Source organism: Eublepharis macularius, chromosome 3, assembly GCF_028583425.1.
Source record: "Eublepharis macularius isolate TG4126 chromosome 3, MPM_Emac_v1.0, whole genome shotgun sequence".
NCBI lineage: Eukaryota > Metazoa > Chordata > Lepidosauria > Squamata > Eublepharidae > Eublepharis > Eublepharis macularius.
This window is the reverse complement of record NC_072792.1, coordinates 134,404,656-134,476,744: the sequence shown is the minus strand read 5'-3', so window position 1 is coordinate 134,476,744 and position 72,089 is coordinate 134,404,656. Positions and strand designations below refer to the sequence as shown.

General features: G+C 44.3%; 1 protein-coding gene across 1 annotated transcript; it reads left to right on the top strand.

Annotated features, from left to right (window-relative positions):
- Nucleotides 1-21,345: 21,345 nt before the first annotated feature.
- Nucleotides 21,346-69,951, top strand: CD200 (CD200 molecule). The gene is made up of 9 exons (XM_054974428.1): nucleotides 21,346-21,435; nucleotides 22,100-22,435; nucleotides 26,745-27,056; nucleotides 31,815-31,942; nucleotides 45,184-45,265; nucleotides 50,115-50,444; nucleotides 52,264-52,548; nucleotides 53,910-54,014; nucleotides 65,904-69,951. The coding sequence occupies exons 1-9, from the start codon at nucleotides 21,390-21,392 to the stop codon at nucleotides 65,909-65,911; spliced, it is 1,632 nt and encodes a 543-aa protein (XP_054830403.1). The 5' UTR covers nucleotides 21,346-21,389; the 3' UTR covers nucleotides 65,912-69,951.
- Nucleotides 69,952-72,089: the final 2,138 nt, after the last annotated feature.

Here is a 72,089-nt window from a genome sequence, read left to right as displayed (position 1 = left end):
ACCAGCTGATCCAGGGGGCTGGGTTAGGAGCAGAAAGCATACAGGATGTGTTTTCTGCTCCAAGCCATACCATCTAACACATCACCTGTCTGATGATGGCAAGAAATGTTTACAAGATTGTTTGGCAGCTCCCCAAAATAGCAGCTGATATATTGCAAGACTCTCCTCTACATACACTTTAACTTGCAATTTAGAGAGGAATTTCAAAAAATTCTCACTTTTTTGAAAAAACTTTTCAGATTATTCAGCAAATCTGGGTATCCCCCCCCTGCCCCCAGATTTTAGTAACCTCCATCTTCATGGCTTTGTTGGACAGATGTTTTGATCCACACTATTGAGCCATGTTCAGATTCAGATATAATAATGATGCAGGACATCCCAAAATGATGGACGGATTCTATACACTAGCATTTGGGGTAATTTTTAATTTACAAAAAAAAATTACAAGAGGTGGAAACAGTGTAGCAGCAAAGAGAGAGAGTAATTTTTCTTTCTCTTTTGCTCACACACGCACAAGAACTCAGGGTGATCTAATGAAACACATTGGTAGTAGATACAGGGAATATAAAAGATAGTTGTTCTTTTCACTCAACATATAATTAATTTATGGAATTTGCTGCCATGCTGTATGGTGATTAGACATGGCCTTGAACCAAAAAAAACCCCGAACCATGAGGTTTGTGGTTCGTGAATTTTGACGAACCAAAAACCATGAACTGGCACGGAAACGGGCCAGTTACAAACCAGTTTGTGATTCATGGGGTTTAAATACCCCTTTCCGGCCACTTAGCAGCGGCAATGAAAGGGACATTTAACAGTTTAAAGGGCCCTTTCCTGCCTTGCAAGCAGCAGGTCCCTTTAAACTATCAGCTGGCAGGTGGGGGGGATCCCCCCTCGCCACCTGCCAGCTGATAGTTTAAAGGGACCTGCTGGAGGCTGTTTTAGGCTTCCTCCATCCTCAGAGAGATAAAGGAGGCCAAAAATGGCCTTGCCACCCCTCGCAGGAGGAGGGGGGAGGATGCCGCAAGCCACAGGAGTCCTCAAGGTAAGTGTGGGGCTGGGGCTTGGGGGGCAACGGCTGGGGTTTGTGGGCCATTTAAAGGGGCCTGCTGCTTGCAAGTGGCAGGTCTCTTTAAACTATCAGCTGCCAGGCAGCAATGGGGGGGGATCCCCCCTGCTGCCTGCCAGCTGATAGTTTAAAGGTCTCTGCCGCTTGCAAGCTGCAGGAAAAGTTTAAATGGCCATTTCCCTTTCCCAATATGACCCAAACGAACCCGAGCCAGTAACCAGTTCATGAAAGTTCATAGAAAGGAGCTTCCACGATCCATGGTTCACAACCCACGAACTGGCCTGGTTTGTGCGTTTTTTTGGGTCGTAATTGGATTCGTGCGCATGTTTAATGGTGATAGTCATGGGCTTTGAGAGCTTTTAAAGAAGATGAGAAAAATCCACAAAGGGGAGATCTATCTATTGCTAAGCCACAATAACTAAATTGAACCTCTCTGTCTGAAAGGAGTCTGCCCCTGAATATCACTCACTGATGGGAAACAGTAGAGAAAAGTGGTTGCTTTTTTGCCCTGTTTGTGCTATAGGCATCTCTTTAGCCATTCTTGGAAATAGGATACTGTATTGCACTAGATGGACCTTTGATCTGATTCAGCAAGCTTCTTCAAATGGCATTGTGTCTCGGGATCATCATTTTACTTATTATGCTTTTGATCAAAACATATCTTCTCCTGCAGGAAAGATTAAATGCATGAATTTTATTGGTTGTTCCATTTCTCTCCCCCTGAATGCAGACGTCATGATTTGTTGCTAATGATTTAGGCTTTAGAAGGATTCTCAGTGTACATTTTGCAGATAATTAAAAGATATTCAGACTCACATTAAAGCATTTTCTGGAAACAGAAACAAAACAAAATGTGCATTAATTTTCTTTGGCACCTTCTGTAATTCAAATCTTTATGCTCTAAATGACTGATTTGTTACCAATCTCATTTCTGCATGTTCCCTCAAGCTCTTTTCTAATATGTCCTTTGTGTTTTTCTTATTTGATGGGACTGAAAAAGGGAGAAAAACAGGCAAGCAGTTTTGACTTCTCTTACAGGGCGTTTTGTTTAAGCTTAAAATCAAGCATAGAGGTTCTGGTCATGGCTGTGGCACGGGATGAAAGCATCTTTAACACTTTTCTCTGAAATGTGGTCACTATCCTGTATATTGCCTGCCTCTTTTCCTGATAGAATAAATAAGTGGACATAGGTGGTAGTATGCATGAGGCAAATGGGACTGTCGACACCTGGTCAAACCCCCTTCTTCCCTGTCCCTGCTCTGGTTCAGTTGCCCCTTCCAGCAGCTACATGTCAGCTTTTTAAAAAAGTGGACTGTCTATCCATTGCATTTGATCCAGCCTTAAGTGACAATGGCCACAGAGAACAACTTTTTGGTCAATTGCACATATTTCTGTTATTAAATGGGACCTATAGGTGCCCCTCTGTCACAGAGAAATCTTGTAAGTGACAGGACAACTTTTGGCCCAGGCTAGTCCAATAAGGTCAGATCTTGTAATCTAAGCAGGGTTGGCCCTGATTAGTACTTGGATGGGAAACCACCGAGGAAGTCTGGAGCTGGTCCACAGAGGCAAGCAATAACAAACCACCTCTGAACATACATACAGAGCATCTTTGGGTCCAGCTTATAATTGTGAATATGGTGACCATCACGGTACATGATGCATTTTGATGTTTATAAGCAAAAACCAGGCAGATGCTTGCCACCAAGGAATGGCTTTGTTTGATGTCTGGGCCACTATACTTAATGGGTTTTATCAAGCCAAGATTAAGCGTTTTTATGTCCCGTTGCTTTCTATGAGAGATATTTAAGCATGTGGTTAGTTTGCTTGTTGAAATCAATGTGACTTAAAATATTTCACTTCTCACTTTTTTAAAAAAAGTGTTTGGAAACTGATTATCATAAAGCCTCTTCAGCTGAAAGGCTGTGATTAGCTACAGTTGCCAGTTTACAGTCCTCTGCATTGTGTAATGGGAGAAAGGCCTCTAGTTAAAGCACGGTTGAACAAGCATCTAGTCCAAGGAAATCGCAAACTTCCCAAGGGAGCTTTCTACAGCATCGATCTTAAATGTATTTTCTCAGCAGTATGACATACTATATTTAATTAGGTATATTGCTTAATAGTTTTAGGGTCTTTTATCACAAAATCTTTATCCCAATGTTCCCAGTGTTCATTTATAATGGAAGGGAAAACCAGAAAAAAAATGGCAGATACTGTTCTGATTTAGATATTTAAATTTAGATATTACCGTGATTTGACTTTATTCAGCTTAAGTATTGTATTATGAAACATCTGAACTGTTTTCATTTTTTAGCAGTCATTTAGAAGCAAATCTATGTAAAGTTAATCTTGCCATCTATTGCGTTGTGAGGCGGCAATTAAGCAAAGGAGTTAATTCCGAACCTCTGCCAAAACTAGTAAGGTGAAGCAGAACGTGGCTTTCTAGTAAAGAAACAACACTATGTGAGGTCCTTAAGTACATTGTATGAATAGGTTTGATCTAGTAGTTAATTAATTTTTCACAATCTGCAAAATTTGTAAAGCTTACTAAAGAGCTGAAGAATACTTTGCTTTGACCCAACAAGTTAATTTTAGTAATTGCGCAACTAACCTTAATTGATCTAAATCAGAATGAATTTAAACCTGACTAGTAGACGTAGGATACCGAAGGACCAGTTTTTCAAATTGGAGGAATTCAATCTTTAAAAATGTCTACAAATTTTAAAATCAGTGTAATAATTCTGACTAGATATTTTTGGTATTATAACATTGAAGTAAAATATATCCTTTTTTTCTGACTGGGAAGGTTTAGTACGGGACACAGATTTTGCTTTCTCAGTATCAGTTTAGCTTCTTCTTTGCCTACCTCCTTCCCCCTTCGAATTCTTATGATGCTTCTGTATCTTATCTGTTGCCTGATTTTTTTTCTTCCAATCCACTTTTTTAAAAACTAAGAACTTACATAATCAGTATCTTATATATATTTCCCCATGGGAACCTGAAGACTCACTAAAACAGTTTGGGAACCACCTTAAACTAAAAGAGATGCTGCTAGAGGGTATTTTTTTCTGAAGTGTTGCATAACATACCTTTCTTTTGGTACTTGATTGCCCATCTTTTCAATTATTCTGTGCCAGTCAGGCTCCGGTATTTTTTTTTAAAAAAATCTTCTTGTTCTTTTCTTCCTCTTGGAGTGTGTTTATAGTAATTGCTATGTATACCAAGAAGATTTCACTCCAGTAAAGTCCAGTCAGCAGATAGAGTACACATACACCAAAGAGTATCATACATTTACACTGTACAGAAATTTCCCTTTTACATCACAGATGGGAGTGTAGCTGCCAAGAGATAAATGATGTCACTTCCTAGAAAGGAGGGGGAAGCTGGCTAATGGTTATGCAAAACCCAGCTTTCTAGTAAAGCAACAAAAAAATCCCAGCTGATGTGGTTTGGACACTCTACAAGGTCATTCAATTGAAACTTTAGTCCTTAAGTTTCATTTACTAATGTGAATCATGCAACCCATGGCTAAACATTCTGTCTGACTGAAGATCAGCACAAGAAAAATCTATTCAAATCATAACAAAAGCATACCACTCTCTTTTTTTCTGTTTGAGAACAATGTGAAGTCCCTCTTCTAGTTGTCATTTAGTGTCATAAACCAAATTAAACTATATAAGTGGACAAAAATACTAGAAAAAAAACAAATTTCCAGGAATTACATTGCATTACCTTTAAGGATCTTATTTTAATTGCTGGGGTTTTTAAAAACTGTTCTAGTTTAATGATGATGTTCATCTCAATACAAACCGAAAGTTTTATCCATTACATACTTTCTAGTGGTTTGTGAGAACAAGAAGTTTTTCTTTTTATAGTACATCTTATAAACGGAAAACATGTGGTTTCTAAGTAGGATATCTTCTGCAGCTAAAGATTAGTTCAGAGGCTTCTCCTGCGTGCCAAATATATAGCTCTACTTTGGATACACACAAGCTTCGAGGTGGCTTATAACCACAAAAACATCATGTTCGCCAAGTTGTTAAGTTTTCCATGTATATACTAACAGGTACACATAAGTATGCCTAAATGTCATGCATCTAGACCTGTCACTGCCATTGGAGTACTCCATCAATTAGTAGCTGAGAGGGGAAAGCATTGCAACTATCATTGTCTTTGCTGGGTCTTTCTCACCCCCATTGAGCAGCCTATAACCCATCATCATTTTAAGCTTAGTGGTGCCGGGCAAGGAGAGAAGGTGCTAGGATGTGAAGGAAGTGGGGGCAAAAAAGGAAACATGGGCACTGCATGGGGTACTAACTAGGGGTGAGCATAATTAGAGATGGGCACGAACAGCATTACGAATGAAAAAAAGCCATGAACATCCCAATCTGCTGTTCGCAAATAAGCTGTTTGTGAGGCCCCATTTTAGACGAACAAGTGGTCGTCGCAAGCCTCGTTCGTGTGTTCATCTGCAGTTCATGAAGCTAGACAGTCAGGCACCTTCAATCAATTCCCTTGGCAACAGAGGCAGGGACTGCCTGAACTCTGTCTGCACTCCTTCTGTTGCCCTGGAAACCCCAATCTAAGCCCAACTTAGCTTGATGGGCATGTTTTCCCACCAAGTGTGGAGCTCCAAATTGGTTACAATTGGTAACATGGGAGCAGAGACCAGGGGGGAGGGAGGGGGGTGTTCTGTAGCCATAGGCACTCCAATCTCATCCCTGCAAACCCTGTTAGACAGTTCTGACTGCCAACCACAGACCTCCTGTTTTGATCAATGGGACCTCTGGTTATAAAAGGACACTGTGCTCCCAGTTCTGGCTTTCAGTTTTAGCTGGCAGTGGAGTGGGAGAGAGCTGTTGTATTGCTAGCATTTTGAGAGAGAGAAAAGGAGCGTGCATTGGAGCTGGGATTTTTTTTGTGTATGGTGGGATAGGGATCTATCCCCTCTGGTTCCAGGGCTGCTGCCAGGCGTTGGGACCAAGCTCAGCAGGCACCTCGGCTGAGGGCTCACACTGATTATTATTATTACTGCCTGATCTGATTCTGGTCAGGTATCTGAAAATGCTGGGCTAGGGCTCTAGCTCTTCCCTCTGGTTCCAGGGCTGCTGCCTCGCCCTGGGACCCAGCTCAGTGGGCACCTCGGCTGAGGACTCACACTGTGATGAGTAGTATTACTGCCTGATGTGATTCTAGTCAGGTATCTGGGAGTGCTGGGCTAGGGCTCTACTCCTCCCTCTGGTTCCATGGCTGCTGCCTGGCCCTGGGGCCCAGCTCAGTGGGCACCTTGGCTGAGGGCTCACCGTGTTCTCTCTTTCTCATTCTTCCTTAATTCTTGTTTGCTGGCACAATGAGGCTTCAGGCAGGGGCCAAGGGTGGTTGTGGGGGGACATGCAAGGATTGTCTCAGTTGCCACGCAGGAAGCAGTACTGGGTGGGGCTCGGGGGCAGCAGAACCTCCTGGTCTCCAAGATTCAGCTGTGGAGGCTGTGGAGGAGGCCGAAGAGCTCTTGCCACCGGGGGAAGAGGATCTCCTTAAACTTTTTGAGGAGGAGGGTCAGGGGTACGTGGAGGAATGGTCCCCATCCCAAACTCTCAATGCTGTCCCTGCCTGCAGTCCACCCCTTACTCCATCTTCCGGTGCTAGTTCCGCAGCATGGCCAGTAACCCTTTATCCTCCTTCCCCTGGAACAGTTAGTGGGTGACATTTCAACCAGTTGGTAAGGAGGCACTTTCAAGCCCTTCCTAATGACCCCAATGTGGTGCGGTGCTGTGTCAGTGATGGCCTGGTGTGCAGAGGCAATAACCTGAAGCACCTGTCTTCGATGGTCCTGAGTAGGCACCTGAAGATGCACCACTCAAGCCTGCAATCTCCGTCCTTGGCCAGTGAACCATCTGGCGGAGGGAGACAGAGGGCTATCAGCTCTTCTGACCTGGGATCAGTGGGAGGGTCACCGGAATCCACCCCAAGCAAGAAGCCTTGCCGCTACGGTGCTTCTGGTGGGAGGGCCCTTGCGGAGGTGGTTCCCTCTGGGTCAGGAACAATGCCGCTGAAAAGGGTGAGATTGAGGGCTCAGGAGGCAGGCATTCACGTCATGGCAGAGATGATTGCCCTACAAGCATTCCCCCCCTCCATTGTGGAGGACGTGGGCTTCCAAAGGCTGCTTCAGAGCTTTGCTCCATGGTTCTCTATGCCGTCATGGCACACCGTTGGGCGTTGAGTCCTTCCTGTCCTCTACTAGTCTGTGCAAGACTTGGTGCTCAGGGAGCTGTCATCCACCAAAGGCCATACAGTACACTTCACAGCAGACCTCTGGAGCAGCTGCCATCATGGCTACCTTAGCATCACTGCCCACTGGTGGCAACCAGAGGACTTCCGCCACCCCAAGCCAAGAGCAGGTACCTGAAAACAGGTGCCATGCTTGACACTGGGCTACAGTGTAGTTCTTCTCCAGGCCCGGGGGATGGGCAAGGTCCATACTGGGAAGAACATCGCCAACACGATAAAGGCAGCTCTGAGGAGTGGATGGCCAGGGGGAAGGGTTTGTATGTGGCTTCATGGTGACGGACACGGGAGCCAACATGTTGGCAGCCCTGAAAGAGGCATCCCTCCTGGGCCTGGTGTGCATGGTGCACAAGCTGCACCTAGTGATGAGGGAAATTCTTGGGCTGGGGAGCAAGCCAAGGAACAGCTGGGACAAGGGAATGTTGTGGATGCACAATCTGCTGGACAGCCGCCGTCACATTGCTTCCCACTTCTCCCGCAGCATCAACTCTTCCCGCAAGCTGCTCCAGAGGCAGGAGGGGGGGACCCCGAGCACCAACTCTTCCAGGACCTGCCCACCTGCTGGAACTCCCCCTATGACATGATAATTCGTCTGGTGGAGCAGAAGGGCCCAGTCGTCTGGTGGAGAAGAAGGAGCCTGGGTGTGACCTTCAATGCCACACTTTCAATGGAGGCCCAGGTCACAACTGTTGTCAGGTCTACCTTTTTTCATCTTCGACAGGCCAGGCAACTGGTGCCCTATCTTTAGCCCCGGGACCTGGCCACAGTAATCCATGCAATGGTCACCTCCAGGATAGACTACTGCAACTCACTCTATGCTGGGCTGCCCTTGGGCCTGACCCAGAAGTTACAGCTGGTCCAGAATGCAGCAGCACACATCCTTGTTGGAACGCCAATCCGAGCACACATTCATCCTGTGCTGTGCCAGCTGCACTGGCTCCCAGTGGAGTTCCGGATCCGGTTCAAGGTGTTAACCTTGGTGTTTAAAGCCCTTCATGGATTGGGACCTGCATACCTGCGGGATCGCCTCTTCCATTACGTCCCCTGCAGGGTGTTGCACTCTACAGACAAGCAACTTCTGGTGGTCCCCGGCCTGAAGGACATCCGTCGGGCCTCAACCAGGGCCAGAGCTTTTTCTGCCCTGGCCCCGGCCTGGTGGAACGTTCTCCCTCTGGAGATCTGGGCCCCGCGGGACCTGTTACAGTTTTGCAGGGTCTGTAAAATGGAGATGTTCCACCGGGCCTTCAGCTGAGTGCCAGCGGGTGTCCTCCTTCTTCCATCTAAAATAACCACTTCTTCTGGGGCTGCCCTGGGCCATCTGCTATGCCTGTATACGGACTCCCAATATTTGTTTAAATAGTCTGCTCCTGGACTATTTTAATGATTTTAAAAAAATTATTATTGATTTTATGTTTTTGTGATTTTTAATGTATTTTTAATGTTGTTAGCTGCCCTGAGCTCATCTGTGGGGAGGGCGGGATATAAATCAAATAATATAAATAAATAAATAATAATAAATTGCAGGACATCCTGTCATTGATGGATCTTCTGAGGAAGGGAGAGGAGCTGAGCTTCAACTCTATGGAATGGAGAGTCCTTGCCCAGATGTCCCAGTTGCTGAAACTCTTTAAGGAGGCCGCCGAGCTCTTGTGCGCGTACAAGGCCAGCCTGGTTTAAGTCATCCCCCTGATCCATGGGCTCGACCAGTTCCTGGCCCAAAAGCTCGAGCACAAGGAAGAGCTGCTCCCCAGGTTCAGTGACTTTGTGAGGAGGTCGAGCGCTTGCATCCTGTGCGCCACAAGGTGTCGTACCAAAGGGCCTCCCTCTGTGACCCCCGTATCAAGGGCAGCATCGCCATGTGGGCAGGCAAAATGCAATGCTAGAAAAAGGAGCTCCACAGAGCAGTGGTTCGTTTCCAGGCAGAGAAGGCAGGATGGAGGGAACCGGGCAGGGCTGAGGGGCAGATGGTGGGGAAGGAGGAGTAGGAATAGGAGGGGGAGGAGGTGGGAACAGAGCCACGCCAGGAAAGACCCATCCAAACAGGCCCACTCAATCTCTGGGCCTCGTCGGTGGGCTGTGTGGTTGGCCGCAGCACAGTGGGTCCCGTCTTTCGCATTGGAGGACTCGGCAGGGACCATGGTGTGAGAGTACCTTGCGGAGTCCACCGAGCCCCCCCTTCCAACCTGTTGGAGTGTTGGGTGAGTAAATCCTGTCCGGACCTGTCCATCATGGCAACCAACATCCTGTCCGGCTCTCCCACCAGCGTGCAGAGTAAGCAGGTGTTATCTCACCTGGGAGACCTCCTCCGTCCCCGGCGTGCTCATCTGCACCTGGACCTGGTGGACATGTTGACCTTCATCAAGGTCAACCTCCACCTGCTGGGATATTCCTCCATGGACCTGGATGTAGCTGGGCTCTGAGCCACCCTGGTCTACTGTGGTTCTAGGCCAAGCTCCTCTGCAGTGGGCTCAAGATTTCTGGCCCACTGCCTGGCTCCAGGGCCAAAGCTACTCACTGCTCTTACCTGTCCCGTGGCTACTCAGGTCAGGTTTCTGTGAGTGGTAGTGTCGTGCTCTATCCCCCCTCAGTTCTCAGGGCTGCTTCCAAGGTCCGGCGCCAAGCTCTGTGGGTTTCTCAGCTCATGGCTTGCAAATGTTGGGGGCTTCCTGATCGTTCTGCGCAATGTGGCCAGGAAGCCTTTGTCCTCCTCTCCCTGACAAGTTCCCAGTCCCTCTTTCAATCTCTCCCTCTCTGGAACCACTCCAACCCTTCCCAACGACCTCTCCTGTCCTGTCCATCCTGTCATTTCCGCGAAGGCAGGAAGGTGAGTGATGTTGGTGACAGGAGGGGCGGACAAGCCTCTCCCAGAGCAGTCTGCATAATCCTTCATGGTGGATGTTGGGGGTCTTCCTTCCTGGTCCTTCTCCACAATGCAGCTGGTAACCCTTTGTCCTTCTCTCCCTGTCAAGCTCCCAGTCCCTCTTTGGACCTGTCCCACTCTGGAAATGCTCAGACCCCTCCCAACGGCCTCTTCTGCCCATCCCGTTCTTTCTGTGAAGGCAGGAAGGTGGGTGATGTCAGCTGCAGCGGCTTCCAGGTGCAAAGAAGAGCTCAGCAGCTGTTGCACATGCAATTGTGTGGCCTCTGTCAACAGCATCAGCTGTCCCCTCTGGGCAGGGGGGAATGGGTCCCGCCGTGACCAGTCATGTCCTTTCCACAAAGGCAAGAAGGTGAGTGATGTTTGCTGCCTCCTCTGACAAAATCAGTGGGTTTCTTGGCCCATAGCTTGCAAATGATGGGGGCTTCCCAGTCCTGCTGCACAATGCGGCCAGGAAGCCTTTATCCTCCCCTCCCTGACAATTTCCTGGCCCCTCTTTCAACCTTCCCCTTTCTGGAACGGCTCAGACCCCTCCCAACAACCTCTCCTGTCCTGTCCATCCCGTCCTTTCTGCGAAGGCAGGAGTCCTCCTCTCCTTGACAAGTTCCCAGTCCCTCTTTCAACTGCTCCCTCTCCGGAAACACTCAGACACCCCCCAACCTCTCCTGTTCTGCCCATCCCGCCCTTTATGCAAAGGCAGGAAGATGGGTCGTGTCAGCTGCTGCTGCTGTCCCACAACTCAGTGAGTTTCTCAGCTCATGGCTTGCCAATGAAGGGGTCTTCCCGGTCCTGCTCTGTGATGCAGCTGGTAACCCTTTCTCACTCTCTCCCTGACAAGTTCCCTGACCATCCCTCTTTAAACCTCTCCCTCTTTGGATGGTGCCAAAATGACCCTTCCCTATGACTTGTCCCCCCATCATGTCCTCTCTGTGGCAAGTTCCTGGTCCCTCTTTCAACCTTGCCCTCTCTGGAAACCACTATGACCTTTCCCAACAACTTCTCCTGCCCATCCAACCCTTTCTGTGAAGGCAGGAAGGTGGGTCATGTCTGCAGCCGCAACTTTTGGGCACGAGGGGCATCTCAAAAGACGTTGCTGATACGGTTGTACTGCATGGTGCCCCCCATTCCATGGTACCTGCTGTCCCCTCTGAGCAGGGGGGAATGGTCCCATGACTCCCACCCTTTCCGTGAAGGCAGGAAGGTGGGTGCTGTCTGCTGCTGCTGCTTTTGGGCACACGGTGCCACTCAGAAGCTGTTGCATATATGGTTGCCCAGCATGGTGCCCCCTATCCATGGTGTCATGGGCTGGGCCCGCCCAAGCTGGTAGCCCAGGTACTAACACAAAGCCAAGGAGTGTTCAAGAGTCACAAGCCGAGTCCAGTCTGTAGTCAGAGCCCAAGGTAAATGCCAGGGGTGTGTCCAAGATCCAAAAAGCCAAGCCAAGTCCAGTCCATAGGTCAGAGCACGAGGGTATCAAGGCAAGGTGCAGGCAAGAGCAGGATGCAAGGTACCAGGAAGTGGTTGCAGGTAATTGACACATTGCTTCCACACCTGGCAGTTGCTCCTGACTGGCTTTTATAGCCAGGCGTGATTTTCAGCCAGCTGCTGGGGCTCCATCCTGATGCTACTCATCGTCGCTCTCCAGCAGCTGGTGTTGGCTCAGGAGACAAGCACTGTGCCGTCTCTCCTGCAGTTCTAGTCTCTGGCGCTGTCTGCGGCGCTCTCTAGGCGTGGGTGAGCCTGGGGGGGGGGGTGGAAGCCCCTGGCTGGGCTTCCCCTGTGGTGCTGGCAGTCCCTGACTGAGCCTCCCCTGTGGAAGTTCCTGGCTGAGCTTCCCCTGTGGTATTGGGGCTAGAGGGTGCTGGTGTCTCAGCTGCTAGCTGTGAGCTTTGATCAGCCAGCAGCTGCTGCTCCTGATTGCCAGCTTCTGCTGAGTCAGGGCTAGAGCTGGCTACACAGAACTCTTCTTCTCCTGAGGAGTCCTGGCTGGCTACACGAGGCTCCTCTCCTCCAGAGGAGACCTCACTCTCAGACTGGGCCATGACACATGGCATCTGCTGTCCCCTCTGAGCAGGGGGGAATAGGTCCTACGACTTCCGCCTTGTCCATGAAGGCAGAAAGGTGGGTGCTGTCTGCTGCTGCTGCTTTTGGGCAGGGGGCAGCTCAGAAGCTGTTGCAGATACGGTTGTGCTGCATGGTGCCCCCTGTCCATGGGCACCTGCTGTCCCCTCTGAGCAGGGGGGAATGGATCCCACAACGCCTGTCCTTTCCACAAAGGCAGGAAGGTGGGTGATGCTGGCGGCAGCCTACACTACTTATTAGTAGTGTCTATACTGCCTGCTGAGGTGCAGTGTCACTGAATGGTGTGGATTTTGTGGAAATGCTCTAGCTCCCCTCAGTTCTTGGGGCTGCTGGTCCCTCTATCATCCTCTCCCTGTCTGGAACCACTCCGACCCTTCCCAATGACCTCTCCTGTCCTGTCCATCCCATCCTTTCCACGAAGGCAGGCAGGTGGGTCATGTGTGCAGCCATCACTGTTGGGCATGAGGGACTATCATGGCACTGCTGCCGCCTTTGGGTCTTCTGGGTCTTGCTCCGCAATGCAGCTGGTAACCCTTTGTCCTTGTCTCCCTGACAAGTTCTCTGATAGTCCCTCTTTCAACATCTCCTACTCTGGAACCACTCAGACCCCTCCCAACGACCTCTACAGTCCTGTCCATCCCATCCTTTCCATAAAGGCAGGAAGGTGGGTGAAGTTTACTGCCACAGATGCAAAGCTCAGTGTTTCTCAGCTCATGGCTCGCAAATGTTCGCAGCTTCCTGGTCCTGCTGTGCAATGCTGTGCAATGCGGCCAGGTAGCCTTTGTCCTCCTCTCCCAGATAAGTTCCCAGTCCCTCTTTCAACCGCTCCCTCCCTGGAACCACTTCGACCCTACTCAATGACCTCTCATCCATCCCATCCTTTCTGCAAAAGCAGGAAGGTGGATGATGTCAGCTGCTGCAGCTTCTTGGCATGAGGGACAGCTCATCAGCTGTCCGGCTGGAGGGACCCTCAATGGCATCAGCGTTTGTGGCAATGCTGTCTTGTATAGGTTGCTGAATCAGCTGCCACGTCAGTGACAGAAGGATAGTGGGTGATGTGGGGGGCAGCCTTCAGCTCCCCATGTGCACACCTACCTGTCTGCCCACAATCCCCTTTCCTAGGGGAACTGATGCTTCCCCCACAACCGGGGGGGAAGGCATTGTCCACCGCCTTGACAGCCAACATGTGAGCCTCCACTTCAACACATTGGGGGCAGGCCCCACCTCCCACCCTTGGTTCATTCCTTCCAACTGTCTATTGATGGGACAACCAAGATATTTGGGCAATACACCTGTCTCCCCAATATCCCTGCACACAGTATCTCTCTCTCCTGTCAATCCAATACAGGTATTCAATGTATTCATGCATCCCTCTATCCTATACACCTATCCCATACATCTATGTACCTGTCTATCAAGAAACCTATCTATCCCATGTACCTAACCATCCAGCACTACATGTCCAGCCTGTGTGTTTGGGCAGCAACAGCCTCTGCACCAAGCGAGGTGCGGAAAACAACATCGTCCCCGATGCCATGATGTCCCCATCTGGTGACGTATTTTGGTTTCTCTGACTCTAACCTGAACCCTAACCCTAATCCTTACCCTCCCCCACTCCCTCAAGGGGAGACGGCCTGCCACTGCCTCCCCAAGCCCGCCAGGCCCGGCAGCCACCGACATCACCCACCTTCCGGCCTGTGCCAGAAAGTACTCTGAGGACTGGTGGCTGGGCACATGGGGGGTGCCACCAGTGGGCAGCCAGACCCCCACCCCCTAGAGGGAAGATTGCACACCACCACCTCCCCGAGCCTGCCAGGCCCAGTGGCTGCCAACATCACCCACCTTCCGGCCTGCCACAGAAAGTACTCTGAGGCCTGGCATGTGGGCACATGGGGGTGCTGCTGGTGAACAGCCAGACCCCCTGCCCCCTAGAGGGGAGGTAGCCTGCCACTGCCATCCCAAGTCCACCAGGCCCGGCAGCCGCCAACATCACCCACCTTCCGGCCTACGCCGGAAAGTACTCTGAGGCCTCATGGGCAGGCACATGGGGGGTGCCACCAGTGAGTGGCCAACCCCCCACCCCCTAGAGGGGAGGCACCCCATCACCACCTCCCCGAGCCCACCAAGCCTGGCAGCCGCCGACATCACCCACCTTCCAGCCTGTGCCAGAAAGTACTCTGAGGCCTGGTGGCCAGGCACATGGGGGGTGCCACCAGCGGGTGGCCAGACCCCCACCCCCTAGAGGGGAGATCACCCGCCACTGCCTCCCCAAGCCCACCAGGCCCGGTGGCTGCCAACATCACCCACCTTCTGGCCTGTGACGGAAAGTACTCTGAGAACTGGTGGGCAAGCACATGGGGGTGCTGCCGGTGAGTGGCCTGACCCCCCCCCACCTCTGAGAACAGGAGGTGGCACACCATGGGAGTCCTCCACTTGTAAATGGTGTCAAAGTCAACTGGCTCCAATTGTATCGAATTGGAGTTTCCTGGGGACATCAGATTTGAGAATGTTTAACTCCAAGATCCCTATTGCAATCTCGACCAAACTTGGGTGATGGCTGTAGGAGAGCCTGCTGAACACACTCTGTGTATATGGGCTCTCCAAGTGCCAAGGGAGCCATTCTGCCCCCCACGAACAACGAACACGTTCGTTGAATGGGTCATGTTCATCAATGTGTGTTGTTCGTTGTTCATAGATGGCAATGAACAACGAACATCATGTTCGTATTTTTTTTTGCTGTTCGTGCCCATGTCTATGCATAATGGGGGAAATGAGCCAAAATTACACAGCCAGCACATGAGCCTCCACTTCAACACACTGGGGGCAGGCCCCATCTCCCACCCTTGGTTCATTCACTCATTGAGAGAGTGAGTGAGTGAGTGAGTGAGTGAGTGAGTGAGTGAGTGAGTGAGTGAGTGAGTGAGTGAGTGAGTGAGTGAGTGAGTGAGTGAGTGCAAGCCAGGTGGGGCTGGACTCCAAAGGAGGGTAAGCTGCTTGGAATTCATTTTTATTTGTGACTTGTGAGAGAGAGTGAGTGCATAGGTGCAAGCAGGGCTGGCTCTCCAGAGGAGGGCAAGCTGCTTTGAGTTCATTCTGCTTTAAGGAAATACCTGGAGATTTTTGGGGAAAGGGGCCTGAGAGGTGGATGTTGCCTTCTGACACACTTCTAGTGATGTCAGGGGGTGTGGCATATGCTAAAGAAATATGCTAATGAGTTATGCTAATGAGTTCCTGAAGCTCTTTATCTAGGAAATGACCCCTGGCTATTAGTAATAGTGAGCTACACAGTGAGGAGGTCCCTCTGAGGTATTTGGAACTGCTGCTACTGCCCTCACTTAGGTGCCAAGGTTCTAGCAGGGCCACTCACTGTGGCTTAAGAAGGCCTCCAAAGATAGTGGTTCAAAGAACACTAGGAGAAATTTCATCTTTCCCAGAAAACCTTCTGCTTTGGGAAGGACCAATCTAGTCATTTATTTTAGATTTTTTAGGGTTTTTTAGTTTTTGGAGACTCATTGAGTTCTTCTTGCCGTTTTGTTATCTTCAATTAACTCTGAATTAACAGTTTTTGTCGGGAAGGGAGACTGGCAGCAAACTTTACAGTCTCCCACATTTACTAGTAAAAAAGAGGGCCATCCTCTCTCTACTTTCCTTCCTGTGAAGGAAAAACCAACCTCTAGCCCTCCCTTTCTCTGAGCTTTTATGCACTACAAGCTAGAAACTAGAGATGGGCATGAATTGAATTACGATCCAAAAGATGCACAAACTAGGCTAGTTTGTGGTTCGTGAACGAGTGGTTCATGGAAGCTCATTTCCATGAACTTACACAAACTGGTCTGCTAGTTGGTTTGGGTTGTATTAAAGGGGCAGTTTAAATGGCCATTTTCCTAGGGAAATGGCCATATAAACTTTTCCTGCTGTTTGCAAGCATCAAGGCCATTTAAACTATCAGCTGGCCTGTCAAATGACAGTTTAAAGGGGTGGCCATTTGAGGGGCAGGAAGGCCGTTTTCAGCCTTATCCACCGCCCTGAGGGCCCACGCAGCAGCAGAAAAGGCCAAAAACAGCCTTCTCACCCTTTGCGGGAGGAGAGGGAGGATGCCAGGGGCCCGCAGGGCGGCTGGGCAAGGTAAATGTGGGGCTGGGGGGTGGTGTCTGGGGTTTGGGCAGTTCCAGTTTGGTAAGGAGCGAGGGAGCACTGATAGGTAAGAAGGAGCTGGGGCAGCGGCTAATCTGGCTCGCTAATTTGTGCCAGCTACCCCCTCACCTGAACTTGCCAGTCCACTAGCCTCTTCAAGTGAGGCTCGGTTGGGGAGGCAGCGGTGGCGGCAGCCCGTGCCTGCTAAAGAGGCAAAAAACTACTCATGACACCGCTATTCAGGGTGGGGGTGGGCACCCATGTGGGTGTTCTGATCAGATTCCGTCAGCTGGGGTCCCTCCTAGCAGAAGAGGAAGTATGGCCAGTGGTTGGGTGATCGTAACACCCTATTGCTGGAAGGTGCACAGCCACTTGACTTTCTCCCTCATGGGCAAGGCGGAGAACAGAGGGTCATGTATTATGTGGTTGTGAGCTGCACCTGTGGAGCTGCTGCCACAGCTCTCAACCATTGGACACCTTCCCAAATGTTACAGATTGGAATTGGCCTCAGCTGTGCACTAGCCTGGGTCTCATGCAACACATGTGTCTGTTTCCCTTGTAGGCATATTGCCACTCATCCAGGAGACCAAGGAGCATGGCTGTCTGAGCCCCCTGTAAGCCTCTGTGAGTGCCATTCAGGTCCTGCCCAGGGAGCAGTTTACCAAGGCAGCTCGCGGCTCGGCCGCATTGGCAAGAAATACTTCCAGAGAACCTCTACACCTTTTCCAGTTTAATAAAATATGTGTTGAAAAACAAGAAACTACTGTCTATTTGCTCACTCTCTTGACATTGACAGTAGCTGCCGCCACCCCCAACTCCCCGTCAGGATGTCTTCTCACATATCCCTGCAAATTTTTCCTAGTTTGGGGCTGGGGTCGATGGGGTGGGCTCTGCTGCCAGGAGGAGCAGGTGTCAAGTGGTGCTCTGTCCAGCTTCCCTCCCCCCTCCCTTCAATGTAACTTCAGGCAGTGGGGTGAGAATTGAAGTGTGGCCCATGAATGTCTGGCAGGGTGGGGGAGGCTCCACTGAGGACATTCATTCTCTGATGGACTGAGCTGCTGGCATCTGATAAGCCAGGCAGAGGAAAAGGCAGAAGTTACTGCTGGGAGGAGGGGGATGTGGAGCAACATCTTAGGATCTCCAGGGCTCCTCCTCCGGGAGGATGGGCCACACTCCATTTTTCTGTTTGTGGAAGCAGGGAGGGACTTGGGAAATCTGGCATGGGGAGGAGGTGAATGGCGGCCCCCGGAGCAGTTTCTCCGCTTCTGCGGACTGTCAGTCCACTGGAGGGTGTCACTCCTGGACTGGGGTGTGGCTCCCAAGGTCCAAACCACATTCTCGCATCATTGTAATGCAGTGATGTGTTCAAATGGTGCTGCCACAAGTCTGTGGGTGGTTTGCACTCCCTTCTGGCCTCTCGTGTGATTTCCAAAGGGCATTCCTGTCACTCATTGAACAACCTGCCCCCCCTCACCTGCCTCTCCAGATCCTGGGAGCTGCCCCCAAGTTCTGCAGGCTTTCTCGTCCACTTTTCAGGGATGGGGAATCTGTTTCTCATGGTAGCGGTGGCAGTGGGGGGGATTTGCAGGCACACCAAGCTGCGGCCACCAGCCTGGCCCTCATCAGAAATGGGGGCTGGATGGGCGAGAGGGTAGATGTTTGATTCAGACTTTCACTGTCACCTCTGCCCCCCTCCCCAGCAGGGATGCCTGCTCCCTGACTGGGAAGGCTGTTGGTTGGCAGTGGGGATCATGGCGTCCCCATTGGCTGTGCTGCCGCTTGCCCCTTGCCTGCCTGACAGGGGAGCGGTGTGGTCATTGGCTGATGTGAACAGGGTTGTCAGGGGAACGGCGGGCAAGTACTCCTGGTGGGGGCTGGCCTCACTTTGCTGTGCTCAGGCACCGGCGGGGGACTCCTGCAAAAGTCCATAGGGAGCAGTGGAGCGGACCCACATTTACATCACCATGTGAGCGGCAGCACTGCCTCGTGGTTTAGGATTGAGCTGATATTCTCCCCTACAATGACAGAAGCAATTTTTCACATCTTAGCAAATCTTTCTTGATTTATTTCCAAGTCTTAAAATTATTATGGACTAACATACAATTAATATTTGACAATGTAATTCCCAAATATTTTACTTTCTTTTCAACTTTAAAACTTGTCTTATTCATCAATTCAACTTGTTCTTGTGGTTTCATATTTTTGTTAATATCTTTGTTTTCTGTTTATTAATGTTAAAATCAGCTAGTACGCCAAATTCTTTTAACTTACACATCAGAGAGTCAATTATTTTTAACAGATCCTCTTAAATTAAGACCAAGTCATCCACAAATGCTTTTAATTTATAATTTTCTTTTTAAATCTTTACACCAATCTTTTAATCCTGACTTATATCTCTATTCAAAATTTCAAGGACTAAAATAAACAAGAAAGGGGACAAAGGATAACCTTGTCTCATTCCTTTTGAATTTCACATGGTTTTGCTAAATCTCCATCAACAATTATTTTTGCTGACTGTAAGGTATAAATTGATTTTTCCCATTTTATAAAATTCTCTTCAAAATTCATATCTTCTAGAACCTTAAACAGTTCAACTTATCAAATACTTTCTCAGCATCTAAGATCAAAATGCTTTATTTTTCATTATGTTTTTCAAAATATTCCAAGATGTCAAGTAGAGGTGGACATGAACTGGAATATGAACCAAAAAAACCCACAAACCAGGCTGATTTGTGGTTTGCAAACCAGTGGCTTGTGGAAGCTTGTTTCCACAAACTTCCACGAACTAGTCTACTGGTTCATTTGGTTCTTTTTAAACACCAATATCCCTTTCCATGCCGCTGCAAAGCGGCAGGAGAAAAGGCATTTAAACCCGTGGATCAGCTGCTTGTCAGGGAGATCCCCGACAAGCAGCTGATCATTTAAACAGTGGGGCTTGGCTGCCCGGCCAGGAGTTCCCAGCCGGCTAGGGAGCGGTGGGGAAATGGCCATTTAAAGAGCAAGTGAGGCTTGGCTGGCTGGCCAGGAGTTCCCGGCCAGCCAGCCAAGCCCCTCTGTTTAAATGGCCATTTCCCTGCAACTTGGAGCGGTAGGGAAATGCCCATTTAAAGAGCAGGTGAGGCTTGGCTGGCTTGCCAGGAGTTCCTGGCTAGCCAGCCAATCCCCACCCACTCTTTAAATGGCCATTGCCCTGCTGCTCAGAGCCCCAAGCCCCGCTGTTTAACAACTATTAAAACTCAGGGGGGAAAACTAACGATAAAAATGAAATAAAAATACACCCATATGGGCAGTATTCACAATATTATAAAGCATTTTAAATAGCCCACTAATTAAAACAGCAACAGAACAACATTACTATTACCAATATGAGCTTTCTCAGAATATATTTGGGAACATTTTGAACACGTACATTTTCACTCCTTGCTGTCTCCTGTCCCTCCAAAGGTGAGATGCCTCCACTAAAAAAGTCCTGTCTCTGGTTATAATTCCACAGTGATATTCATGTTTGTCTCTTCCAACAAAATAAAACAAAAGTCCAGTAGGGCGTTAAAGACTCAGAACATTCCAGCATAAATAGTTGTGAGTCAGAGCTCTCTACATCACATGCAAGAAGCGTATATCCATAGGAGATGTATTTATAATACTTAAAGTAACAAGCAACAGAAAGGAGGGAACAAGGAGATCTTACAAAGAAAGATCACTTAGAAACAATAATCAAAGAAAATTCAAATTCAGTCCATTCAGAGAGAGTGAGAACTACTCCAAACTGCTAATAGACGGATAAAGTAATATAAACCTAAAACCATATCTAATCAGAAACGTGTAGTGTGAGACACGGCAAGCAGAATTAATTGACATCTGTCGACATTGGGTTATGCTGAGCTATTAGCACATAAAGTGATTGAGGAAACCCAAGTCATTATTTAAAGCCTGTGGAGACAGTGTTGAATCTCTGCATGATTCCTAATTTAGTACATTCCCATTGGATACTCCCTTTGAAGGTCTTTTGTAAGAGATGAGTGACAAAAGGTCTCAGTGTCACCTGCATTTTGCTCATGATGACCCTACAGCGGTTCTGCTTCCCAAAATCCAAGACAGGGAATGATATTACACAAAGCAGCACTTATATAACTATTTTGAAAATCAAAGAAGGATCGCTTGAGAAAGAACAAATGAAATGGCCAATCTACTCCTCAAAAGTAGCAACTGTTTCTTGGAAGAAACAATGCAGGTGCTAGAGCTCTAACTCTTTCACCTGTTGAGAGAATTTCAGCTTTGGTGGGAGTGAGGATTTCTATCAAGGGAAGGCCAGGAACAACATATTAGTAAACTATATTGAATGGGACAGAAATCTTTCATACATACAACTATTCCTGCTGTGCTCTTCGCTGCTAAAAATGTTTTGTTTCTAATCTTCAAATTTTTTGCACGTTGTTTAGTGGGACCCTAATATGGAAGTGCTTCTTTTTGCCCATGAAAGCCCAGTAAGATGAACAAATCAGGGAGAATGTAACTCATTATCCAAAGAAAATGCCAGCTCTATCAACATGTTTGCTATACATGCCCCCCCTTTTATGGGTTTTTAGATGTTCATATACTACCTCCTCAAACCCATGTGTGGGGAAATGTTATGCTTGGATGATTTTACTGTAAATAGTTAAGGACACTGAAAAAAAATAAAACATTCTGAAGGGGGTTGACCTTCAGACAGCAATACAAGGAGGTCTTGTTTTCCCCAACGCTTTCCAGCACTGAGCTGTCATAAAAATCAAACTCCCCTGGGAACTACTGTGATTTCTCATGGGGAAGTACATATTTTCAGTTCTCGAAAATGACAGGACATACTTATAGCACAATACATGTTGGTCTGTAAAGCCATATGTTAATAGCCTTGAACAGTGATTGTGAATTGATCGGTAAATTGTAAACTATCCAGCCAAAATGTTCACACCTCTTTTCATCTGTGGCATCTGGACAGTCGTGACAGGTAAGTCTTATACCAACTAGCTTAATTTTTAAAAATTAACCTGATTGACAGAGATGTAAAAATGTTATCCTGTTTGTGCAGATTCTACGGTCTGTTCCCACCTCCTAAATCATAACACTTTTGTTGCTTAATGGTAGGCTAGCAACAGCAGATCAAGGATGCGGTCCGCCAGGTGGTAAAAAGATGGCAGCTACAGTGGCCACAGTTCCTTGGGCAGCATTTAACTCCAATATGACAAGGTGGCTAACTGAACTAACTAGCTGATAAACTGATATGGCATGCTATGTAAATACAGTCAATTGGAAGAAAGTTCTTAATTTATACCAATGCTCACCAGGGTTTTGCCCCGGTGTCTGTTTTTTAAAAAATTTGAGGATACCAAACTGGAACATATGAAATAAGCATAGTGCAGATACATATCTCTCACCTATGGATAACTACAGGAAGTTCCCACACATGTGTGATTAGAGGAGGGAACGTCTTCCAGATTGGAGTATAGAATTTCTAGACAAACTTGAGTTATAGCAACTTTCAATTAACACAAAACTGGCAGGCTGTAGAGTGGTAGTGTGTCTGATTATGAGAACTTTCTTGTTTTATCATGAAGTGTCATCCTTAAGAATAAAGTTGCAAGAATTTAGCAACTCTCTATTGTTTTTTGAAGGTGCATCTCAGGTGATTCACAAGACAGTTCAAACAGCCATAGCTGGAGAAAATGTGACATTATATTGTCAACTGGCAGAAGGCTATGATGTCGTTCAGGTTACCTGGCAGAAGGACCATGGGAAAGACAAGACTAACATAGCTACTTACAGCACGACTCATGGCTCTAAAGTCCTGGGCAAATATCAGAATCACGTGCACATTTCTCAGAGTGGGCTGAGTATTTCTACCATCACTTTCCATGCTGTAACATTAAAGGATGAAGGCTGTTACAACTGCATCTTTAACACATTTCCCTTGGGATCTATGCCAGGCAGGACATGTCTCAAGGTCTATGGTAAGTGACATGTTCTCTGGGAAAGACTGTAATATCCCCCTCCCCCAACTCCATCAGTTCCTTCATGCGAAGAGATGTGCACAACAGTGCATTAATAATCAATTCCAGCTGGGTAGCCATTTTAGGCTGCAGCAGAACAGTGGCATCTTAAAGACTAACAAAACTTATTCCAGCATAAATTTCTGTGTATCAGAGCTCAGTCCATCAGATTCATTAATCAATGAAGAAGTGTAGTAGGGAAATATATTTTCTGTACACTTAAGTAACTGCACATTCTCCATACTACTAGTGCATTAAGTAAAGAGATATTTTAGACATTGAAAAATAATTGAAACATTGTAAAAATGTGATTTAAGTGTTCCCCGCATCATCTACATACACCCCCCAGTTCTTGCTCTCAGTTGTGTGGAACAAATCTCAGTGTTACAAGATAGCAGGGTGTAAGTCACTCCAATGCCAAATATGTACCTCTCTTGGCTTCACAGTTATCCTGTCATTCCCTAAACTTCAATAAAATGATGTTATGCAAAAACATAAATATGTTTGACTTCAGAAATGATGATTTTATTACTTCCATTCCTTTGGTAAGCAATTCATAGAATATATGGAAAAGATTCTGTCCTTCATCTTCAAGTTAGTGTAAGTTATTGATGAAAGTGAGGTGGATTTTGTGTTATTCCCTTCATACCACTCTTTTCTTCCCAGTGGGAGCCAAAGTGGCTTACAATATTTTCCCCTCCTCCATTTTATTCTCACAACAACCCTGTGAGGTGGGTTGAGCTGAGAGGCCACGGATGGCCCAAGGTTTTGAGTACAGTGGCACCTCAGAGACCAACAAAATTTTCAAGAGTCAGAGCTCCCAGGCACGAATAGAAATGGAGATCCCTGAACTACCTGTGGCATGATGTCAGCATGATGTCAGTGATTAGGATTTTAACAGCATTTTTTTTTTTAAAAAAAAGCATGTGCATGAAGTTTCTTTGAAGAACAAGGAAAGGTGACGAGGGAACAGTGCATTTAACCCTTTCTTTCCATGCATCTTCCATGATTTAAATAGCCCCCCTGACACTGCAAACAGCTCAGTGGGAGGAAGAAGATGCAAATAAATAGTCCTCATGGCTGTTTAATTTATGGATATGAGGGAAAGGGTTAAATACATCCTCCCAAGCTATGTTTTCAATCTTCAAAGCAGCTGCATGTAAAAATTTGGAAAAAAACCACACACAAACAAACCTCAAGAAATCTTTGGTATCACCCCTAGCTTATTCTTTAGAGACCCTGTTTAAGAGTTGTGAGTGATTAGCACCCTAGTTTCAGTACTAACAAATCCAGGAGACTGATCATTATTCATGAGCTGATATGGTTTAGCGTGGGACGGAAAAGTTTATACCGTACCAAGTGACATGGAGGCATGTCTTCTTTCCCACAAACTCAGGAATGATGTAGATGCATAATGAGGGTTTCCAGTTATAGAGAAAACATTTCTCCAGTGCTCAAAATAATTTAGAAGCTCACACAGAACTCTGAACATGTATTGGATTTCTGTGGCATTTTGGATTACTCCGTAAGATCTTTGCTTATCCAACTCAACCTTTAAAACAGTGGATACTTGGGGGCGAGATTGGATTTATAGATTGTATTCAGCTTGATCTTTACTAGTTTTACAGGGATAATATTTCGACTCAGAAGGCTGTCATAAATTCTAACCATTATAGTTGTTGTTTCAGAAAGGACTTGTATCAAGATTTCTTAACTTTTCTATCAAGATATGTAGCCATTTCATATCACCCATGCCCCTTCCTCTGAAATACCAAAGGATGTTGCTAAGCTTTCTCAGCCCTTAGTGGAATGATAGCCATCAACTGCATTTCTGGTGAGGAATTTTTTTCCTGTACATTTGAAGCTGTTTCTTTAATCTCATAAATGTCAGATAGCTATCTACATATAACTCAGTTAAGAAAACATTTGACCCTTGAAAGTTATTTATTTAGGATATTTACATTGCCACCTAGGGCTGAGTGCAGGAAGGGAGATGAAGCACGGCGACAAACTCAGACCCACATGTTGGCTGGAATGAAAAAAACTGGCCACAACTTTATTGAGACAGCATGAAGGAGCATTGGTGATGCATGTGGATCAGGTCCCCAAAACATCACCTGACCCACCTGCCAGCCAATGACCCTCCCAGACCACAACTGAAGGGGGGAACCAAGGAGTGACATTAAGGGTGGAGAGCACATGGGTGTACACACCTGAGTGATTCCCCTGCCACCTTGGAGTGAGTCTGCCCTGGCAGCCCCCAAGCTGGGCATACACCTCCATCATTCACTCCCAAGATTCCTTATGAGAATCCCCTTACCAGGGAGCCTGGGCACACAGGCCCAGTCTCCCCCCAAAGGGATCCAATCCAATGACAAACCGCCAGCAAAGTTGTGACAAAGAAAGAAAGAAAATTACAGATGTGCACAAGGGAGAAGTGGGTAGGTGTTCGCAGGCCAGAGCCGGAGTGGGGAGCAGCAGGGTTGGCAGCCTGATAAATACCTAGCTGCCGGACCTGAGTGAAAACTGTGCCTCTGAGGTCCAGAGCCAGGCCCCACCTCCTGCCGGCCCCACCCCTGGCCACTCCTGATTGGCTGGCCAGAAATTTGAATCTGGAATTTGGCTGAGGGTCCGCCCGGAAAATGCTGGGTGGGCCCTCCAACATGGCGGCCACCATGCCTCAACTCCCTCCCCACCCGTCGATGGCAACCTGGCCCCAGGTAAGTCTGGTGGCTGCCGATTCTGCCTTTTTATTCAAAATAAAAAATACTTAAGGTAGCATACAAAAATATATAATTGTAGCCACCTGCTGCTCTGGGAACCAAGCCACAGATCCCCAAGCACTCATCTCAGAAACCATGGGGATGAAGGAAGGTGGCAGCCAACTGCAAGGAGGCAGCCTGGAGGGACTGGCAGTGGTTGTCTGACATTCAGAAGGTCTGGCTGCACCAGAGGAGCAGTGTGTGTGATCACACAAGGCCATGTAGAGGCAGACTTCAGCGGGCAATGGAGGGTGGGACAAGAGAAAGTCTGAGTGGAACATGGAGAAGGGGAGACAAAGTGAAAGGCAAGGCTATGGGAGGAGACTTAAGGGAAGCTGGAGCTCAGGACAGCCAGTGGAAGTGACAGATTGCCCAGCGAAGCACGCATATCCCATTGATCAGTCTGTAATCCTAGTCCTACTGCACTAATTAGCACAATCTGCTGTCTGATTGTTTGATATTCTGTAATTTTCCTTGAGTCTCAGCAAGCAAGATGGGCTACAAATGAAATAAATAAAAATAAAATAATAAATGTCCCATGTACTTGAAGACACAAGTATGCTTCACCAACTAGCTGGCACAAAAGCCTTGTCTTAAATATGATATAGAGCCCCTTGTCCCTTTCCAAAGACTAGGACAAAATTACATGCCTGGCCCAAATGGGCTGGATGATGGTGCCATTATTCTGGGAAAAGTAAGCAGATAGAAGAGGGGGACTTGGACCAAACAGACCTGTTTCCACTGTTCAAATCACTCATCACCTGTAAACTCACTGGGTGGCACAGGCAGCAACCTTGATCAGCCTAGTCCACCTCCCAAGTTTGTAACAATAAAATGAATAAGTATTTGGTCTAGGTTGTAGCAGTATATACTGCAGCTTTGGTTTGTGCCAGGACTAAATTTTATGTTGCCTCATCCAATCCATGTTTACTTGGAATTAAGTTCAGTGAAACGTGATCCTAGGTCAATGAGCACTACATTACAGCCTTAGACTTAGCCCTCAGATAAATGGAACTTGAAGGGAGCAAAAGGTCCATCTGTCTGGAAAGCTGACCCCAAAGACTCCCACCCTGCTTCCCCATATTCAGGCTGTGTTCCATTTCATCATATACCAAACCGGTTCAGTTATAGGGCTTGAACCTACCTAGCATGAGTGGAGCTGCTCTAGTTGAGGAGAAATTCCCGGCATCCCTGCTCCTTTTGTGCCTCCTGGAATAGTGTGCCCAAAGGTCAGAAGACCCAATACAAAATATGTGGGCAAAAAGGAGATCTGCAGTGGGAGGAGAGAAATCACAAAGAACTACTCTCTGTTATTGCCCAGGTGGAAGTCCTTTCCATAAGCAGACAAGGAAGACAGGATGGATTGAAGGCTTAGAAAGCAGACAGTGCAAACTTGTGAAGAAAAATACCACACAATTTTTTGCTATTTGGAAGCAGAAAATTCATCTACTAGATTTCTAGTGACATATTATTTATGTTATTCAAGTTTAATTGCTTCTGTTTTACAGCTCTAGTGGAACCCAAGTTGGATGTGGAGCATGTTAATAGTCCAGATGGCACAGGAAATGAAATGCTAAAAATAAGCTGCTCAGCAACAGGGAAACCAGCTCCAGTGATCACCTGGAAGGTCCCAGAACACATTCGGATAAAGCCAGTGCAATTTGTCATCTACCACCCAAACCAAACAGTGACTGTTGTTAGCAATTTCACTTACATGTCCTCCAAAGATATCCGGGAGAACTCAATCAACTGTGTCATCCTACATCCATCTTTAAACACTACACATGAGTTAACTTTACCTGAGAATGGGGTAGAACAAGGTGAGTTTAAACTTAAAATGCTTCTTGTTTTAATATACAACTGGTGTGTAAATGTCCAGGTGGGGCCTGGAGATCTCTTGCAATTACTACTGGTCTCCTCTGGAGAAAATGGCAGCTTTGGAACGTAGGCTCTATAGCATCACATCCCCACTGAGTCCCTTCCCTCTCCAAACTCCTCCATTCCCAAACTCTGTCCCCAAATCTCCAAGGATTTCCCAACCCAGAGTTGGTAACTCTGTTCCAGACAGACTTCTTCTGAGCTCAGTAAGTCTGGGGTCAGTCGCCTTGGCCTGCAGTGAGCACAGGTGATGTTTCTGTAGCCCTCCCTTGTCACCAATATCCTCTGTCATGTCTTTATAACAAATTACTGCCTTGCAAGCAAAGTTTTTACTGAAATCAGGTGTAGTAAAAACAAGCAACATCTACATCTGTCTAACAAACTGTACCCTTATGCTAATTTCAAAAGAACATACAGCAAATGTAAAAATATTTATATTAATCTGTAATCTAATTAATCAATGAATCTACTAATCCTACATCTTATTCCTAAATAGTATGTAAATAAATACAGTAAGAAGTGGAGAGGACCTTAGAAAGGGACACAAATAAGATTGCTTCCATATGCAGAATGTTAAACAATAGCAAATGATTGGGGGCAGCAGGAGGATAATAAAACAATTGTGCCCACTTTTAAATTGGAAAGGACTAATGTGAAAGTGCTTTCTCTTGTTTGTATCTGTCTCAGCATTCTCTAAGTACAAACAGATATCAATCACAGGCTCTTCCGTCATCCCCACTCCCACTACACTTATTATTTTATTTATTTATTTATTTATTCAATTTATATACCGCCCATCCCAGGGGCTCTGGGCGGTGAACAGTTAAAATTGATAAAAACAAAACTAAAATCAATATACAAATAATAAAACAAATTAACAAGGTGCAGTGGTGGGGAGAACCTTCCCCACCCCAAAGGTGGGAGGCCGACATGGCACCGCCCCCTTCAATCACCAAACGCCTGGCGGAACAGCTCTGTCTTACAGGCCCGGCGGAACGATAATATGTCCCGCTGGGCCCGGGTTTCCATTGACAGAGCGTTCCACCAGGCTGGGGCCAGGACTGAAAAAGCCCTGGCCCTGGTTGAAGCGAGGCGGGCTTCCTTAGGGCCGGGGACCACAAGTAAATATTTATTCGCTGATCGGAGCGATCTCCGGGGAACGTAAAGGGAGAGGCGGTCCCGAAGATATGCCGGTCCCAACCCACTCAGGGCTTTAAAGGTAAGAACCAACACTTTGAACCTGATTCGGAATTCAACTGGAAGCCAGTGCAGCTGGCGCAGGACAGGTGTGATGTGTGACTGGTAAGGTATACCAGTCAGGACCCGTGCCGCCACATTCTGGACCAGTTGTAGTTTCCGGATCAGGCCCAGGGGTAGCCCAGCGTAGAGTGAGTTACAGTAATCTAGCCTGGAGGTGACCGTTGCATGGATCACTGTAGCCAGGTCCTGGGGCGTCAGGTAGGGGGCAAGTTGCCTGATCTGACGAAGATGGAAAAATGCAGACTTGGCAACCGCCGTGACCTGGGCCTCCATCGATAGGGAGGCATCCAGGAGCACACCCAGACTCTTTACCACTGGCAAAGTTGCCAGTGGTGTCCCATCGAGGGCAGGGAGCTGGATCCCAACATCTGGCAGCCCCCGTCCCAGCTGCAGGACCTCCGTCTTCACTGGGTTCAATTTCAACCTGCTCTGTTTCAACCATGCCGTCACAGCCTCCAAAGCTCTGGCCAGATTGTCTGGGGCCGTGTCTGGCCGGCCGTCCATCAACAGAAAAAGTTGGGTGTCATCCGCGTATTGATGACAACCCAGCCCAAACCTCCGCACCAACTGGGCGAGGGGGCGCATATAGATGTTAAATAACATTGGGGAGAGTATCGCCCCTTGGGGAACCCCGCACACCAAAGGGTGACGGGCCGATAGATCTCCCCCGAGCGCCACCCTCTGTCCCCGACCCTGGAGAAAGGAGACCAGCCACTGTAAGACTGTCCCCCTAATCCCCACGTCGGCAAGGCGGCTGGCCAACAAATCATAGTCAATCGTGTCAAACGCTGCTGTGAGATCAAGTAACACAAGCAGCGCTGACCCGCCTCGGTCCAGATGCCTGCGAAGGTCGTCTGTGAGGGCAACCAAGGCTGTCTCCGTCCCATGGCCAGGACGGAAGCCAGACTGGAATGGGTCCAGGACTAGAGCATCATTCAGGAATTCCTGCAGTTGTACCGCCACCGCCCGCTCAATCACCTTGCCCAGGAACGGGAGGTTCGACACTGGGTGGTAACTGGACGGGTCAGTGGGGTCCAAAGATGGTTTTTTCAGGAGGGGCCGCACTACCGCCTCCTTTAACACTCCTGGAAAAACCCCAGAGCTCAGGGAGATGTTAACAATGGCCTCCAGATGGTCCCGTAGCCCCTCCGAGCTGGCCTTCACCAGCCAGGATGGGCAGGGGTCCAGAGGACAGGTGGTTGGCCTCATCCCCTGCAGGATCCTGTCCACATCGTCCTGAGAGAGCAGGCTGAAATGGTCTAATACGGACCCAGAAGACGGCCAAGTGGTCTCCAGTTCCCTCACTGTATCAACAGTGGGTGGCAGGCCACGGCGAAGGGACAAGATTTTACCCGCAAAATAGCTCGCAAAAGCCTCGCAGCCAATAGTTGAATTAAGAATTTGGTGGTCTCCCTGAGAGAGGGAGACCAAGGACCGAACTGTTTGAAATAATTGAGCCGGGCGTGAGCCAGCGGATGCAATGGAAGCAGCAAAGAAATCCCTCTTTGCTGCTTTCACTGCCACCTCATAGGCTTTCATAAACGTCCTATAAGATGTTCTTGCCTCTTCGTCGCGCCCCCGCCTCCACACTCGCTCTAGTCGTCTCAGAGACTGCTTCATCTGGCGAAGCTCCTCGGTAAACCAAGGAGCTACCCGTTTGCGGGCTCGGAGAGGACGGCAGGGGGCAATAGCGTCGATGGCTTCGGAAAGACGGCCATGCCAATCATCCACCAGCTCATCTAACGTACTGCCAGGGGGCATCGGATCCCGCAGAGCCGCCTGGAAACCAATTGGATCCATAAGCCTCCGCGGGCGAGCGTAAATCCGCTCTCCGCCCACCCGGGAAAGGAGCGGCATGCTCAGACGAGCCTTCAGAACAAAGTGATCTGACCATGGCACTGCATCATAGGCATCCAAGACCACCATCATCCCTGCCCCAAAAATCAAATCCAGCGTGTGACCTGCTTGATGTGTGGGAGCCGAAACAAACTGGGAGAGTCCTAGGGCCGCCATGGAGGACACCAGGTCAATGGCCTGCATGGAGGCATCGTCGTCAGCATGGACGTTGAAATCCCCGAGAACCAAAAGTTTCGGGAATTCCAAGGCCCAGCTGGCCACCGCCTCCAAGAGACCAGACAGGGAAGATGCAGGTGCAGTAGGCGGTCGGTACACCACGCATATTGCCAACCTCTCCTCGGCGTCCAACACTAGGCCCACACAATCAATGCCAGTAATTTTTGGGGTGGGGAGTGGTCTGAAGGAGAAAGACTCCCGAATGAGCAAAGCCACGCCTCCCCCCCGACCACTTGTCCGGGACTGGTGGAGGACCGTATAACCTGGGGGGGCTAGTTCTTTCAAAGCGACCGTCTCGCCCTCTTTCCAGGCTGTCTGGGAAATACACTTCACTTTCATTTCCCAGGCAACCCATCCTAAGCTGCTGGGGAAAATATTTTTCACTTTCATTTATCAGGCAGCCTAGCTTGTTTTCTTTATGGATCAAAAGGATTCTAACTGTAAAAATTTGGACTTTGAAATTCTGGAAATATTCAGAATATTGAGCACATGTTAAGCTGCTTTATACCATCAGACTAGACTATCGAGGCCAGCAGCTCTCCAAGGCAGAGAGTCTAGAGACACCTTCCGCTGCCTATTACTGATCCTTTGAACTGAATAGGCAGGGATTGGACAGGGAACCTTCTGCACACAAAACAGATTCTCTGCCAGTGAACCATGCCCCCCCCCGCCCCTAAGTTCTAACCATGGCAAAGTTGAACTGCACATCTCTGGTCGATGGTCTTTTAGGTCTCACACCAGTGCTTTTTATGCCACATGTCTATATTTTTAGCGCTGGGTAGAACAGATGCAATGTCTCCAAAGCACTGTGTCGTGATTGTCCTAGTTTCTGCTAAAACAAAAAGCAGCTGATTCTGGATCTTGGGGGAGATGTGACCAACTACACAGCATCTTTGCAGTTAAAGAGCAGAAGCTAAATTTCTTTGTGAGTAGAATAAAGGCGAATTCATTCTCATGTGTAATAAATCCCAATATAAAGGAAGAGGAACTACAATAAAAAAAATCTCTGTTTTTTGGATCCATAGTAGTACTGCTCATAAAGATTAATTGTTTTCAAATCAACCACGTATGTTTATAGATTGAGGAAGAACATGCCTATCAGCAACTTCTGATTTTAAGCAGCTGCCAAAACCACAATTATTCACATCAGTCTATAATGCAGATAATCTTTTCTAGGCTGATCGTGCTACTAAAGCACTGGTTCACAGCACATCACAGGCACAGGTCTAATGCATGAAAATGCATTTGTGAAGACATCCACTAAGATTCTGATTGAACAAAATGTTTTTAGCAATGCCCTCCTCCCACCACGGCTTTTTCTGCCCCCTCTCCTGCCCGTCCCCTCTCATGTACTTCTTTCTCTGCAGCAAAAAGGAAAGTCCCAAGAATTCCTCTGATTGTCTCTTTCTGCATATTGGTTGTCATGTTCATCCTGGGGCTACTGACTTTTTCCATCTACAACTGCAGGAGCAAAAAGCAAGATCTTCTACGCATGGTAAGACTATTTTTAAAAAGAGTGGGAAGCAGCGATTCGCTGGACAAAAACTTATTAGGAACTTAGCCCCAAAGCCACAAAGCTATGGGGTTCAACCTTTCAAGAGTGAAGGAAATTAAGGACAAAGGATGCTTCTCATCATTTGCAGAGATTCAACTGTCATGAATCTGTCAATGGCTGTGAGTCACTCATGATCACTAAATGCAGCCTCCGCATTCATTGCCAATATGTCTTCATACTAGATGCTAGGGACAAAGAGCAAATTGGGGAGATGTCTCCTTCATTACATGCATATAAACCTTCTCAGAGACTTCTGGTGGGTGGTGATCACTCTAAAAATGATGTTCTGAACTAGAGCTTCTAGATGGACCCTTAATTTAGAATGTCCTCCCATCCATACTGATTAATTATGCTGGTTTCTCGTGTCTTTAGAAGACTTCTATTTGCAATTTGCATGCGCAATTTGCATGCACATTCTGATTCTGGAGCGATCTTCCACTTATTTGTATCCTGAAATTATTATCCTGCTCTTCTTCAGGTTCTTCCAATATGTATAGGAAATGTAACATGTGGAAGCTATTCCTGTACAAGAAAACAAGCCCCAGTGAAACCCCTTCACCAAGAAAACTTTCTGGGTGGATGAAGAATTTAAAGAATAAAAGCTTCTTGTGAGATGAAACTTCACATGAGCTCCAGTTTTATGAAATACACTCAGACCTTTGCATTTATAAGCATTTATGCAATAAATAAGCTAAATTGTATATTAAAATTCAGTAGTTATTTATTTTAAAATGTACTCAAGTCATGTAGAATAATCAAAACAGAATACATTTCTTTCTGCCACACTGTGGCCACTAGAATTTAAAAATCATTTTCCTGTTCTTTCCAGTTAGGGAGCCATGTTGGTCTGCAGTAGAACAGCTGTTCATCCCTGGTGTCTGAAGAAGGGAGCTTTGACTCTCAAAAGCTTATACCCTGAAAAATCTTGTTGGGCCAGGTGCCACTGTTCTTGTTTTTGTTGTACTAGATTATTTGAAAGCATGACTAGAGATGGGCATGAACAGGAAAAAAACTGAACATGGTGTTGGTTGTTCATTGCCATCCATGAAGAGGGACTCACGAACAACCATGAACATGGCCCTGTTCACGAACATGTTCATGGTTGGCTGTTCGTGGGGGCCAGCAGGCTCTCCTCCAGCCGTCATCCAAGTTAAGATCCCTACTGCACCACTCCCAGAAACCTGACCTGAGGCAGGCAGCAGGAAAGGTACCAATAATAAATAACAGCTTGTCCCAGAGCCTGGCAGCAGCCCTGGAACTTGAAGAGGTACACACAAAGAAAATTCAAGTTCCAATGCACTCTCTCTATCAAAATGCCAACAGCAACTGTCTCTCCCTTTCCAAAGCTAGTGCTGGGACCCCCCTCCCCCCTGCTCTTTGCTCCCTTGTAACAAATTTGGAGCTCCACACTTGAAAGGAAGACCTGCCTATCAAGCTAAAATGGGCTTAGATTGGGGTTTCCAGGGCAGCAGCAGACAGAGTTCAGACAATTCCTGCCTAAGTTGCCAGGGAATTGATTGCAGGTGCCAGACTGTCTGGCTTGATGAACAGCAAGACGAACAGTAACAAACGAGGCTTGCAATGACCACCTGTTCGTTTAGAATGGGGCCTCATGAACAGCTTGTTCGTGAACAGCAGATTGGGCTGTTCATGGCTTTTGTTTGTTCGTATTGCTGTTCGTGCCCATCTCTAAGCTTGACTTTAAGATTAAGACAGAGACTGGAAGGTCTTTGATTTGATCGTATCCACGTTACAAAAATGCTGAAATAAATTGTGAGATCCAGACACCTCAGCTCATGTCAGAGGGCCTTAAAAACGAGACTGAGTTTTGATTGCTGAGTATACCAATAAGATTCACTATTACTACTTGTTACCTACTTGTTTTATTGTTTATGTTCATTTGATTTTATGGCTGTTCTATTGATTATACTGTTTCCCCTTTTGAATAAATAAATAAGAAATAAATAGCTTCATATTACCAATTAAATTCAGGTGTATATGTATATATATATGTATATATGTGTGTATATATATGTATCAGTGTTGTTTTGAAAATGAGATATGGTTAGGGTGTACCCTGAGTTCTTGTAATAATGTGGGAAAGAAACGCAATCAAAATAGAAGACAATGTAATATGCAGCAGCACTCATACCCCTTCAAATTCTTTTATCTGTAAATATCTTCTCTTGCCCAGATATACATTTTTACAAAGTGGACAGGATAGGACTTGCCCATCTTATGGCTGGGTTCCAAACAGTTCTGCATTTGATGGTGCTGCATGGCCAGGTTTTTTTTTCTTCTGACAGCATCTGCTCATGCTTCATAGGATGGTACTCTGAAGGTCTTCCAACTGGGAAGGGGGTGTGAGGCACAAGGCACCCCTGTGAAGCTCCTGTGCATAGATAGAACATCTGCATGTGGATCCTAGCCTATGTTCTTTTGCTGTCTGTGTTGGCCAATAAAAGTGGTAATCCAATTTACCTTGGCTGTGTAATCCTTCTTTCCTGCCAAATGTTTACATTTTTAATGCTGTTGTATATGAAGTTTATCTCTGGTTTTAATTGTTTTAACGATGTATTTTTGTTGGTTTTAATAATACTTAAGATGAGATTTTATTTGGTATGTTTTTAATTTGTTAGCCACCTTGGTGGCTATTATAAGGACAGAAAGGCAGAGTATAAATTTTGTAAAATAAATAAAAGTATGCAACTAAATAAATAGTAAATATGTAATTCAATCTCTCTCTCCAAACCAAAAGAAGACAACCAAGGCAAAGCATAAGGCAAAGCATAAGCAGGCAGCATGTAAAAAGTGCTGCTGGAAGAAAGAATGAAATTATTATTTGTCCCAGTGACCTGCGGTGCAAGGTAAAATAACTGCAGTCATTGCTTCTTTGAGGATAGATCTGACCTTAGTTTGAGACCCTAGAGGCCTGCTGCTAGTCCAAGTGGACAATGCTGACCTTGATAGATGTGCAAGATTCTGGACCAGTAGCATCTTAAAGGCCAACTAGAATTCCAGGGTATGAGCTTTTGAGAGTCAGAGCTCCCTTTGTTAGACTCAGTATGGTAGCTTTGTGCATTCACGTATGTGATAATTAATGGCATTAAAAAACAGGACTAGTAAAAGTGGTATCATCAGACAATTTATCTTTCGTTGTTTGAAAGATGGTCTAGGAAGAATGATAAGAGTAATTAGTTTTGCTGCTGACAGTTTGGAGTTCTGTTGTTCTGCTGCCATCTTCTGGTGTTTCTGGGAACTGCAACACAGCATAGGTAAGAAAGCACAAGAGAGCCTTGTGACACATTAAAAATTAAACTGAATCCATGTTTTTGAGCCCCTGCCCCCTATGTATATGGCTGCACTAAGTTTTTGAAGTAATGATCATGCAGGAAGGTTTGTTTACAGTAACATTCAACTTTTCTATGATTTATGTGCCACTTATGAACACAGGTGAGGGCTGCTACTGCTTATAGGGATAAATGACTGCTTGCCCATTTCCTCCTGTGTCTAGAGTTACCAACTTCAAGAGACCAACAAGATTTTCAGGGTGTAAGCTTTTTTAAAAAATAATTTTATTATCAAAGACAATACTAAAATATTCATGAAATGTTTTTATAAAAGCAATTGTTAAAATAATTGTTTTTTGCATAATGAACAGCACTTCGTTTGAAGCAAACAAACAGAACGGGGACAAAATGAATGTCAAAACATCTCGACATAGAATGTTTTACAAATTCAGCGCTCCTGCTAGAAAAAGAGGAAAAAGTTTTTGAGAGTCTGAGCTCCCTTCATCAGATTCTAGACACACACTCAAATTAATATGCTTTTAAAGCCATTATTTGAAGATATTTGATCTATGAATAAGATAATTCCTTTTACTTAAGTGCTGCTGAGCTAAAACTGGCAAATCTGATGGGAATCTGTGCTTTAGTTAAGAGGCTCTGGTACCGAACATGAGCTTGATTGGCACTTCTTCTGACTTTGCTAGGCCAGAGAACCTCAGGGTGGCTAGTGTGATTTTAAAAAGGTACTGTGCGCACTACACTGTATGCAATTAGGAGGCTACATTCCTCAACAAGGAATAATCTTGAGAACTGTACTAGTAGAATGACAATTCTAATAATTATTTAGGTTTACTTTGTTTAGCCATTAGCTTTAACAGCAGTTTACAAATTAAAATATACGTTAATCCAAGATATGATCCAGAACAAGATATTTAGGGAGCTATCCTAAGCATATTCTACTCAGATGTAAGCCCCATTTTATTCAGTGGGCTTACGTCCAGAAAAGTGTTCCAAGGATTACAGTCTTAATGACATCGTCGCAGCCTTTGGTAATAGCAAATGTTAGAGATGTTACTGAAAATTCTGATCAATTTATGTATTTATTTTAGTTATTTCATTTATACCCTGCCTTTCTTCACAGTGGGGACCGAAAGGGGTTTACATCATTCTCCTCTCCTCCATTTTATATTCATAACATCCCTGTGGGTCAGGCTAGGCTGAGTGTGTGTTACTGGCCCAAGGTTTCCCAGTGAGCTTCATCAATGCTGGTGGTAATTGTAAGAATAACACGTCAAGAGTCATTTGGCAAGGTCATTCTTTTTCATTACTTTGTTGTTTCAGAGCTAACCTACATATAAATGTTCATTGCTCCAAGACTTGTAGATAAATGAATGAATTGTTGCCATTAAAAAAGGATTGGTCTTGCTTTTTTATGATGACTCTGCTGCCTTTGATCTGTGATGGTCATTTCAAACAAGCAAATTATCACTTGATATAGAAAATGCAGAAAGCAAAAAGGAGCCCTTTCTAAGCCTGGGCTAAATTACATTTCTACTGTGGATGGGTAATTGTGAAACCTGTTTTCAGGACACAGACAAAAAAAATCCCTCTCTTTTTCTATTCATTACATTTAGGTCTTTCCTTTCTTTATAAGTTTACCAGCATTGAGTCTAGGATTTTCTTGGATTATTATCCTAGCTCCATAAAATGAAAGAGTTCACTTTATTTTATAACATCCCAGTACTCATGGACTCTAGGAGTTGCTGATAAATGGCAAAAATACATGGATTTTCATGATAAACAGAATAGTATTACAACTGTAGTGATGCTCTAGGGTTTGTATTTAAGGTATGTTTTTTGGAAAGGCACTCTCCTCTCCAAGACTCCTATTAATCTTTCTGAGCATTTTTTACAAGACTTATTCAAAAGTCCTTTCCTTTCCTTTGTATACACCATCCCACCCCAAATCCTTCCTGGTGAAAGAATCCAGAACGTCCAATCAACTCTATGATGGAAACTGTTTTAAAAGTATAGTAATGCAAAACCACTGTTTCCAACTATATGCATGTATGCTCTGGCTTCTTTTTAATGTTTACATGTCTCCAATATATAAAATAGTTAATTAATGTTAAAAGGATGCTTTTCAGCCTTTCTCCTCCCCACAAGAATGAAGAAACTGGTAGGCTTGTGTGATTATTCTACTGAACGCTGAAATAGGAAGTGCTGCTTGAGAGCCCTTATCCCATCAACTTTGCTGTGGGAGGAGCACAGTGAAGATTTTTATTTCTCCAGAAAGCTAGACCCTGTGCAGTGCTTTTCATTCCAACTCCTGTTTTGTTTTTCTTTCTTGGTCCTCCGTTATTTAGCTGGAACCAGTGGCTGCTCTCGGACGCACTCTCCTTCTCCCATTGCAGTAGCATGCATCCCACTGTAAGTACTGAGCTGATATTCTGCCTGCTTTGCAGACATCCATCTAGGCACAGTCCTGGTTATTTGGTTCTCTCCCTGCAGATGGGAGATGAGACAGGTCTGAAGGGAAAGGTGGGTAACTGAGAGGTATCTTTAGTCATAAGGCTTCAATTTGCATTGCTTCAGCCAGTCTATAATGCATCTGGCAAGCGTGCTCTGTAAGAATGTACCTTACATTTATCTGCCATGGTCTGGATTCAAGCAGTGCAGGAAAGGCTCGGCATTACTCTTCAGGGTCATGTCTCAGGTTGCATGTCTACTGGGGACCATGCTCAGGACGACAATGTAAGTGGTACTAAACTCTGTGAGTCTTATTTCTAACATTATGCATAGGATTTGGTTGTAGGACTGTTTCCACACGTTACACCAAAAGTGAAACTTTCATCTGCTCTTGGTATGAAGGCCATGCATGTCAGGCAGGAAGCGGGAGAATGATTGAACCCAGCTTCCCGTAAATGCAGAGGTATTTGTTGAAATATGGATGTGAGATTTTTTTTAAAAAATTTAGTCACATGTGAAAACATCTATGCCACTTGATGCTGAAGATGTCTTCTCAAAAGTAAGACCCATTGTGTTTAGCAGAGCTTACTCCCAGACAAATGTGCGTAGTATAAATGTAAAAGTTTTTTTTTTAATGTCTCAGGCGATTGTGTACATTAATTATATGGGATTGAAAATGAAAGACAACCAAAACTAAATAAAACATATATTATAGATGTCATGGTGATATTTGGTAGACCCACAAGTAATTTGGATTTTAAGCAGCTACAATATGGCTGTTTGTGGTTTTTAAATCCACTGACCCTAATTTCTCATCACTTCCAAGCTTTATTTAAATAGGCTCCCTCTTAGTTAGTGCTATACTATTCTGGGTGTTACAACATTTAAAAAAAAATGGGGGAGGGGGGTGCTATCAAGTTGCAGCTAACTACTGTCAACCCCTGCTTGGGTTTTCAAGGCAAGAGACATCAGAGGTGGTTTGCCATTGCCTGCCTCTATGTAACAACCATGGCCTTCCTTGGTGGTCTCCCATCCAGTACTGATGATATCACGCTAGCCTGGAACATACAACGATATAGTCACTAAATTAGTCACAGGCACAGCAGGAAACCACGGAAATATATGCCGCATCTATAAATCTCCTGGGCTTGCATTCATAGTCACTAATATGGACTAGAATTTCCATTAAGACTGGGAAATCTAGGAGTAAATTCCAATCTTTTATTGCTTTTTAACAAGTCCCATTATTATCCACAAAGTACATAGTTAAACCATATTGTGGGAATAACTGGCACTAGAGGAGTTAGCCATGTTACTCTGTAGTTGCAAAATAGTAAAAAGTCCAGTAGAACCTTTAAGACTAACCAACTTTATTGTAGCATAAGCTTTTGAGAACCGCAGCACTCTTCGTCAGATACTCCTAACTGGCATTTTGATGGTCATTCATCGAAAAGGATATAAGGGATGTTCCATTCTCAAAAGCCAGGTTCAGATAATGATTTTAAGATGAAGAGAGAAAGGACTGCTCACTCCAAAACGAAAGGCAAAACAGAATAAAAGTAAAAGCAGAAATTAACTTTCAGAAAAAGTATTTTAAAAATCTTTTAAAAACGTCCATGCTCAATTCTGTTCTTCTGTTTCCTTGCCTCGGTGTTCCCCTTTGCTTTGTCCATCCTATGCATTTTTCTGCTCTACTTTTTTCCTTTTAAAAAAATCCCCAAAGTGGAGGTTCAGAAGATTTCAGGCGGAGCCCCGAGTTGGGCTGTGTGTGAGTTTTGGGACCCAGCTCATCTGCTGAAGAGTATTAACACATTCAAAGAACAAAGGAATTGCCGTATTAATCTGTTGCAGCAAAAATAAATAGACATCTAAGGGCGTTTTAGAGGCTAACAAGATTTTATTCCAGCAGAAGCTTTCATGAACAAGAACTCACTTCCTCAGATGTCATGTCCATGAATGCAGGGGCGGGGGAAAATCTGGTTAGTCTTTAAGGTGGCAGAAGACTCCTCTTTATCCAGACAACGCAATTCTGTTTGCTTTTATAAAAGGGTTGATTCACAAACATTTAGCAAGCCAAAAAATATTCTTTAGCATCCTAAAAATATTCTCAGTTATATTGCTCATTTGACCATGGTCCACTGTCTAAAGAGATCTGGAAAAATGGGAGAGAGATGGTAATCTTTATCTTTACATAACGTGTTAGCGTTGGTGGCCTTTATGAGGGTTAGGCAGGATGTAAATTCTGTAAAATAAATAATCCTAAATGCAAAATCAAAAAGAGTCCAGTAGCACCTTTAAGACTAACCAATTTTATTGTAGCATAAGCTTTCGAGAATCACAGTTCTCTTCGTCAGATGCATGGAGGGCATCTTTTTGATTTTGCTACTACAGACTAACACGGCTAACTCCTCTGAATCCTAAATGCATTATTCTATTTAAATCAATGGATTTGATTTTTAAGTATGGCATGAATTTCAACACACAAGATTGTGTATGCCAGATTCCAGTGTCCACTTTCTCTAGGCAGAAAAATGTCTCAGCAATGGAGGAGGGCTGAAAGAGACTCTAGGAAGGAACAACAAGAGGAAAAAGTCAGACAGGTACACAATTTTGTCTCACACAGCCATGGTTTAGAACTATTATACAGATGACAATTCCATTGAAATAAATGGATTGTGTGACATAGTATCTGAACTAATGTTGATTGATATGAAAATCCAGCATGAGATTATTAAAATTGTAACTCATTCACAGCTACAAATTACCACTTGGTGCAACTGTACAGCTACAGACTTCACAGGCAAGGGCTTCAAGATTGCAGAAAGACATTTTACTTCACTGTGAATTCTTCCGTGGAAAAAACCTCTCCTTTTCTCTGCCAGTATTCATATTTTCTGTGCTGTATCCCAGGATAACACTTATTTAATTGAGCCACTTACAAACATTCACTGGCTTTATGGCAGGCATTTCCAACTTCTCTTTCTCTCTCCCCCCGCCGGGACCCCTCCTCCTTCTGAGACATACTATAAAGCTCTATTGTTTCTTGTTGTTCTTATGCCAGATGCTTCCGTCACTGATTCTGTAGTGAAAATCTCTACCTTTTCCTCATTTTCTTTCTATGAGAAATCTGTTTCCTAATCGTTATCATGTTTATTTTGAGACAGGGGCTTTCTGGAGCTCAATTATAGCTCCAAGGCTCAGAAAAAGAGTTCCACTGAATTTATGTTCCCAAAAGCCACAATCAGGCTCCACATAATGGGAATTCAAGAGGGGTTGAAATAGAAGATCAGGGATTTTGATACCTTTAATAGAAGTTTATCATAGCCTACATAAAAAAAAACCTCCCTCTTATCCACAACCAGAACAAATTTGACACCCATTTCTCACATGCCATCCAAATCCATTAATTGTCTTTTGATATGATCAGGGCCATGTTTCATATATGGGTGGGGGAAGGTTTGGATCAACATAGCATGAATCACATGTGGCTTATTCCACATGCACAGAAGACACGGGCTGTTTCCACATGGCTTACCTTTTGCCGGGATGCAGCATGTTCTCGTGTGAAATCGCACCAGGAAGATGCTGTTATCGTGTGATTTCGCACGAAAACATGCTGCATCCCAGCAAAAGGTAAGCTGTGTGGAAATGGCCATGGTACAAAAGTGTGGTGTGCACATATTAAGAAACCATTCTCTTTAAAAGAATGCTACAAAGCAGGCATGTGGTGATATTAACAATTGAACTGCATCTCCTGATATATCCCATATGGTAGTTAGATTCCTCAGACAGCATTCTCCTTGTGGTGCCCTCTCTTAGAACTAGTCATAAAGCAACAGCTAAATTTTGAACTAGAGATGGGCACGAACCAGAAAAAAACGAACCATGCAGTTCGTGGTTCGTCACCTTTCACGAACCTTGAACTTTCACGAACCTGCCCTGGTTTGCAAACCGGTTCGTTTGGTTCATGAAAACATCACTTCTGGGCCAGTAAATCACCACTTCTGAGTCAGCAGAAGGTCACTTCCGGGTCAGCAGAAGGTCTGCAGAAAGTCCATCCCCCATTGCCTAGGAAACTGATCGATCGATGCCAAGCTGTCTGCAGTGACTAACTGAAAAATGAACCAAACAAACCACCCTAAAGTTCATGGCAGTTCATCAGAAATGGGCTCTAACCTCCAGTTCACAAACCATGAACCGGCCTGGTTCGTGACAAACTTTGAACATAAGAACATAAGAGAAGCCATGTTGGATCAGGCCAATGGTCCATCCAGTCCAACACTCTATGTTACACAGTGGCCAAAAAACCAGGTGTCATCAGGAGGTCTTCCTGTAGGGAAGGGCCACTAGAAGCCCTCCCTCTGATTGCACCCCCCAAACACCAAGAATACAGAGCATCACTGTCCTAGACAGAGAGTTTCATCTATACGTTGTGGCTAATAGCCACTGATGGACCTCTGCTCCATATGTTTATCCAATCCTCTCTTTTTTAAAAAAAACAAAAACAAAACATTTTATTGGATAGGTTGAAAACAAAAAGACATATAAACTTCACTATCTCTTTTTTCTACGAAGTACCAATTCGCCCCAACCCACCCTTCCCCTCCCCTCCCTTCAGACCCCCAACAGCACTTGAACCCTTTAATTCATACAATATTCCCTATAATTCTATTACTTTTCATAATCTTCAAAGGTAAAGTTACAATCAATATTGTTTATCCAATCCTCTCTTGAAGCTGTCTATGCTTGAAGCTGCCACCACCTCCTGTGGCAGTGAATTCCATGTGTTAATCATCCTTTGGGTAAAGAAGTACTTCCTTTTATCCGTTTTAACCCGACTGCTCAGCAATTTCTTTGAGTGCCCATGAGTTCTTGTATTGTGAGAAAGGGAGAAAAATACTTCTTTCTCTGCCTTCTCTATCCTATGCATAATCTTGTAAACCTCTATCATGTCACCTCTCAGTCATCGTTTCTCCAAGCTAAAGAGCCCCAAGCGCTTTAACCTTTCTTCGTAGGGGAAATGTTGCCCTTTTCGGCACTTTTTCCAGTGCTATAATATCTTTTTTGAGGTGTGGTGACTAGAATTGTACACAGTATTCCAAATGAAGCTGTCCCGTTAATTTATACAGGGGCATTATGATACTAGCTGATTTGTTTTCAATTCCCTTCCTAATAATCCCCAGCATAGCGTTGGCCCTTTTTTTTTTGCCATCACACACTGTATCGACATTTTCAGTGAGTTATCTACCACGACTCCAAGATCTCTCTCTTGGTCAGTCTCCACCAGTTTGGACCCCATCATTGGGTATTTATATTTGGGATTTTTGGCCCCAATGTGCATTACTTTGCACTTGGCCACGTAGAACCTCATTTGCCACGTTGACACCTGCTCGCCCAGCCTCGACAGATCCCTTTGGAGTGCCTCAATCCTCCCTGGTTCTCATCACCCTGAACAATTTAGTGTCATCCGCAAACTTAGCCACTTCACAGCTTACTCCCAACTCCAAATCATTAATGAAATGATTTGGTTCATATTTCGGTTCATGCCCATCTCTATTATGGACTATATTTTAGTTTTAACGTATGTTATTTATAGTCTGCCTTTCTCACTCAGACTCAAGGCAGATTACATAGTGTAAGTCAGTATGAGCAATAGTTGGGACACTCAATAAACAATACAGTAGGATACAGATTGCAGAAAATTTGAAAACAAACAGAAATCTGGTACAGAGCTGAAATACTGCAGAAACAAAGCATAAGCAAGCAGAAATCTGAGACAGACCTAAACTGAAATAAAGCATAAGCAATCTCATCATGACACATTAAAAAATGTAGAAATTACCTAGTAAGAACATACTTACAGAAACAACCTGTACACAGTAGTACAGTCTATAAACCTTTACCAAAACATCTTTCTGAACCATTTTGTTACAGTACAGCCCTCCCACTTGTATAAAAAAGCCCCTCCTGAATAATTCAGTTTTGCATAGTTTGCAGAAAGCCAAGAGAGAGGGAGTCTTCCTAACCTTATCAGGTAGGCCATTCCTCAAGTTGGGGGCCACAACAGAGAATGTGTGTTCTTAATTTTGCCCGTTTGCAGGACAAAGCCTGCCGAAGGCTCTGTTCAGATGAGTGACGTTGCCACCGTGGAGCACAGGGAGAGCAGTAGTCCTCTGAAACGGCCTGCCAGGATGGGTGTGAGGGTGCCTTATTAGGCTAGACTGAGGAATGCATACAAGACAGTTCTATTTCAGAGGGCACTTAGAAGAGGGTGAACTTTTCTGGCATATACGTTTTTAATTTTTGCATTGTTTTTATTTTGTTATGTTATGTCTTTATTTTGTTATGTCCTTGCTCCATGTTCCATTGCTAACTGTGAGTCTAAATATATATGGTAAGATACAAAAATTAGGAAAAAATAATAATTACAAGCCACAAACAGTTCAAAAATTGTGCTGGATAGCTTCTCCTAACTCAGTTCAGGATTGGATGTACCAAACTGAGGAATTTTACTGTCTGAAAATAACTCGGATTTCTCCTAAACATGCCTACTTTGCCCCTTTTAAATCCCCCGACATCTTCCTTCGTGTACAAGTATGTAAATCCAGTCTGTGAGGATAGCACACCTTTAAAAATTGTGACACTCTGAGTATTACAAATAGTAATATTTTGTCCACTCATCCAGGGCAGTTAAAACAACTGTAAAGATATAGAGAGAGCTTCTATGTTGCCAAGCTTCTACATGAATTAGCTACCAGTCTGTAAGTCTATGCAAAAATATGAAAATTAACACAGCACTGTCCAGCTCCCTTTCCTGTTTACCTCACTTGATTTTGTAGGGGAGAGGAAGAGCTTGCTGCAGGTACCTCTGAGGGGCTTCCTTTTGGGGATTATTAATTTCAATTGAAAAAAGATCTCCTGAAGGAAAAGTGTTCAGTTCAGATTCCTGTTGTGGATTGTGAGGTGGACACATTTTAGGCTTGTTGGTTCACTCCTCATTCTACTTCATCTTCCTTTTTCAGTTGTGGCTTCTTAGATTTTATACATGAAGTGAATCAAGGCTAGGTAATCTCTCACTCATGACAAGCCAGACAGAAAAATGTCCATGTATGAAATCTGCAAGAAAGGATGTAGGACAGTGGACAATGGCTTTCCATTTATCAGTTCTTAGTTACACTTGAGAAGGTGAGAAGAGATGTCTTCTGCTCTACTGTGACCAAGTTTGAAGATCCCTAGTAAGCAATTTTGACCCATAAAGCAAAGGAAGGATATATGTATTTTAATAAACAAACTGTAATTGAATTCTTACAGAATCCTCTTTCTGCATTACATATTGGGCTATACTCAAAACCCAAATGGCAGAGCATTGAACCAGGAAACAGACTGATTGTGCATTCATAATGTACATCTTTTTTTGGGTCCTAGGTAAAGAAGGGTCTTTGTTCAATGTGGACTTTCCAAGGCTTGACCATGGCCATCATCTCTATAATCCATTGCAGGGTACAAGGTGAGTCTAAGAAATGTGGCACACAGGAGCACAATCTTGGCATCAATTGGTTCTCCTCTTGCTTAATACCAAACACACATGTGAATACGCCCCCATGGTCATTCTCTCAAGAAGTAAGTTTCTATAAAGCCTTTCTTCATTTCATTTATCCTATTCCAGTCATTTGCCTGAGCCATATATTTAAGTGATCATGTTAGAAAGTATCTGAGAGAGAGACCAGGTACATGTACTGGGAGATCTGAACAAGCAGCAGTACTGTATGGAATTGGGTCCCTCATATTCTGGGGAATAAGAAAACAGCTATGGGAACAGAAGACAATAGGCTGGAGAATAGCCTCCCCCTCACATTTTTCAACATTGGTGGAAACAGGCCTGGGGAAATAGATCTCTCTTTCTATGTCTTCTTTGGCTCCTTGGGGAAACATCAGGGAAAACACAGAAAGCAATGCAGCAAGAGCAGAAGTGCCTTAAATTTGTATAAGGTGAAGTTTGATGTTATGTATTGCTTGAGTAGAACGAAGGCTCCTGAGGCTCCTGAGGCCTACAAAGCTATTGGTGTTTGAGTGCCGGCACAGCCAATCAGAACTATTGCTTTGTAGTCCAATCGCTGCACTCAAAAGTAGATACTTGTATATAGTTCATGCAAACAAAGGATTCTCGCTGCTTACATTGTATTGGTTATTGTAAAAGTGGGAGTGATTTCTTCAAGTATAAATTGGTTACTATTGAGCCTGATTCAGATTGGTTACTATTGAGCCTGATTCAGTCTGTCTGCTTCCAGTCTCCAATAAAGATGTTTATTATCATAAAGGGCTGTTAATCTCAATATACAATATTTGGATTGTTTAGTGGAGTATGGTGAGAGGACATTAGAGCTTGGCTGCAAATGGGCAGCATGATTAACACACAGTGATATTTATGAGAGGCCAGATAATGGATCCCCAACTTAGGCAGAACCTGCACAGTGTTCATAGTGAGGCACAGAATAGCTTTACAAAGTGGGAGCAGTTAATACAGCACAAAAGAAATCTTGGTGAGAACAAGTGGCAGAAGAAAGAAATGGCAGGACAAGCAGAAGAAGAGACTTTGTTTGGGGCAAGCCAGATGCAGTTAGACAGGAAGAGGATGAAGGTGACTTCAAAGCCCCTTTCTTCTGTATGGTAAGTGCACTCGGATAGCTGAGACCAGCATCTGTGGACACAGCTGCCAGGAGCCTCTTACATGTCTCTTTTTGCAGGCAAGATGCAAGTAACAGGTTGTATTGCCAAAATACAATGGTTCTTTTTCCCTTAAAAGGATTCAGAGGCAATAGGCGCACAAGTCGAGTGGAACTAGAAGACTTTATTGGTCAGACAATTTACAGGAAGAAAAGAAAACGCCGCAAAGCTTATGCCCTTTCTGCTCTCAGGAGCCCCTTGGAGAATAGACAGCAGGTAGACCCCCTGGAACGGGCTGGCACACAGCACCTTCCCCAGTCTCAGTCAATGCTAACAGTGGTGGAATGGCCCCATTGCCCTATGAGTGCTGCTCCATCCAGCCTTCCAAAGCATCTAGGAGCTGTTCTGCCACAGTGAGGCTCTCTGTTAAGACTGTTCCCACACTTATATTTGACATGTATTGATTTCACATGTAGTTTTAATTATTAATTGCTGACCTTCGTCCCTCCCAAGACCCATCACAGACCCTCCCAAGGTCAGTTGATTAGCTTTGGTAACCAGCTATCATCCCTCCACTCCTGTAACTTTAAAGGTATACCACACTCTCCCAAGCCCCAGCACGTGAAAGAGGAGGAAAGAACACAAATGTCTTGTTGCCAAGTAGGCCCCCTCCCCTGCTTTAAGGCCTGCCATGGACTGTGTTAAAGTTTCCTGCATTGCTGTTTTATTGCTACACAACGATTGCTTTGCACGTGTGTGTGTTAATACACGTGTCAGTTTCCTGCCTGCGTGTCAATTGCCTTACTGCTGCAATAGACTGTGTAGTTCCCTGACTCCATGTTTGGATAACTGCACAAAGGACTCTCTTTCTGGGCAGCCCTGCCCTGACCTGTATCCGGACTTCCCAGTGTGTGTTTGGACTGTGTTACAAGTGTGCCCCGTGCCTGAATTGCCATCTGCCACGGACCGTGCCTGTTCCCTGCCTTGGACTGTGTTGTAAGTGCTGTTCCCCCTGCCTCCATGGAAGCCTGCCTCATATGGGCCCAAGCCGCTGCTAGCAGCCGGGCGCCTGCCGGGGAAACCTCCAGCGAGCCTGGCTAGGCGCTCCCTGGTCAGTTCCCGCCTGGAGCCTCCCGCGGGCCGGTCCCCCGAGCTTGCCCTCGCTACCGGGCAGCCTGCAAACCAGCCTCAGCTATGCCCAGCCGGCATCCATGCTCTCAGGCAGCCAGAAGACCCTGGGAAGAAGACTGCTTTGGGAAGCCATTTCGGCGAAGCGGGCACACCACGTCCGCAGCGAGAGCCCCTCGCCCCGCTCTGCATATCTTAGGAGCCGCCCTGGAGAAGAACTAAGTGCCGACCATCCCAAGCACTTAGGGAATGCATCTCAAAGAAACCTCCGCATTCCAGAGCTGATGACATCAGGACAAGCCCTGTCCGCTGGAACATCCTTTCAGCCCACTTGGATTTCCCCCTCCCTCTTTTGTCCCCTCTTCCTGAGGTGTCACTTATCACGATCTGATTACCAAAGTGGCCCATCCAAGCCATTCAGTAACCCATTAGAACCTTTGTTTTAAACTGTGAGAACCACCAAGTACAGCACCAGCCCCAGGGTACGTTTTGGGGTATTTAAGCTGGTCTCCCAGACCACTCGGGGCTTAGGCCATTCCCATCCAGAACCCCTCGCTGTCCGTCTGTGGTCCCAGTGCTGGTATTGGGCCACCCTCGCTGTTGTGTCTCTGCTTCGCTTCAGGATAAGTGAGTATTCCCCACCATCATTGGGAACCAGCTAATGCGAACGTCTCTGTATTTCCTACTCTGTATTTCTTAGATCTTGTGTGTTCTTTGTATGCTTGTGCAAGTTTAGGCTTACGCCACACTAAATACACGTGTTTGGAACTTATTTGTAGTCTGCCTCTTTTTCACTAGAGTGTCTGGAATCGGGACCTCCGTAGACATAGGTTAAGATCCGCGCTTATTTTAAGTTACAGACTGCTAAAGCTAATTTCCCCCTATAATAAAGAGCAGTTCTGGTAACAGTCTGCTCAAAGCATCCAGGTCTGAAAGGCTAATTGGGTACAAAAAAAGAGAACTGTTGTACTTCTAACTAACTCCTGGAAATGACAATGGTCATCTGCAGTTCCACTACAAAGGTGGTTTGCTATGTGGACTTGCATGTTTAAAAAAATGTTAACAGTGGGCCAAGCTACACATGACGAATGACACTTGAACGGCAAGTGGATTGAGTGGAGGGCAAGTGAACAGGGAGAAATACACTTGCCATTCAAGTGTCATTCGTCATGTGTAGCTTGGCCCATAGATAAAACATATTAGAAACTGGAGTCCAGCACCAATAGTTCATGGAGAGGTTTGTTAAAGCATAAAAAGCGTAATTCTTTGCGGTATCCTTCTGCTACTATACCCTATTGTATTTCTTTTACTGAATGTCCTAACCAATGTTCATTATTGTACTTTGCTCAATGACCCTCTGAGCTGTTGATTATATTGTATTTTCACTTGCACTGTGTAATCTGCCTTAGATCTCACTGAGAAATATAATAATAAAAATAATAATTTTTGTGGTATTGAGGAATATGGATTTGAAGAAAGGGCTTTTATATACCACTTCTGTGCCTTTCAGTATTCTGTGCCTTTCAGTATTACATGCCTTGCACTTTTTCTATGCTCAGGAGCCAATGTAGCATTTGTAATGCAACCTGTAAGAATATGACACTTGAAACAAGAAGACCAAAGAAGAATGTAAGCTGAAACTCTGTAAGAACTGAGGACTAAATATATTGCTTGTAGGAGATGCACTTGTAGAAATATTACACATGTTATATTAACCTATAGGATTCCAATAGGATTCAATACAAGAGAGCCTTTTGTAGAAACTGATTTATGCAGCAAGCTGGGTCGGCCACCTGTGGCATTATCTCTTTCAAGGCTGCAAAAATGGGAGAAAGGGCAGAAGTGGGGGAACATTCCTTTCTGCCCATGGACCCTAGTTATCTGAAGGCCCCAAGGCTGCCAAATTGAGACTCCATGGCGCCATTGAAGGTAACAGTAGCAAAAGGGGAAGATGTCCAAGCACAAGGACAAGATAAGGGGCTGCAAAATTTGGAATTCCCCCAAGTAGGTAGCCGACCCAGAAATTGCATCTTCCAGTCAGACTGACCCTAGACACCTGTGTCAAAGACTACGAGCCAATAAGATAACAAATATTAGAATATTGTAATATTATTATAATTAACCTAAGGGTATTAATTGTTTTGTACTTCTTTTGTTGTTTTGATGAGCACTGAGCACGAGGGAATCCCTTTACTTTCATGTAAAGGGGAGCTCATCCATTGTTTAATTAAACAATCCATTTGCTTCAATTCAACAGGACTCTGGGACTAATTTTTGTCATTATGATTAGCTAAGAGAGAGAGAGAAAGATACCACAGAAGCACAAAGTTTGTGCATAACAGTATTGTTGTTCCAAGCAGTGAAGTCTTGCCCATATCAGGGAAGCCAAATCGTTAACCTTGTTCTGACCAACTCAGTGGGAATCTTTTTTTCTCCTGCTGCTGGGCTGAGGCGTATCAATTTTCTTGTGATGAGGTTCAGACAAAGGAAATGGTTGAGTGATTTGTAAGCACTAAGTGGAGGGGAGACAATTTCTTAATACAAATTATTTTGTGCTCTCACAGGTGCCATCATGACAGAGGATAAAGAAGTGGAGCTGGGTGGCAATGTGACCTTGAGATGTATCCTAATAGAGTCTCTTGAAATACTTCAGGTTTCGTGGCGGAAACAAATTAATGAGAGCTCTATAAATATTGCAGCGTTGAGCAACAACAACACAAATGTGTATATTGCTGAGGAATACAAAAGTCGACTCACCTTCACACATTTAGCACTCAATGACACTGCCATCACCATTTGGAATGTTAGCAATTCGGACAGGAGCTGCTATGAATGCATATTTATTATATTTCCCTCAGGACCCATCTCAAAAAAATCCTGTATTCATATATATGGTGAGTCAATGTTAAAACAGCCCCACAAAAGAATTGTAAAATTTTAATCAAGAAACTTATTCCTCTTTATAAATAAATTGCCACCTGGTATGGGTGCCAGAATCTCTGTGAACTGTCATCCCTCTGGGCAGCTAAGAATTGTTTGAGGGTTGGAAAGTTGGCAAGATTCTCTTCCATTTCCAAGTGCCATCTCAACCGTGCACCAGTCCAGCCTCAAGCTCATCTAGGTTAACATATAGGGTGTCAATTAGCATTTGAAAACACACACATAACTCAAGAAAGGACAGTCTTGTTAAAAAAAATATAAAACAGACAAGTGGCAACTGTAATTGTCTGGCAGGTAGGTCAGCTGAGTGGTTTATTTCATTTATTTATTTTATTTACTTCATTAACAACCTGCCTTTATTTACTTCCGCGGGATAAAGTATAGATGACTGGGGAAGGCAATGGCAAACTACCCCATAAAAAGTCTGCCAAGAAAATACTGTGATGTGACCCCATGGGTCAGTAACGACCCCATGGGTCAGTAATGACTCAGTGCTTGCACAGGGGACTACCTTTAGCTTTTTACTTCATTAACAACCTTTCTCACTGAGACTCAAAGTGGATTACAAAATGTAAACAAAAATTCAATCAGATAGCATCCAGCATCCAGTAAATAATGTGGTAGCCCAGGAATTGGAAACAAAGAAGACAAACACATAAGCAAAAAGGGAAACATGTCTAAGGCATGACATACCATAATGCAGAAAGCAGGTTACAAAGATAGAAGACAATGCATTAAAAGCAAGGTGATACATACAATGAATATTGCAATAGAGTACAGTCTTGTTTCCTTATAAAAGTGACCACCTGACCTCTTTTATTATATTTTACCATTCTAATCCCTTTACATTTGCCTTCTAAATATTTCTATTTTGCATGTTCTTCAAAATTTTAATGAGTGAAGTGGGAGTGTCTTCCTGATCTGTTCCAGAGATGATAGTCAAAAGAGAATGTGCATGACTGTGCCGTTTCTGAACTTCCCCATTTGCAGGATAGCAGCTTCAGAAGTCTTAGCTCTGATGACAAAAGCTGTCATGGCAGAGCAGAGCAGGAGAGGTGGTTCTGCAGGTATTGGGGTCCATGGCCACAAAGGGCTTTGTAGATGATAACCAGAACCTTGAAAGGAACTTGATAACTGGTTGCAGTGCATAAACACAGAATTTGTATTCAGGTTCTGGCTGCAGCGCTTCCATTCTTTCAGCCATGAATTGAAAAAAGGGCTCCGTACATAATGTGTTGAAAATTTTTGGATTCTTACCCTAAACAAATATTTCTTACAACAACCCAGCCTGTTGTGTTGGGAGGGGTATGGCACCATGATGGGCTTCTCTGTCAAGGCCACCACAACGACAGAGAAGGCTGGTGTGGCTGGTGTACTGGGCCTCCTCACTGCCTCTATGGCCACTGTGGGACCTCTGCGCTAGTGTGACAGCCTTCTGTGTTGCTGTGGGGCCTCTGGAGGGCTGCACTGGCATGCTGGGCCTCTCCATCACCTCCATGGCCGCTGTTTCTCCAGGCTTCTCTGGCACCATGTTGCCGATGCCTCACTGCACCTGCGGCAGGAGAAAAAGTAAGTCGTCTGCAACATGGCTTGCCTTTTATATATTAGAGATTTATATTTATCTTGATGTATTTATCTTGATGCATTTATCTTCTTCACTACTTTCCATTTGCAATTTGTCTATTTGGCTGCCCTGGTGCTATTAGGATGTTCTCATTCATCACTCAAAAAAATTCCTCACGGTGATGGATTTTATTGTTGCTTATGTGTCAGATTTTCATGCATTTCTACACCATCACATTACTGATGGACTCCTGAATGCCACATGCACAGCAACTGGTTTTCCATCACCCACAATAACCTGGCATGGACCTGCAGGTGAAAAGAATGAGTGGAAGGATAAAAAAAATGAATGGAAGGTTGAAAATCCCAATGGTACAGTGTCTATCATCAGTAACATACTCATCAATACCTTAAGTAATTATGGGCAAGAGCTGATCTGCAAAGTCACATACGGAGGGCAAGAGATGGTCTACCAAGTGCCCGGGACAGAAAAAGGTCAGTCAGCAGAGTACCCATAAAAGATATGGTATTTATATCTTGTTGACTGCTAGCAAAGATTTGTTTTTTGAAAATCTTATTTACATGCCTGTATTTTACTTTCCCAAGAGTGAAAATATACTGTGAGGGCAGCATAAAAATGGGGAAATGGCTGCCATCTGGCTTCTGAAATACCAATTTATTTTATAGGAAAGAGGATCACAGTGAGTATGGATTATTCTTCCAGAGCCTGAGAACAGAGGGTTTTTTCTTTTCAAGAAAAGAAATGGATTCTGGAAGAAAATGCAGCAAAAAAGGCCAAACTTTTCACAGATCTTGGGCAATGATTAATACTGTTTTGCTGAGGATATGTCTCTTTTGCTGTCATTTTTTTTTAAAAAATTAATCTTTCACTGGATATAATGGGTGGTATCCTGCCTTACTATTCAGGCCTAAGCAGAGTTGCACCCTTTTAAGCCCACGGACTTCGACTAATTTAGAAGGATGCTACTCTATTTAGGATTGTGCTATAAGGGTCCTTCCTCCAGGGTTTTTTTTTGGGGGGGGGGTTGATGGAGTGCTAGGATACAGCACTCTTCTTTACAGTATTCTTAAATTATTTATTTTTCATTATTGCAAAGTATGCATATTTTGAAATTGCATATGACAAACATAAATGTAGCAGATCACTATGGTTTTGATACTTATCTGTTATCTATTAGTTTCCCTCAAGACTGAGAATCTGCAGTAATCACAGAGGTGTAGAAAGACAGATTAGTCAAAGTATTCTCAAGTTCCTTTTTTAAAAAAGAAAGCTTCTAGTTATTAAGCCTGGACAGAGAAGTTTGCAAAGCTATTTACAGAGCCTGAGGAAGGCAGAAGAGCACAGACTTTCTCTTGCTGAGCACAGGACTCTATCCTGAATATTTATTATTTGTATTTATTTACTTCATTTATACACCGCCTTTCTGCCCAATGGAGACCCAAAGCAGCTTACATAATTAATTCTGCTCTCAACCCTGTGAGATAAGATGGGATGCAAGTGTGTGACTCAACCAAAGTCACCCAGCAAGCTTCCATGGCAAAGCAAGGATTTGAACTTGGGTTTCCAGATCCTGGTCCAATGCTTTATCCACTGCACCAAATGGGTGATCTGTCTTTGTGAATAACTAGGAGAAACAGAATAAAGGACAGTTGCTGTACTATGCCTGCCTTCTTCTGTACCAGGGCCTAAAGCAGCCATGGAAGAAGGAAAGTTGCCACCGCTTTTCCCCAGTTTCAAAATTCCTATGATCTTTATTTGGCTTTTCAGGGCCAAATAAAGAGCTCACAAACTGCAGTTCTATGGTCATTCATCTTTGCATCTTTCTTTCCTGTAGGCCACTGGAATACAGTTCCTGTGTTGCTAACTATATTGGCACTAATCTTTGTGGTCTTGATAATAGCAGTTGTATGCTGGAAACAACACAGGAAAAAACACAGTGGTAAGTTACATAAAATGAAAACAAGATCATATATCTGATATCCACGTGAAGCAATTGAATAATAGCAGATGTACAGTAGAAATGGTGGTTAGCTGTTGAACCATAGGGCAAATAGGATTCATTCACTCTGTACTGTTAGTGGGATAACTTCCATTCCAATAGTTATTTAAAACATGTGTGTCCTACTGTCATGGAGTGATTCCGCACACGTTGGATAATGCACTTCCAATCCTCTTTATAGATCATTTGGAATAGATTTTTTTGTATGTGGAACAAAAAATCCACCTCAAACGATTGATAAAGTGCATTGAAAGTGCATTATCCAACGTGTGCAGAATCCAGGAAGGCCTAGCAAGACCTCAGAAGCCTGTTAGCAGTGGGAGTAGGCCTGCATACAATTCCCAGGAGCCCCTGGCCTGTTTTGGTGGCCTCTTTGGCCAATCAGAACACAGGGGGCTAGTGCTATATAAGCCTGAGAGGGGAAAAGCCTGCATTCTTTTCTCCCAAGGAGCAGGCTAGAGGAGTTTTCTGCTAGGGTGAGAAGGTAGGGTGAGAAGACAGGCCTGGCAGACAGAGGGACAGTGAGTTCAGTCACGCTAGGGCCTTTTGTTTATTTGCTTTCAATTCACCCATCTATTGTTCCTAATGTGCCTTGCTTGTTTGTTTGTTTGTTATTAACTGACCTCCTTTTAAATAATCCTTTTGTTTGTTGTTACTCGGCTGAGTCCTCACGCCTGTTTATTGGCCAAGCTACAGAGGTCAGAAGGGTTGGGAGGGTACTCTGGGCCTTCCCAAGGGACCCTAAATCCCAGAGCGGTGGCAGCGTAAGGTGACCCACCCCACCTAAGGCATGACAATAGTTATTTAAAACGTGTGTCCTACTTTTTGGTTAAAACATTTAAAGCAAGTAATGAATAATTAATACAATATAGAAAACCAAGTACCAAATAAAGGTTTATATAAACACAGTAGGGAATTATATTCAGCCAGTTTTCAAAACCTTAGAAGCAGCAGCTGTATTGCACATTTAAGATCTTTTCAGCACTGAACCAATGTAAATTTTCATTTTCATTCTTTACTACGATATCAAAAGCATCTTCTGTCAATGCTGCAGCTCTCTTTGGCTTCCTTTTCTGCTTCACTTTCCCTCTTGATATCTCCTTAGGCAGAGAAAGGGAAAACTGTATACTTCAGATCAATTAGCATTTTCTGATGGTTCTGCCCTTTGATCCTTTCAATCTGTCCTTTGACCCACTCAACATATGAGCTTTTCCCCTTGATCTCACTGGTCTCCAGTCTTTATCTTGTTGGTCCCAAAGCTGGGTGGGTTCCTCTGATTGGCTCCATCCCCAGAAAGGGTCCACCCCTTGGCTGATTTCCGCCTTCCACAAGTTGGCAAGCGCTAATATCAGCTCACAACTACCACTTCAGTGATGGGGATTTCCTGCAGCTCTCCCTCTGGTCAGTCCTTTTCCTCCTACCTCCCTAATAATAGTATTTACTCTTTGCTTTGGCAAAGTGATAATGGATCCAAGAGAAAAAAAGAAGTGAATAGAGGCACAGTTAAGAGTCTAAATAGAATTATATGTGTCTATTGCAAATTAATCAAAAGTGAAATCACGCTCAATAAGTGAAACATAAATGGAAAGTCCACAATCAATTAGTAGAAACTTCCAAGATCCAGCCACGTTGGCTGGATCTTGGAAGTTTCTACTAATTGATTGTGGACTTTCCATTTATGTTTCACTTACTGAGTGTGATTTCACTTTTGATTAATTTGCAATAGACACATAAAATTCTATTTAGACTCTTAACTGTGCCTCTATTCACTTCTTTTTTTCTCTTGGATAAATTTGGCTAGGAAGTGAACAAACCTCTTCTTTCCTTTTCAAAGTGATAATGGACCCTGAACTCTTACACTTTAACCAGTTTGTGTTGATTTCAGCAGGAGGCGTGTCTCCCCCCCCCCCGCCATGCTGGCCAGGTAAGTGAAGGCAGGAGTGGTGGGTGGGAACAGGGAATCCCCTGCCCTCAGCAGGAGACTGGCATTTCTACTAGACTGCACAGTGGTGCCTGCCAAAGCCTGTTGCACAACCAGGAACCAGCAAGAATTTGCAAGGGGGACCTTACTTTCCCCATCCCCCCCCCCACACACACACTATTTCTTTTCTTCTCCTGGCAACTCTCATGTTTTCACCTTTCCCTGCTCCTTTTTTCACTTCCTCACCCACTAATGAACCTACTCCCCCTATCTTTGGCTACAATTATATGTATTTATTTCATTAATATGCTGCCTCTCTCTACAATGGGGAACCAAAGCAACTTACCTCATTCTCCTCTCCTCATTTTATCCTCACAACTCTGTGCAGTAGGTTAGTCTGGAAACATGTGGCTGACCCAAAGTTACTAGCAAATTTCTGTGATAGATTGGAGATTTGAACCTGGGTCTCCCAGATCCTAGTCTGAAAATCTAACCGCTACACCACACTGGCTTTCATGAGGTGGCTGCTGTCGAATAGAAGCGAGTAGATGGTCTGGGTGAGTCATGCAAGTCACGTGGTATCACATCACGTAGTGATTGCTGCTGGGTCTGGCCTTAATGTGTCTTTCCTCAAAGACCAAAACAACCCTGGAAAGGGCCTTTCCGCCCTCCCCCTGCCTTTTACTGACAGAAACCAAAGCTTCAACCAGCAATACTGTTGTGATGGCATTTCCTCCTCCCTCAGTTGCAGTGCTGCCACTACCTTCCCTGTCCACAGTACCACTGCCTCAGAAAATGTTAACGTTTATGGTGGGTCCTCCTCCCCCACCATCAACATTCCTGCCTCACTGCCTTAAAGGCTGCTGAGGAGATATGGAGCTGGCGGCAGCAGCCACTCTATGCAGGTGCAGAGAGGTTCCGGGGGTGGGTGAGGATAACCTGTCCATCCATTTTAAGTACATTTTTAGATTTTATGTAAACCTGGGTGCCTCAAGTTTTTGAGAAAATCTTACATCTCTCTACCTGGCCCCAATCTGCAGATTTAATGCTTATCAGCGTTTTTGGCTAAGATCAAGTATAGATGGGGCTAGGTTGAGAATTAGATGTATTGATCATGGAAATACATCGATTTTAAAAATACAGGGCAGGAATGAAACTTCCTAGATCTGGCCTGCATGCTGAACAATGTTGACTAGTTTTTGTCTCTCTCTCTCCAATAGGATTCTTAAGACCAAATTCTATTACTATCTTTTTACAAGAAGCGCATCCTGCTTTATTTTCCAAGAAAACTCAAACTGAGACAAATTACTGCATTTAGAGGAAAGTCAGGGGAGTAGTTTCCTCTGCATTCATGCCTTGGGAGTCAAATGCCTTGGAGGGAAAAACTAACTTCCTTTCTTAAACAAAAGAGATGGACAGTTATGAACTCTGATATTATACAAATACTGCAGATGTTCAAATTTGTTATCAGGGATAGCCTGCTAATTTGAATATATCTGATTCAAAATGTAAAGAAAGAACTTTTCTGAGAGACCATACGAACAAGATTACAAAGGAAAGATACTTGTTTTGTCATTTTTGGTTTGTGAATGTGACACTTTCTTGATAAGGCATAAACAAATTCTTACACCCCAAACTCAGAGACTTATGCTAATAAACTTGAATGTGAGCCACATGTCTCTTCTGCTGGCATAAGGCTCCTTGTGCGAGAAGAAGTTCCACTGGTAAAAGAAGAAGGCAGGACAACTTTACCTGCTTGTCCCTCCTCATTGCAGCCACCAGTGTGGCAGGGCTTTTTGCCCACATACATCAGTAAAAATTAAGGTGAGAAGGGCTATTCTGCCCCTTCATGAGATTCCACTGGCAAAAACAGCACAGGAGGGAAGCTTTAACTCCTCCTTCCCTCTAACAGTTTGGAGTCTGTAGAGGATTTTAAAAGTTAATCCCTGAGTGAATGTGCGTCTGAGAGTTGGGTCAGGAACTCAGGACCCAATTCCTGTCATATGTAAAGTGTATTTTAGCCCTCACCAACTATGTCTTTCTAGTAAACTGATGCATTGCATAGTACCATCACATCTATATATAATGGTAATAATATAATGGTTCATACTAATCATGAAAGTAGCATCACCAGGAAAATATGACTTTGTAAATTAACTGAATGAAAAAGATAACAACAACAGACACTGATGAGGACTAAGCATTTCCACGAGGCATGCTGAGCCAATTATCAGGGTGGGGAAAGAACATAGAGGAGAAATTGATCCACTCATGCCCCTCCTGAGAATTTATTTTCAAGTGGGAGATGGTTAGTGGGTGAATGTGCAAATAAGCTTTTCTTCCACACCACATGATTCTTTGTGGTCCAAGCTTGGACTCAAATAGTAAAGTGGCTTGATTCCCAAACTGTCCATGAAAGCAGCACAGCTAGGCCAGCTACAGAGGAGAGGGAGGTGAGTTTCCTCACCTTGACTATTTCCTGGTTTTCCACCTGCATCCATTCAACCTAACCAAATTTGTCTCTTGTTATGGGGCATGGTGGAAACGGTGATGACTAGAAGTAGGCGTGAACTGAAATGCAAACTGAAGTTTGTCACAAACTGGGCTGATTCATGGTTTGTGAACTGGTGGTTCATGAGAGCTCATTTCTCACGAACCGAGATGAATTTTAGCCTGGTTTGTTTGGTTTGTATTTTGGTTTGTCAGTGCAGACAGCCTAGCGCTGATCAATCAGTTTCCTAGGCAACATGGGGGATGGGCTCTCTGCAAACCTTCAGCTGACCCAGAAGTGGTGTTTTCACAAACCGAACGAACTGGTTCACGAACCAGGGCAAGTTTGTGAAAGTTTATGGTTCATGAAATGTGATGAACCATGAACCTCACGGTTTGGAATTTTCCCAGTTCGTGCCCATCTCTAGTGATGACATGGCAATCCACAAACAATGTTCACTTGGATATATTGTTGAAGGCTTTCACGGCTGGAGAACGATGGTTGTTGTGGATTTTCTGGGCTGTATAGCCGTGGTCTTGACATTGTAGTTCCTGATGTTTCGCCAGCAGCTGTGGCTGGCATCTTCAGAGGTGTAGCACCAAAAGACAGAGATCTCTCAGTGTCACAGTGTGGAGAAGATGTTGGCAGGTCATTTATATCTACTCAGGAAGGTGGGTTTGGGCTGAGTCATCCTGTAAGAGTTTCCCAGGGTGTGGAATGATAACGGAGGGAGGCTTCACTGTATCCTGAGGAGGTTCTTTTGCATATGGATTGGTGCTTGATATGTAGGGTGGGGAGTGTAGGATGTTTTGTAGGATGTATTGTAGGATGTTGTAGGATGTAGAGTATTTTGTTAGCCTGGTGTTTTTCAGGATTGGAAACTATGCTATATTCATTCTTAAAGTCTCTTCTTTCCTGTTGAAATTGTGCTTATGCTTATGAATTTCAATGGCTTCCTTGTCTGACAAAGTAGTTGGAAGTGTTGTCCAGTATTTTAGCGTCCTGGAATAAGATAATGTGTCCTGTTTGAGTTAGGCTATGTTCAGCCACTGCTGATTTTTCCGGATGGCCAAGTCTGCAGTGTCTTTCATGTTCTTTTATTCTTGTCTGGATGCTATGCTGTGTGGTCCTGATGTAAACTTGTCCACAGATGCAGGGTATACGGTATACTCCTGCAGAGGTGAGGGGGGTCTCTACTGTCTTTTGCTGAACGTAGCATCTGTTGTATTTTTCTGGTTGGTCTGAATACTGTTTGAAGGTTGTGCTTTTTCATAAGCTTTCCCATCTGATCAGTGATTCCTTTGATACATGGCAAAAACACTTTTTCTGTGGGAGACTGTTTTTCCTTAGTTGTTTGATTTATCCTTGGTTCACTTCTTTTTTCTTTGTATGTGCTTTGAGTAATTCCTTTGAGTTACATTCAAAGCATGCAAAACTGAACGTATGATTTAAAAAACAGTTTTCCAAAAACAAATCCTAGTCCCTGGTTAGATTTCGCACGTGTATGCATATTGTCTCTTTCCTACAAACATGGACATGCAGGATATACATGTATACGTATGTTCACTGTAACATATAAACAGGGCTGCTATCTCTTTAAAAGGGATTTGGTGAAATTGCTCTCTTGCCTTGCCAGTGTCATTGGTGGTTCTGACTTTCTTGGCCAGGGCAGTGGCACTGTGAGAGGGCTCAGGACTATTCCTTCACACATAAACAGATTTCCCATACCCCATGCATCCTTGTGCCCCCCTGCATATAATATTAAACTTGTCAGACAAGAATGGATGATGAAAGCCATTCAAGTTACAGGAGTCCCCCCACCTACGGAAAAATATAATTATTTAACTTAGCCAATATTTTTTTTAAAAAAACCTTTTTAAAAAAGCTCTAGAAGCAATGAATTGTTGGAAGCAGTCACTTGAAAAACAAAGAGGAGGGAGAAGAAATTAGAATATCTAAACCCCTGAAAGGTTACTGAACGCTGGATGGGGAGATTTTGAGGGGTGAGCTGGGATTTCCAAATTTCCTTGCCCTACACACACTACAATCTTTCCTTGACACCCAGCCAATTTATATACATTAGTATTGCAGTTGTTTCTTAACATTCCCAAACAATTGCTCATTTTGCCTAGATAAGCAGGACTCCGTAAACCCTGAATTCAGAGGCCTGCAGAGGGGGTAGAGTAAGAGGGGCAAATATTCTTCCAGAAAAAGACAGGAAGATATATAATGGTTCATCTTGTATAGATGAGCAGGAGGGACCAGTGAGGTTCTAAACACCATCATGTGAAGATTCGATGTGGGGAATGTTCATTAGATGTACATCCTCTTCAGAAATGTTCTGCAGGTGCTTCCTGAGATGGTGGTGATGCTTCAGTGAAAGCACCAAGTGACATGCTTAATCAAGCGTTGTTGCACAGCAGATGTGCCTGAGTCATTAATGCAACCATTTATCATTGTCTGTCAAACCCTTCATAAATTGCTATACTACTTTTGAACATGCTGAACTTATATGGGTAAGCAAATAATCTGTTAAACTGTAGTCTTGAATCTATACAATGGTGTATGGAAAGTTCCTGTAAGGCATTTCTTGTATTTGGTTATGAGTACTACTGAACAAAATACAAAAGAAATATGAACCAAACTTACCTTTATTATGTTCCACATATTTCCTTAAAATGTATATGATTTGCAGTTGAACCAATGTGAACAGGGCTATTTCCACATGTTTTTCCCTCCCTGGGATGGGTAGAGGGAAGCCCCTAGTATATGTGGGATTGTCTAGATGATATCATCCTCAACAGGGGCATGACTCAACCTCTCCCCCCCCCCTTTGCCCTTTTCACCAGAGAAAATAAACCTGGATGCTTAAGGGCCAAACTAGACATTGCACTTTTTAGGGAGTCAGGGGGGAAGGGTGACTGGAAAGCTCCGAGAAGTCAGCCCTGCCCATTTTGAGGTTTTAACACACACACTCACCCAGTCACATGGAAGAGCACCACGGGGAAACAGTACTCATGGTGGCTTGGGGAGTATGAAGGAAACCTTAGGCCGAAATCCTAAGGACACTTTCTTGGGAGTACAGCCCATTAAATAAAATGGGACTTACTTCTAAGTGGACTTGCTCATAATTGTTCTCTTAGCATGCATTGAAGAATTGAATCTCAGAATTAGTGATAAAGGAAGCTATTCTAGCTCACTCTCAAACTGGTAAAGCCCTGGGGAAAAGTCCCTTTAGACTCAGGGCTTTTTCAAGTATGTGGTTTGAGGTGAGGGTTATTATAATTCTAAACACACAAGTAGCACAGTCCTAAGCATAGTTTGCATGTAGGAAATATATTTCTTGCTTAAACTTTGGTTTTAGTTCTGAAAAATCAGACTATAAATTGAAACTGTGAATGAAAGATTTGGCTTCAGTGAAAGTTTCTGGTTTATTTTTAATCTATATTGTTTTGTTTAGCATTTGCTGTTACCTACTTTGAGCCTAGCTACCTGATCTCTCTTTTCTTATTACCTAAAGAGCTAGGATCTCTTAATTCCTCCAGATGGTGTCATCATGAGCCACTTGAAGTCCTAATTAGTGGCCTGGCCACTAACAGAGTCAAGATCAGCTAGAACAAATTAAAGTCACATCAACTTTACAACAAAGAAGCCCAAACCAGTGTTTTGCACAGAAATTGTATACCAACAGAGAGATGTGGAGGTGGGGGGGAAAGATACAAGGAATTAGGGGGCTGGCTGAAGAGAAGCAGTCTTTGGGAAGCTTTTAGGGCAGGGGTGGGCAATTGTTTAGGCTCGGGGGCCACTTTGTGGGAGCGGAGGTTAGCAGAGGGCCGCACCTTTTAAAATGATTGCATTCATTAGTTAACTTTCGGTGCCAGGCACTCGGTAGGTGACTGTCTTGGCGGGCCGCATGTGGCTCTATAGCGGGCCGCAATTTGCCCACCCCTGTTTTAGGGGTATGACCCTGCTTTAGAGAGCTGGTGCTGTTTTCTAACTTGCATTGCCAGTTTGGTGTAGTGGTTAAGAGCGGCAGAACTCTAATCTGGAGAGCCGGGTTTGATTCCCCTCACTCTTCCACTTGAAGCCAGCTGGGTGACCTTGGGTCAGTCACAGCTCTTCCAGAGCTCTCTCAGCCCCACTTACCTCACAGGGTGATTGCCGTGCCGTGGGGATAATGATGGCATACTTTGTAAACCACTCTGAGTGGGCGTTAAGTTGTCCTGAAGGACAGTATATAATTGAATGTTGTTATTATTATGTTTGCCAGCTTTCAACTGACAGTTTATTACAAAAGACACCTAGTACTTTCTTATTATAAGGGAAGTAAGTCTGTACAAGTCTAAGCTTCTTAGCACTTAGGAATGTGGGAAGAACAATACACTAAGTCCCTGTTATGTTTTCAAAAACAGCGTTTCCTACGGACATTTGAAATCAGATCCTTTCCAAACAGTAGCTGTAGCAACATGCCCATGCAGGATACATTATTAACACAAAAGCTCTGACCTCACCTTTTTACTATTGTTGATCTTCTTCCTGAAAGGACTTTGTTGAGTGAGGACAGTTTGCATTATGAATAGCTTGATTCTCTCTTTATTTTTAAGAAAACAAACATACACTAAGATAGAAACCATCCATTACAATTATATGCCTGTTATTCAAATCCACTTTCTTCTGCCAGTACCCAATAAAAGAATTCCAGTATTTTTTAAAGTTTACTTGTTTATTGAGCATATTATATTCTGTTTTTCTCCCCAAGGGGGACCCAAATTAGCTATTGATACCCACAGAAAACATAAAGCAAGCAGTAGAAAAGCAAGAGGACTTTAGATGTCCAAGCAGGTCTTCTCTTTCTATTGGCTAATCTTCTGCCCAGGTCTAAGCCTGATCCTCAGGCTAAAAGCCAAAGGACGAGATCCCTTTGGCTTGCACCACTTGGCAAATCCCAGGCTTTATATACCTGCGTGCAGAGAAGAGAACAAACTCAACAAGGTTATTCAGTTGCTGCTATCAGGATCTTCCCCAGCTCCTCCCCTGCCAGTGTTGCTGTTTCATCTCTTAATAATTAAGTGCTGTCAAGTTGTGACCATCTTCTTGTGGGCCCCTCATGGGTTTTCAAGGCAGGAGATGAGCCAAGGAGGTTTGTCATTGCCTGCCTCAGCACACCAACCCTGGTCTTTCTTACTGGTCTCCCATCCAAGAACTAACCTAGTTTAGCTTCCAAGCGCTGATGAACTTCGGCTAGTCACAGCTGTTCAGGCTGCTGTCTCGTCTCATAGATGAAGTATTTTGTTAAACCTATGAGCTTTTCCTCATAGGGTTACCAGGAGAAAAAATAATAAAAGCTTAATGAGAAGTTATTTACCTCCACATCATAAAAAGTTTCAGTTGCCCATTCTTATACAATAAGCCTCTTTTAAATGGACAGGACATTTTTTATCCAGGTCTGTTGGTCACCCTATTCTTCAACCATCACACATATGAATATTTTGTTGAGTGACATCCACATTAATATCTACTCTATAAATTTGGCTTAATCTACAGAGTGTTAAAAACCATAAATAAGTTACCTTACAAAAGGGAGGTCATACCTCCCCCCATCCACTGGCAAATATCAAATTTACTGGGCCAGCTGGAAATTTTTTCCCCCATCATCTGAGTTTACACATTAAATAACATATCTTCTGATTGAATATGTTATTGATGGTTGACAGCATTTGGTGTTTGTGACAGAACCCTAAGATTCAATATGGCTCAAGAGTGCCACCTAGAGCACCTGGGCTCTTGGACCCCTAGAGCTTAAATGAGAATAATGTTTTATACTCCATTCCACATTAGAGTTACCTGGCCAATTTAATCCTTTTTTTTTTACAAAAGGCAACCAGTTTGGGCCAGATTCCCTATTTGTCATGTTACTGCAGAACCATTAAAATGGTGAGACCATCCTGTAATAATTCTTTGATTGGTGGAAATAGTCTGTGACATCAGAGATGGAACTTTGCTTGACTGATTTTCTAATCAATCTCACCAAGGAGGCTGGCTTAGGTCAGACTCCATTGCCCATAAATATCTGGGAGCTTTGGACTTTTCTTTGTCCCCACTTTGGAACATCTGGAGACCCCAAGACCAGTAGGCCAGGGGTTAAGGATAGGGACTCCTCCACTATCTTGGTACTACAAGGAACTCTGCGTATGTTCTGAGGAACCTTCTACAACTTAGGTGAACTGTGCTTAGCTGAGTTAGCTCAACATTATTGTTTTATTTGATAGACTGTATGCTGTGTGATAGTGTGCTTTTCCCTGGATTTTGTCCTCCTCCTTATCCCTTTTGAATCCACCCACCATTTCCTCTTTTTTCTATAATAAGCGTTCTTTCTATTAAGGCATTTTTGGCTTCCTTGGTACAATCCATTTCTCTGGGATGTTTCTCTGATTCTCTTCCCTGCATGCCAGACCACTTGGACACTACCCACAGTTTGCTATAAGATGGTTTTTCAGGGTTTCCACCCTGTTACTTAGTTATTTTGCTAGGGATGAGCTGGAAGAGCTGCTTCCCAGCAGATTAGTCTAGCTGTTCTCAGGAGGTACCTGAGTGATGGCAGGTGACCAAGTGTTTTCCAGGGAATCCTTGGTCTAAGGTTGTTCCCAGCAAGGAAAGTCACTTTCTCCCTTTCCTAACTGTAACAATGTTTCTCTATGTTTAGGATTCACGTATCACTGGAAATCTCTTTATAGTTAAGTCATGTAGCATGGATAGATGTTGTGATTATTTTCCATGCTAGCACTGTCCCTCCATGGAGCTGGTAGTGTTGTAGTAACCATAGTGACCATCCAATTAGTGCTATATTAATACTGAAGCATGGGACTTGACCACATAGAAGTGGTAATTGGACCACAGCGTATGAATTGGCTACCAGAGAAAGGTTTATTATAGCATGCTTGAAATGCATAGTTAAAGAAAATGGGATGTTGAACGGGGAACTGACAAAAGTGTCAGACTAGGGCTATGGAGACCTGGGTTTGAACGTCTGTTCTGCCATGGAAGCTGGCTGGATGACTTTGGCTAAATCAGACATTAATAGCCTAACCTATCTCACAGAGTTGTTGGGTGGGTAAAAGGGAGGAGAGGAGAACTTTTTAAGTCAAGTTGAACCCTCTTTGGGTATAAAGGTGAGGTACAATTACATTAAAATAAATAGTCATATATGAAGATATTTGCTGCTAGGTGGAATGTTTTTGAATAAGACTAGTTTGCTAACAGACAGTTGGGCAAAAAGTGTAAGAGCATTTTCTGAAAAGGAAGGAGTTGTTTTGGAGGGCAGGGAGATGGAACCTTTAGGGAGAAAGCTGATTCTTGACTGTTCACAAAGGGGGGGAAAGTGATGTTCCATACTTAAAATATATCTGTTTTCTTCTAGGATTCTAAAGGATTAAAAAAACAGCCAGTAGGTTGTTTCATGGAACAGAAAACTGCGTAATTAATATGCCATGAATACAGCATCACCTTAAAGAAGCATTGGATTAATTTTGAGATCTACCATAGTCAGTCTTGCATCTTTTTTTTCATTGTCATTTAAAAGGTGCCTATGGGGAAGACCTGCTGGCTTTTATCTAAATTATGGCTACCTCCTACTTTCCTCTAATTGATCTAATTTAATTCTTCATCTCAAGCAACAACATTATGCAAATCTTTGGTTTTAGGAGCCAGCCCCAAAATTTATGGACCAAAATCATTTTTCAGCTTTCAGAGTTTCATATTTTAGTGACCAAATTTTCTAATTATTGCTACCACAACGTCTAATCCTAACACTTCTCCCCAATTTCTTATAATTCCATTATTGCTTTTAAAAGCTCCAATTGCAAATTGGAGTCAGAATAGAAAGCAACTGGTTAAATAATTCATCCACCACAAATAAGCGGAGTAAAGTTAAGCTGACACGTAAACAAGCAATGACAAGAATTTCATGCACAATTATTTTTATTTTGTTGTATATGATACAACTAAAAACGCGGATGAGAAATGAAAAATTAGCTTTAGGTCTAGTCAGCTTTTCCTCTCAATTGTGGCTAATTCCTTTCCTTATTATATTCCCTGTGCCACATGGCTTTTGTCTATGCAGGTCTCATGATCTCAAACATAGCCTTTTGTATGGTCAAAAGGAACCTTTTCCACCCATTTTCACCAGTGGAGAAACTGGTTGGATCCAACCAATTTGTAGTTCCTCTGAAAAATGCTGAGAGATACTTACAATAAAATAATTGCTAAAAATACTACGCACTGCAAAGAAAATTTCTAGGCACTGATACAACCTGGTGCCTGGCTTTGTCAAGCTCTGACAGAGGATTTAAAAGGACTATGCAGATTTCAAAATCAGGCATTATGAAGAAAAAGCATGGACCCAATTCTGTGGGGTCTTTCCTTCAGATATATTGCATTGCTGGATTGGGACAGTTTCAAGGTCCACCTGTCCCAGAAAAGAGGGACATGTGCTGAGAGAGAGATGAAGCTCTTCTGAACTCCTGTTGATGAGCTGACTGAGGTGTCACCTGGAGACAGCTTAACCTGCACCCTGACAGACCCAGCCATGCTAGTGGCCCATGGTATGTCATGCTTCAGAGAAAAACATGTGGAAAAGTAGGCTTGGCTCTCCCACCACCCAGTGGGCTAAGAGGCATCACCTGAGGAAGGGCCGTAGCTGATTACTCCCGAACCTTGCTCAAGAACTCTGAGGCGAAAGGAGAAATTTTCCCTCAGACTCTCCCATCTACTTCTTTCTAAAGCTCTTGTTTTCCATTTCAAAAATTTCTCTCCCTTTGTTTGTCCTTTAAAAGTGCCTTTTTTTTACAAATCTTTCTTGCAAAACCCTCTTCATGTTTCTTTCAAAAATATTTCTCTCTCTTTCAAACTTTCCCTACTTTCTTTCAGCAATTGCTCTCTTTTTTAAAACTCTTAAGAGCCTTTAAAACACTACAAGATTATCTACTTTCCTGCTTTCTGGGGAGGAGGGTATTAAAAGGGGGATCTTTCCCCACAGGCACATGTGTTTGTGAGCCAAACTACACATTATGATGGCCATGGGTCCAACTGACCCATTTTAGAGAATTTAGCCATTTAAAAATTGTTGCCAAGGTCTGCCCTTATCATCAATCTGTGGTGTAGGATCATCATGTGATTTAGTCCCTCCATGCCCTTTCAACTGCCAAAACAGACTATTTCAACACTTGAAAAGGTACATGGGGGAGAGCAAGACTGCATGGTGTTGCTGCACCACAAGCTAATGAAGACTGGACCCTTGCAACAATTCTTAAATGCCTACATTATCCTAAAATGGCTTCATCAGCCATAGGTTGGACCCATGTCTGCTATAACTAGTAGTATAGGTCTACATGCATACTCTTTCAGAGATTCCCACCCTCACCCTAGCTGCATTTGCTTACTTGCATGTGTATGTAGAGAGAAGGCAACATTTCCTCTCTTCCCCATTTATAGTACTTTAGTATCATGCTTAGAAAAGTAATTGCTTTTAATAAGTGAAACAGATAAAAACCTAATCAAAATAAAAAAACAAAATATGCATACTTATCCCACCACTTTGTGCTGCATTTTTGCTTTGCAAGACAAATCTATGTAAAGAAAAATGCATTTGCTAAACACAATGAAAAATAAACCCTGAGCAGCTTGCAGTAGCTGAATTCACAGCAGTCCTTCGGCCATTGTTCATTAACAGAGGAACATTTGAAGTAAAAAAGAGAGAGAGAGAATTTTTAGTACATTCTAGTAGTGTACATTAATTAACAATACCTAAAGAGTAGCATTCGCTCAGCACAAAGTATGAACCTTTCCGCCCAAACCATGGAAACCTAAACAGTTTGTTGACAGAGTGAGTTTTTGTTCACAAAGAAGCCCACTGATAAGTATGTATAGGTTAAAGAGAACAAGATAACTGATCAGGAAATTACATTAAAGGATAGAGAGAAAGAAGATCTAGGCTTCTAGCTACATGGTTGCATGGAAGAAAATAATATGAAGAAGTAGGAAGCAAGTTGCTTTCTGGAGATGAACAATGCAGAGTAGAAAGAAGCACCAGCTGACTAGATTTCTCTTTTGCTGCCCCCTGCAGGAGCTTCTTTCTGTAAAATTGGGCATTGTATATTTCAACAGTTACCGCTCTTTTAAGTCCATTAACAGACTTAGAAGGGTGTAGAACTGGTTAGGACTGTACTGCAAATGTCTGTTCTACTGAAGGAAGAGCCTCCTGAGGAAGAGGTAACAGGAAGCAAAAACTGCACTGGAAAGGGTCTCACCCTCAGCCCCCCACCCCTTGCAATGGAAGGGGAAGGGAGAAAAAGGAGTTAATCTTGGTGATCTTAATGGCCAGTTTCCTCCAAGTTAGCCAATGGGAGGAAGGCTTCTTAGGATGGAGGAAGGCGTCAAACTTCACTGAAGAGAGTGATAGCATATATGCCAGTATTTTCACCATTCAGTGTAATATCATTTAGAAATATAGTCTTTATAGGCTTGCCAACCCCCAGTGGGTGGCAGAGGATCCCCTTTCTCTGGTGCTCATTTCCTGACACTGGGAGAAAACTTTTTTTTAAGTGGCTGTCAGGCCAATAGCATGATAGCATTTCCAGGGATAACCCAGAATCAACACCAGTCCTCTCTATGATTCCAAAAGAAGATGACATCAGTTGTGGCCTTTCCCCTTGGAAGCAAAATCACACCATCGCTGACTGCTGCCCACCTATCCCCTCCCAGGGGAAAACTGGGAAAACTCTATGGTTTAATCATGGAATTTTGCCCAAATGCTAAAACATCCCTAGTGACATGCTAATGCCACTTTTGGAAACATAGGAAATCATGTCAGCCCCCCCCCCACTCCATTTTGCCTCCATTTTCCTCCCACCAGCCAGTTAAGCAGCAGCAGGATGGACCCAAACGTTGCAAGAAATTCCCCACTACCAATGGAAACTTGGAATGCCTGTTGCCATGCCGTGCCTGGCAACCCTAAGTCTTTATGAATAAAGAGAGCTGGGGAAACAACTGCCTCAAGGCTACTATGTACATTTTATTTGCTGTTGTGCCCACAACACTTTTTGTGTGCCTTTAACATTTATTATATAGGGATCCTAGCTAGGGAGCTGGGATGATTCCCTTATATTTATTGTGTAAATATTTTCCTGTTGTGTCTGATTCCATTTTGGAAAGTGAAGAATGTTTTTTAAAAGTTGTGCCTAGGAATCACAGTGTTTCCCAAGATGCAGACCTAAAATTTTCCAGTTGTTTATTATATATGTACCATTCTGTTTTAGGAACATTGATTCGTCATTTTATACTACTGTTACTATTCATTGTGCCTTCATTATTACTTCTTCTCTGGCTACCTCTTTTGTAAACCATTGCACTGAGTATACAGATATATCTGCTGAATTTTGCTGAAAAGACACCAAATAAAAGTATTTCAAATCCAAGGGACATGATCTGTTGCACTGTGGTTCCTTCTGGCTTATTCTGTCAAAAGGAGTTCTATACATTGTTGATGGTGGGTATAATTTTTGTTTTACAGAGTTCACCTGGCTTATATTTATCCATTAATTACTGCAAGTCAGTTCAGAATTGTTTGGAGAAGTGAAATACGTATTTTTAAAAACAAATACCCACCCCCCATAGGTAAAATATGGGAAGCATTACAGCAACCTCTTGCCGTTTTCTGAAAGCTTGATTTAATTTTTACATCTTTGGAAGCTGTGTGCTCATTGCTCTTGGGTGCAAGCACTCATCCCTGAAGTCCATTAGGTCTCGCTCAGACATGTTCCTTCTGAGACTTGGTTGTTCTTTGGAACAGCCTCTCAGGTCAGGAAGATTCCTACTGTGACAGCTGCAAAGCCTTGTTGTTCAAAGAGGCTTCTGGGGGAAATTAAATGGAACTGAAATGGCATGTGGCAGAGATGGACTTAGAATTTGTTGTCTTTTTAGATTTAATAATGTTTTAATATAGTTTTGTGGTATGTAAGTACTTTCAGTCACAATTTAAAAATGGAAAGGCAAGGTAAAAATAGTTTAAGTAAGAAATAATTCTAGTTAGGACAGATATCAGCATTAGAGGTGGGCACAAACTGGGGGAAAAACTAACACGATGTTCGTTGTTCGTTGCCATCCATGAACAGGGATTCACAAACATTGACAGACATGACATGTTCATGAACATGTTCGTAGTTGGAGGTTCGTGGGAGCCAGAACGGCCCCCTTGGGACTTAGCTGAACTTGAGCCGGGAAAGGCATGATCCATGGGTCTCCCCCTTTCATGTCATTTTCTCTTCACAGTGGCAAAAACTGGACTGTCTGGGGAAGCTACTTTGAGGGGTTACAAGCCAGAAGGAGTTCAGACAGAGTTCAGACAGTCCATGCCTATGCTGCCAGGGGAACTGATTGAAAGGCGCCAGACTGGCTTTATGAAGGGCTGACGAACACCACGAAGAGGGCTTGGAATGAACACGTTTGCTGGGAATGGGGCCTCACAAACAGCTTGCTTGCAGATTCGTTTTCGTTTTCTCCGCCATGTCGGACGCTCCTCTTCGCTGGCTCGAGAGGAAGCGGCCGAGCACCCTGTCCGGGCGGCTGATCTGCGAAGATTAGCCCCCAAAACTCCCAGTGAGGGAGGCTGGGTCCGGGACGCTGCGGGAAGAGCCCCCTGGAATCAATGCGGGGGGTTAATTGCCCGTTTGTCCCTACGGAGGCCGGCGGACGTGCGCGGCGCCTCGAGTGCTGCCGGGCCATGAGAAACGGCAAAGAGCAGAACTAGGCGAGAGCCGACAAGTAAGCGAATTCCTTCTGTTATTACAAGCGTATGTGAAGGAGAGGTGAGATCTGAAGCTAAGAAGGCTCACTCTTCCCCTTTGCTGAGTCTCAAAATTTGGTTGGCGCCCCCCCCCAAATGGCAACAAAAAAACAAAGTCCTGCCCTTGGCAAGTCAGTTTCAGCTGCCTTAAAGGGAGAATCGCTGGAGGAAATTGTACGGAGGGCGGTTGGTGAAGCTATAAAACTCTTTGTTGACAAGCTGAATGAAACAGATCAAAGGGTGGGCTTAATTGAGAGCGAAGTGAAAATCATCAAGGAAGCAGCGGGGGGGGCAGAGAAGTCTGCTCGGGAAAGTGCGTCACTCGTGAAGGCTACGAATAAAGAGCTTAAACTGGTGGAGAATCAGTTGATCGGGCTACAAGTGGAACGAACACAGACAATTTTGCGCCTCCAGAATGTGAAAGAGGAGGAAAACGAGGACTTACGGGGTCTTGTCTCGGAACTATTGGCGACACCCGCGAGGGCAACTAAAGAAGTTAAAAGCGCCATTTTGGAAGCCCGTCGGGCTACTTCAAAGTATGCAATGAAGCGTCAGTTGCCGCGCGAGATCATCATCGATTTTTCATCTAAGAGGATCCGGGACACTATCCTATACAATTCATACAATGCGGACTTGGACTTCTTGGGCAACAAAATTAAGATATTGAAAGACTTCCGGTTTGGGATCCATGGAGGTCTAACGCAGCTCTAAGTGCAGAGCTGACCGGGCTGCCGTTTCAGCGGCCGGAGGGGCACAAATAGCCCC

What these genes read in the sequence shown, in the direction of transcription:
- CD200 (XM_054974428.1), top strand. Translation starts at nt 21,390, where the DNA reads ATGTTCACACCTCTTTTCATCTGTGGCATCTGGACAGTCGTGACAG. An exon ending in GACATGTCTCAAGGTCTATG is followed by an intron (nt 22,436 to 26,744) that starts GTAAGTGACATG and finishes TCTGTTTTACAG; the next exon opens with CTCTAGTGGAACCCAAGTTG. An exon ending in AGCAAGATCTTCTACGCATG is followed by an intron (nt 31,943 to 45,183) that starts GTAAGACTATTT and finishes TTTGGGTCCTAG; the next exon opens with GTAAAGAAGGGTCTTTGTTC.